At 46.4% G+C, this 72,089-nt stretch overlaps 1 protein-coding gene and 2 long non-coding RNA genes across 5 annotated transcripts; 2 read left to right on the top strand and 1 right to left on the bottom strand.

Moving 5' to 3' along the window:
- Positions 1-17,993: 17,993 nt before the first annotated feature.
- Positions 17,994-50,924, top strand: UBXN7 (UBX domain protein 7). Of its 3 annotated transcripts, XM_040427765.1 has the most exons (11): positions 17,994-18,113; positions 23,688-23,835; positions 25,811-25,875; positions 27,114-27,179; positions 28,306-28,418; positions 36,758-36,904; positions 39,105-39,195; positions 39,273-39,400; positions 40,219-40,651; positions 47,779-47,858; positions 50,185-50,924. In XM_040427765.1, the coding sequence occupies exons 1-11, from the start codon at positions 18,056-18,058 to the stop codon at positions 50,344-50,346; spliced, it is 1,491 nt and encodes a 496-aa protein (XP_040283699.1). In that variant the 5' UTR covers positions 17,994-18,055; the 3' UTR covers positions 50,347-50,924. The 3 variants fall into 3 exon arrangements, with proteins under 3 accessions (XP_040283699.1, XP_040283701.1, XP_040283702.1); XM_040427767.1 differs by lacking the exon at positions 28,306-28,418; XM_040427768.1 differs by lacking the exons at positions 23,688-23,835; positions 28,306-28,418 and having other exon boundaries at positions 18,051-18,113.
- A 2,992-nt stretch (positions 50,925-53,916) lies between these two features.
- On the bottom strand, positions 53,917-54,452 carry LOC120997616. Its single transcript, XR_005778201.1, has 2 exons — positions 54,350-54,452; positions 53,917-54,298 (listed from the first exon to the last, which is right to left on the bottom strand). It is a non-coding gene; the product is annotated as an uncharacterized LOC120997616 (long non-coding RNA).
- Positions 54,453-54,575: 123 nt separating this feature from the next.
- On the top strand, positions 54,576-56,112 carry LOC120997617. Its single transcript, XR_005778202.1, has 2 exons — positions 54,576-54,697; positions 55,959-56,112. It is a non-coding gene; the product is annotated as an uncharacterized LOC120997617 (long non-coding RNA).
- Positions 56,113-72,089: the final 15,977 nt, after the last annotated feature.

Here is a 72,089-nt window from a genome sequence, read left to right as displayed (position 1 = left end):
AGATTACAGGAAAATTAGATTTTTTTGTACTCACCGTAAAATCCTTCTCTCGTAGTAGGCATTGGTGGACACAGCACCATGGGTATACGTCCAACTACCACTAGGAGGCACTAGACACAAAGTGTTGGCTCCTCCCAGGTGGGCTATACCCTCTCCACAGGCATGAGGCTATTCAGTTTGTACCAAAAGCAGTAGGAGAGAGAAGAAAAGCAAGGAACCAACAACTCCCGAACCGGGAAAGATCAAGAGACCAGCCCGGAGAAGCGGAAGTAAAAACATAGGGTGGGATCTGTGTCCCCCAATGCCTACTACGAGAAAAGGATTTTACGGTGAGTACAAAAAATCAAATTTTCTCGTGCATGGCATTGGGGGACACAGCACCATGGGATGTCCCAAAGCAGACCCCGAGGGTGGGAAAAGAACAGCCATGCCACTGGTTGGGCATAGAGGTGCAGGAGAACCATGTGACCCAACAGGAAAAAAACACGGAATGGGCAAGAGGTTCCATAACAAGGAAGAAACCTCAAGGAAGAAGAAGTGAAGACTGCCAGGACAAATGCCTGGAAGAAAATCCCAAATGCAAGAAGAAGGCAAAAGGGAACACCGAGCTCAGCCAAGGGCTGGAGAAAAAATTAGGACAACACCGCGTGTTGGAACTACCTAACGCTCTAAATTGTCTCAGACCCAAAGAGCGAAAAAAAAAAAACTGTGGACAACCCCTGACAGGCCAGGGGAGCAAGGAAACAGGGAAGCACTGGAAGCCAAACGAGTGAGGGAAGCCATAGCAAGGCTCACATGTGAAGGGAGCAGGTCTCCCCTCACCGCAAGGCAGGTGATGAAGTTAAGCGCCCTATTTAAAAGGTGAAAACCCAAGTCTGCTAGAGGAAACCGCCAACCCTTGGAGAAGGAGGGGGTTGTAGGTAAAGGCCAGGAAAAGAGAATGATAAGACCTGCGTCCCAAAAACAGGAGACGAGGCTCGAGCCTCTGAAAACAAGATATCACTGTGAAGCGTAAGACCAGAGGAAACTCTGGGCATATGAAGTATCAGGGGAAAAAAGGAACCAGAAACAGGCCCAGGAAATCTCAGCAGGGACACACTGGACTGAGAGACATGGGAGTAGAAGGAGAGTACTCCAAACGGCCTAAGGAGGAAAGGTTCTACAACAGGAGGAGGTCCCTCCCGAAGGAGACCATACGGCAGAATTGCAAACCGTAGCACTAAACCACTCAATACCAGGTACTTGACGTGGGAGGATGGGAAAAGAGACACGAATTCCAAGAGGACCACAAGGCTATTGGAACCCATAGAGGGAACAATCAACCCAGGCCCCCCGCTTCCCAAAAAAAAAAACTATTGTCATGCAGAACCTGAGTGGTCAAATGAACGGGGACAGGGACTCCAGAAAGTAGTACCCGGTATGGGCTCACAAGGAACCAGGCGCTGAACCACCAGAAGACAACGCAAGCCAGAATATCCAGGAAAGGTGAAATGAAACTACCATAGGGGAAGGGACATTGACCATGGACAACTAGCCATTCCAAGAATAGTGACTAGCAAACTGTATACATTGTCCCAGAAAGGGCAAGTACAGCAGCTCGGGATGTACCACTAAATCGACAGACATCCATATGCATAAGGAATGCAGAAGTCGTCATGAAAAAGCCGGGTGAGACTACACAGAAATGTAGAAACCAGCTGCGACCAGCATACTGAAAACTCCCAGGGGGGAGAAAGTACCTGACAGGTGCAGACGACGGCAAGGTCCAAGGGGACTGCCCCTCTGTCATGTAGTACAACTAAGCAGAGAATATAAGGGAATACCGAGAACACCTGGACACAGAAGGAACTATGGGACCCTGTCCGATGCCAGAGCAATCAGCTGAAAATTCACCTACCAGGCAGGTGTGTGGCGCTTAGTGGTCCTGTCCCTGACCCATCAGGGAGGACGTCCAGCGACGATAAATGCCGTTGACCCCAGAAGGAATCCGTGTGGCGGAGGACATCCAGCGATGACCGAAAACTGCTGCAGCGGCCGGTGCTCACCAAGCTACGTGCCCCAACAAGGTAGAAGATCCAGTGGAGATCCCTGTACTCCACCAGGAATGGGCCGCTCTGTAATAGGAAACAACGCGAGTACTGCTCTATAACATGGGGTAACGCGGAGCGCAGCATACCGTAGTACCTTATAGAGATGGCAAGAGCAACCCTAGCACAAAGGCCAACAACTACCTGGCCATGGTGTAGGGAGCGTGGTTGTATGTGGACCACCCACCGGATCAGAACAGATCAGCCATATACTGGAGCTACCAGAAGTAGCACTAGACCGACAAGGTGGGGGTTGGGCTGGCTCACCCCTGCCAGATATGGTAACCATGCACATGCTGAACCAGGATGGCCTGTTGTAGACAGTGCCCTGAGAAGTATAAGGAGACCATTGAGCACGACAGTAACGGAGTGGCAGATGTATGGAAGAACCAAAAGGATGGAACCAACATCCGCAGCACAGATTAGAACCCGGGGGCAGAAAGCACCCAGTAATACAGAAACTGTATGGGCTACAGATTGCACCATAGGGCCCAGCACTTTGGGTACTACAAACACTCCTAAAATATAGGTAAAGTGGCTGCATGTTGCCTTCTAAGGAGAGTGGAAACATAGCCACAGCATCTGGGAACGCGACAGCATTTGGAGGGTACAGGTACTCAACCTGTAAAGTAGAAATACGGCTGTGTAGTGCAGAGATACGACCAGGTAGGTGTAATGGGTACAGCATCCGGAGATGGTAGAGGTACTACATTTAAGATCGGAACAATGTGGCCACATGGTGCACCCTAGAACCAGAGAGGTGCAACAACTACCGCGTTAGCAATGGTACCTATATTCCGCCCGGGAAGGGGAAAATAGGGCCACACAGTACCACAAAGAACAAGACAGGTGCACACTACAATCAGGTAGGTGCAATGGCAACTGAAGGAGGCCCTCTATTTCGCCTGGCATAGTACACCACAGAGCCAGGCAGGTGTAACGGCTGCAGCATCAGAGACGGTGCAGGAACTCTACCTATGAAGGGAGTAAGATTGCTGTTTGGTGCACACTATGATGAGGTAGGTGCAATGGCCACGGCAATTGGAGGAGGCCTCAATATCTCGTCCGGTAAGGGAGAGAAAATGCCACATGGTACACCATAAAGCCAGACAGGAGTAACGGCTACAGCATCTGGAGATGGTGCAGGTACTCTACCTATGAAGAGATCAAGGTGGCAGCTTGGAGCCCACTAGAACCAGACAGGGGCAATTCTACGGCAATTGAAAGTGGCCTCTATATCTCGCCCGTAGGGAGAACTGTTGCCGCATGGAACACAATAGAGCCCGCCAGGGGTATTGGCTACAGCATCTGGAGATGGTGTAGGTACTCTACCTATGAAGGGAGCAAAATGGCTGGGAACAGACAGGTGCAATTGCTACGGCAATTGAAGGCGGCCTGTATATCTCGCCCGGAAGGGAGAAATGTTGCCGCATGGAACACAATAGAGCCTGCCAGGAGTAATGGCTACAGCATCTGGAGATGGTGTAGGTACTCTACCTAGGATGGGAGCAAAGTGGCTGGGAACAGACAGGTGCAATTGCTACGGCAATTGAAGGCGGCCTGTATATCTCGCCCGGAAGGGAGAAATAGTGCCGCATGGAACACCATAGAGCCAGCCAGGAGTAATGGCTTCAGCATCTGGAGTAGGTGTAGGTACTCTACCTATGAAAGGAGCAAGGCGGCTGGAAACAGACAGATATAATTGCTTTTTACTCACCAACCTACAGAAGGCGTTTGCCTGAGCTAACAGCTTGCCTAGAACAGGGACCCCCTGTAATGAGGTAGAGTGGCGAACACCAGCACCAGGATGGGGACCCGGTGGAAACACTCTCAAATGTGTAGAGCATAGCCCCTGGTATAGGGGAACCAGGAAAGCTTGTCAGGTACAGCCTATGGCAGTGGTGCAGGTACCCCCTTGTTAAGCAGAAGGCGTACATACCAGAGACACTACGTAGGTGACTCAGTATGCTAAACACGGGGACGGCTGCCTTACCTGTGCGGTTGAATACCTGTGCAGTCAGGGGAGCGCCATCCTAAAATCCACTAGAGGGGATACCAACCCTCTGGGTAGGAGAGGTTCCTCCGTGCACGTTAGTCTTGACCTCCCAGAGGGCTTCTGTATGGAGGAAGACCGCCTGATGCTCTGTTCCGAAGGAATCGGTGCAGAGGTGTCCCCAGAGGCAATGGATGGGGTGACAGGAAAGGATTCGTCACCAGCCTCAGGCCTGTCCTGGGGAGGACCCGAGGATGCCGAGGAGGGGTGGAACCCTGTTGAGACCACCCGAGGTTGTACTGTGAGCTACCCCTTGCTGGACCCGGTATCTGAGCGTGCCCCATCTGCTGGGAGGGCAGAGGTTGCCGCAATTTGGGTAGGTAGCGGTCCAGCGACTCCGCCAGGGATTGGGAGAGTCGGACAAGGTTCCCATGGCTTTGACAGGGAGGGAGCCCATTCAGGGGGGACCTACACAAAAGGATTGGTCAGGGGACACGATGGGGTCTGGGAAGAGGTACTTCACACAAGCAGGGACAGGCTGACCGCATGGCAGCCTTCGTAGACAGCGGACGCATGTGAAAACACGTGGCGATCCGAGGAGAGGCTGGGAGAGGAGACCCTCATAGAGCAGCCAGCAGAGGCTGTCTTATCTGGACCTGTGGAGGAAGATGGAGGCTTCCCAGGACCCCCAGCTAAGGTGGATCCCACCACCCTGGCCACAGGAGGGAACCTAACCCTGGGGCAGGGACACAGGGACAGGGGAATATACTCACCGTCCGATATACTCACCATCCGATGTCTTCGGGCGCCGCAGGGTCACCCCTTCGGCAGACTCAACACGGGAACGCCGGCAAGCCACTGCGGATGCAGTCTGTGGGGACTGGGTGACCGGCGATGGTACCGAAGTACGCGCCCGCAGGGGGGGGGGGGGGGGGGGGGGCAACTAAAGTGGAACACGATGGAGCCCCAGCCTGCAGCAGAAGAGAGAAAAAAAAAAAAAAAATTTTTAAAAAGCAGGACAGGTCTGCCTTCTACGGACACTAGACTAAAACTGAATAGCCTCGTGCCTGTGGAGAGGGTATAGGCCACCTGGGAGGAGCCAACACTTTTTGTGTCTAGTGCCTCCTAGTGGTAGTTTGACGTATACCCATGGTGCTGTGTCCCCCAATGCCATGCACGAGAAATTGTGCTTCCCTCTTTTTGTACTAATCCTAAAACCCCAAAGGAAGAAGAATTTCATACATTGGATGTGAGACTGTTTGTTACATTATTTCTGATCCCTGGAGGGGTGGCAAAAGTCTTCAGCCTTGTTTGTCCTCTTCTCTGGGCCAAATAAGGGTAAGAAGGCTACCAAAGGTACCTTGTCTAGATGGATCAGACTTGGTATGTCTCAGGCTTACTTGGAGGCTGGTCTTTCTCCTCCAATCTTGGTGAAGGCTCATTCCACTCATTCTGTATCCACCTCTTAGGCAGAAAGATCTGGTGCAACTATTGAACAAATCTGTAGAACTGCCACGTGGTCATCTCCCTGTACCTTTTTCCGGCACTATCGTTTGGACCTCAACTCTTCCTCTGATCTGTCTTTTGGTAGAAAGGTCTTACAAGCGGTGGTCCCTCACTAAGGAAGGATGCTCTTCTCTGTAATTCTCTCTGTGTGGTGCTGTTGTGGGGGAAGGGAAAAATGATGATTACACTTACCGGTAATCGGATTTTCCAGACCCCACAACAGCACCCTTCCCTATTCCCTCCCTGGGTTTTCTACTTCTTTCCTCTCATAGGCACAAAAAAATAAATTATATATATATATATATATATTATATATACACACACACACACACACACACACACACACACACACACACACTGAACAAAAATATAAACGCAACACTTTCGGTTTTGCTCCCATTTTGCATGAGCTGAACTCAAAGATCTGAAACATTTTCTACATACACAAAAGACCTATTACTCTCAAATATTGTTCACAAATCTGTCTAAATCTGTGTTAGTGAGCACTTCTCCTTTGCCGAGATAATCCATCCCACCTCACAGGTGTGGCATATCAAGGTGCTGATTAGACAGCATGAATATTGCACAGGTGTGCCTTAGACTGCCCACAATGAAAAGCCACTCTGAAATGTGCACAGTTTTGCCTTTTTTGGGGGGGAAAGTATCTGGTGTGGCCCTCATTTGCCTCATGCAGTGCAAAACATCTCTGTCACATAGAGTTGATCAGGTTGTTGATTGTGGCCTGTGGAATGTTGGTCCACTCCTCTTCAATAGCTGTGCGAAGTTGCAGAATATTGGCAGGAACTGGAACACGCTGTCGTATACGCCGATCCAGAGCATCCCACACATGCTCAATGGGTGACATGTCTGGTGAGTATGCTGGCCATGCAAGAACTGGGATGTTTTCAGCTTCCAGGAATTGTGTACAGATCCTTGCAATATGGGGCCGTGCATTATCATGCTGCAACATGAGGTGATGGTGATGGATGAATGGCACAACAATGGGCCTCAGGATCTCGTCACGGTATCTCTGTGCATTCAAAATGCCATCAATAAAATGCACCTGTGTTCGTTGTCCAAAACATACGCCTGCCCATACCATAACCCCACCACCACCATGGGCCAATCAATCCACAATGTTGACATCAGCAAACTGCTCACCCACATGACGCCACACACGCTGTCTGCCATCTGCCCTGAACAGTAAAAACCAGGACTCATCGGTGAACAGAATGCCTCTCCAACGTGCCAGACGCCATCGAATGTGAGCATTGCCCACTCAAGTTGGTTACGACGACGAACTGCACTCAGGTCCAGACGCCGATGAGGACGACGAGCATGCAGATGAGCTTCCCTGAGTCGGTTTCTGACAGTTTATGCAGAAATTCTTTGGTTATGCAAACCGATCGTTGCTGCAGCTGTCTGGGTGGCTGGTCTCAGACGATCATGGAGGTGAACATGCTGGATGTGGAGGTCCTGGGCTGGTATGGTTACACGTGGTCTGCGGATGTGATGCCAGTTGGATGTACTGCCAAATTCTCTGAAACGCCTTTGGAGACTGCTTATGCTAGAGAAATGAACATTCATTGCACGGGCAACAGGTCTGGTAGACATTCCTGCAGTCAGCATGCCAACTGCACGCTCCCTCAAACGTTGCGACATCTGTGGCATTGTGCTGTGTGATCAAACTGCACATTTCAGAGTGGGCTTTTATTGTGGGCAGTCTAAGGCACACCTATGCAATATTCATGCTGTCTAATCAGCACCTTGATATGACACAGCTGTGAGGTGGGATAGATTATCTCGGCAAAGGAGAAGTGCTCACTAACACAGATGTAGACAGATTTGTGAACAATAGTTGAGAGTAATGGGTCTTTTGTGTATGTAGAAAATGTTTCAGGTCTTTGAGTTCAGCTCATGCAAAATGGGAGCAAAACGGAAAGTGTTGCGTTTATACTTTTGTTCAGTGTGTGTGTGTATACAGTACAGACCAAAAGTTTGGACACACCTTCTCATTCAAAGAGTTTTTTTTTATTTAATGACTATGAAAATTGTAGATTCACACTGAAGGCATCAAAACTATGAATTAACACATGTGGAATTATATACATAACAAACAAGTGTGAATATGTCATATTCTAGGTTCTTCAAAGTAGCCACCTTTTGCTTTGATTACTGCTTTGCACACTCTTGGCATTCTCTTGATGAGCTTCAAGAGGTAGTCCCCTGAAATGGTTTTCACTTCACAGGTGTGCCCTGTCAGGTTTAATAAGTGGGATTTCTTGCCTTATAAATGGGGTTGGGACCATCAGTTGCGTTGAGGAGAAGTCAGGTGGATACACAGCTGATAGTCCTACTGAATAGACTGTTAGAATTTGTATTATGGCAAGAAAAAAGCAGCTAAGTAAAGAAAAACGAGTGGCCATCATTACTTTAAGAAATGAAGGTCAGTCAGTCAGCCGAAAAATTGGGAAAACTTTGAAAGTAAGGGCTATTTGACCATGAAGGAGAGTGATGGGGTGCTGCGCCAGATGACCTGGCCTCCACAGTCACCGGACCTGAACCCAATCGAGATGGTTTGGGGTGAGCTGGACCGCAGAGTGAAGGCAAAAGGGCCAACAAGTGTTAAGCATCTCTGGGAACTCCTTCAAGACTGTTGGAAGACCATTTCAGGGGACTACCTCTTGAAGCTCATCAAGAGAATGCCAAGAGTGTGCAAAGCAGTAATCAAAGCAAAAGGTGGCTACTTTGAAGAACCTAGAATATGACATATTTTCAGTTGTTTCACACTTGTTTGTTATGTATATAATTCCACATGTGTTAATTCATAGTTTTGATGCCTTCATAGGCATGAAAATAAAGAAAACTCTTTGAATGAGAAGGTGTGTCCAAACTTTTGGTCTGTACTGTATATATATATATATATATATATATATATATATATATATATATATATATATAATCAATAAAGAAGACCGACACTCGCTGTTGATAATTCTTTCTTTGTATTTATTCAGTCACATGTACAGGCAATAAGTGACGGTCCTACCGCAGCTTCCTCAGACTTATCATCATACAAAGAACATTTCATGTTTAAATAGAGCGCCCAAACACAGGGAAATGACATCACACAGAAAACCACACCCACCAATCAGTGTTAAAATGAAAACATATGAGTTCCTTTAAATTCACTTTAGTTAGTTCCTTATTTCTTTCTTTCTTCATTATGTTCGCTGTAAATAATATATAGAAAAAAATCCATTTATTTTCTTACAAAGGATATTTTTGTCAAAAAATTATTATTTTCATTATTTTATTTTTTATTTTTATTTTTTGTTTTAAAGTTTTTTATTTGTTTTTAATTGCACTATTGCAATACTCAAAAATATAACATTATAGAAAAATTATTATCCTGGGAAAAATATTGTTATACCAAGGTGATCTATCAGAGGAAGCTTTGTACATTATACTCCCGGTTGAGTCCGTGGGGCTCAATCGTTCGTAATCGATGTATCCAATAAGCCTCCCTCTGCAGCAATAACTTGTTCCTATCTCCACCCCGACGTGGAAGGGGTACAATGTGTAAAGTGTGTACCCTTGATTACACAGTGTACACTGTTCTAGTGTGATTAAGGGTACACACTTTACACATCCACAATCTGGCGAACGCATACCTATAAAAAAAAATTTCACCTGTGACAGTCGTTTTGTTATATATATTTTAAAGTGCCCCTGTGGTCTATTGTACGTGGGAGAGACTTCCACTAGGATGAAAGACAGACTTAGTAACCACAAGTCCACCATCCGCAAGCAAAATTGATTATTTCCTGTACCATTCCACTTCCATGCACATAGACACACAGTGGCACAGTTGCGTTACCAGATTATAGACAGTGTACCCCTTCCACGTCGGGGTGGAGATAGGAACAAGTTATTGCTGCAGAGGGAGGCTTATTGGATACATCGATTACGAACGATTGAGCCCCACGGACTCAACCGGGAGTATAATGTACAAAGCTTCCTCTGATAGATCACCTTGGTATAATAATATTTTTCCCAGGATAATAATTTTTCTATAATGTTATATTTTTGAGTATTGCAATAGTGCAATTAAAAACAAATAAAAAACTTTAAAACAAAAAATAAAAATAAAAAATAAAATAATGAAAATAAAAAATTTTTGACAAAAATATCCTTTGTAAGAAAATAAATGGATTTTTTTCTATATATTATTTACAGCAAACATAATGAAGGAAGAAAGAAGTAAGGAACAAACTAAAGTGAATTTAAAGGAACTCATATGTTTTCGTTTTAACACTGATTGGTGGGTGTGGTTTTCTGTGTGATGTCATTTCCCTGTGTTTGGGCGCTCTATTTAAACATGAAATGTTCTTTGTATGATGATAAGTCTGAGGAAGCTGCGGTAGGACCGAAACGCGTCACTTATTGCCTGTACATGTGACTGAATAAATACAAAGAAAGAATTATCAACAGCGAGTGCCGGTCTTCTTTATTGATTCTACATTGGGACGCCATCCCATAGACTCGTGCACCGTGACCATATACAGCAGTGCCGACCTGTGATTACTATATTTATATATATATATATAAATATGGTGTATGATTGGTGATATGATAATTTTGATTAACTAAGGTAGGAGTCCCTCTCTTGCTCTGTAATCCACTGAAGGGGTAGAGAGGCTCCACTTTTTTTTTATATATATAAAAAGCATCAAAATTCAAATCACCCCTCGTTTCGTCAAAATAGATACAGTAAAAAAAAAAAAAAAATTCAACATCATGGGCATCACCGTGTGCAAAAACTCCCATACTATTAAAATATAAAAATATTTATTCCATATGGGGAAACAGAAAAAAAAAATGGCCGATTTGCTGTTTTTTTGGTTGTGTCACCTCCCTCAAAATTGAATAAAAAGTGATCAAAACGTTGCACTCCAAAAAGTAAAGGTTGTCCCACAAAATAATTTTCCCTCATACAGCTCTGTACATATAATTACCAAAAAGTTATTAGGGGGTCAGAATTTGAAAAGATGGAAAGAAACATTTTTTTCAAGGTTTCTATTAATTTTTATTTATTTACGGTATCACCGTAATGACCTGGAGAATGAAGATAACTGATCAGTTTTACTACATAGGGAATGCCGAAAAAATAAAACCCATAAAACTGTGGTGGAATGTTTTTTTTTTCCCCCCCCCAATTCCACCCCATTTGGATTTTTTTTTTCCAGATTCCCACTACATTGTATGCATATTAAATGGTGCCATTAGACAGTACAACTTGCCCTGTAGAAAACAAAAAAACTAATGTGAATGGAGAAATATAAAAGTTATGGCCCCGAAAAGGCAGGGAGTGAAAAACTAAAGTGCAAAAATGAAAAACCCTCTGGGGTGAAGGGGTTAAAGTCGGTGATTGTTATTATCGCCGATCATGGACTCTGCCTCCAGGTGTCTGGTGTGTAAAACAGCAGGCATTCAGCGCTTATGGGGGTCACACAGCTCCTAGGCATGTGCCCTTTTTACACTCCATTCATACGAGTGCAGTGGAAGTCGGGAAGGTGTTAAATGGAACCAGTTAATAGTCACAAGGGCATCTTCCCCTTAGGCCCCTTGCACACTGGCATCACGGTTTTTGTCAGAATGCGTTGCGGGTGCATTGCGGCAAACCAGCGCGAGTAGGCACTCAATTTCATTCAGTTTTGTCTGCGATTGTGTTAATTTTTTTCCGCGAGAGTGCAATGCATTTTGCACGCGCGTGATAAAAAACTGAATGTGGTACCCAGACCTGAACCCGGAATTCTTCACTAAAGTTCGGGTTTGGGTTAGGTGTTCTGTTGATTTTATCATTTTCCCTTGTAACATGGTTATAAGGGAAAATAATAGCATTCTGTATTAAGAATGCTAACTAAAATGTCCATTGAGGGGTTAAAAAAATAAATAAATAAACAAGTGCGGATGCGGTGTGATTTTCACGCATGGTTGCTAGGAGATGATGTTAGTAAATAAGGATGAGCAGCCCCGGACCCCATTAAAGTCAATTCACTGTATTATTTTCCCTTCTAACATGGTTATAAGGGAAAATAATAGCATTCTTAATACAGAATGCTAACTAAAATGTCCATTGAGGGGTTAAAAAATAAAAAAAATAAACTCACCTCATCCACTTGATCGCGCAGCCGGTATCGTCTTCTTTCTTCTTCCTGCAGGACCTGCAAAAGGACCTTCGATGACGTCATTGCGCTCACCACGTGATGAGTGTGGTGACGTCAGCGCAGGTCCTGCTGAATGAAGATAGAAGATTCTTCTGCGTCAGCGCAGGTCCTTTTGCAGGTCCTACAGGAAAAAGAAAGAAGACTATACCGGCTGCGCGATCAAGTGGATGAGGTGAGTTTATTTTTTTAACCCCTCAATGGACATTTTAGTTAGCATTCTGTATTAAGAATGCTATTATTTTCCCTTCTAACCATGTTAGAAGGGAAAATAATACAGTGAATTGACTTTAATGGGGTCCGGGGTTGCTCATCCCTATTTACTAACATCATCTCCTAGCAACCATGCGTGAAAATCACACAGCATCCGCACTTGCTTGCGGATGTTATGAGATTTTCACGCAGCCCCATTCATTTCTATGGGGCCTGCGTTGCGTGAAAAACGCAGAATATAGAACCCGCTGTGATTTTCACGCAACGCACAACTGCTGCGTGAAAAACAACGCTCATGTACACAGCCCCATTGAAATGAATGGGTCAGGATTCAGTGCGGGTGCAATGCGTTCATGAAACGCATTGAACCCGCTAGGAATACTTGCCCGTTTGAAAGGGGCCTTAGGCCTGTTTCACATGAGCATGTGCAGTGCAGCACTCGCGCTCTGTGTATGAGCGTTCTGGACTTGCAGGAGCGCACAGCATTAGGGCTCATGCACACAAACGTATTTTCTTTCTTCTTTCGTTCCGTTTTGGTTTTTTTGCGGACCGTATGCGGAACCATTCACTTCAATGGGGCTGTAGAAAATACAGAAGTTACTCCGTGTGCATTCCGTTTCCGTTTTGTCCGCATGGCCGTTCCGCAAAAAAGTAGTGTATGTCCTATTGTTGTCCGCAAATCACGGTCCGAGGCCCCATTCAAGTCATTGGGTCCGCAAAAAATACAGAACACATCCGTATGTCATTCGTATTTGGCGGATCCATACTGTAGAAATGCTATGTCCAGCCCATATTGCTCATGTGTTTGGTGATTAATAAGTTACTGTTTCTGTATACGATTGGCAAAAAACTGATCAAATACGGAAACCATAGGGATATGTTTTGTGCAATAACGGAACGGAAGAGGACTTACATCAAAGAAAGAAAAAAAACTCAGATACGGAACAACGGATCAGTGAAAAACGGACCGCAAAACAACAACGGTCGTGTGCATGAGCCCTTATACTGATTTATAATGCTCTGTGGCTCTGCTTGATCTTATTGTTACAGGTTCATACAGCCTTATGTCACTATGATCCTGCAGAAGTATGGTCAGGCAGAGACACACAGCATTATAAATCAGTATAGTGCCATGCGCTCCTGCAAGACCAGAACGGTGGATCACGCTCACACACGGAGCGCGAGTCCTGCACTGCACACGCTCATGTGAAACAGCCCTTACACAGCTCCATTCGGACAGCTGTACTGGTGCCTCAGAGGCTGTTCAAAAGCAAAATCTGCGCTGAAAAAGCCAAATAGTGGTCGTTCCCTTCTGGACTTTGCAGTGAACCCATTATGGCATTTCAGTGGTGTGTCTTAGGTGGCACCAGATGGGCACAGCATATTTGGCATTGAAATGCCATATCTGTGGAAAAATTGCAAATTTCATTTTGCACCACCAGCTGTGCATCCATTTCTGCAAAATACCTGTGGCTTCAGAATGCTCACTCCACCCCACAATACCTCGAGGGGTGGCGTTTCCAAAATGTAGTCACTTCTCAGAGGTTTCATTTATCATTTCACCCCAGAGCCTCGACAGTTGTCAGCACAAAATGCGTCACCACATTGGGCCTCAAATGCGCATGGTGCTCTTTTACTCCTGAGCCCTCTTATACATTACGGCCACATGTAGGGTTTTATAAAACCAGGAAGCACGGCATAAGGCTCCATTCACACGTCCGCAATTGTGGTCCACATCCGTTCCAAATTATGCGGAACACGTGTGGACCCATTCATTCTCTATGGGGACGGAATGGATGCGGACAGCACAGGACAGCGGATTTCCGAAACGCGCTGCCAATCCTCCGGTCCGCGGCTCGGGAAAAAAATAGAACATGTCCTATTCTTGTCTGCAATTGCGGACAAGAATAGGCATTTCTATGGGGGTGCCGGACGGGTGTATTGCGGATCTGCAATACACTACGAATGTGTGAATGGACCCTAATAGGAGGGCTAACATGTTTATAAGGGAAAATAATAGCATTCTTAATACAGAATGCATAGTACAATAGGGCTGGAGGGGTTAAAAAAAATTATAATAATAATTTAACTCACCTTAATCCACTTGTTCGCGCAGCCGGCATCTCTTCTGTCTTCTTCTGTGAGGAATAGGACCTTTGATGACATCACTGTGCTCATCACATGGCCCGTCACATGATCTTTTACAATGGTGATGGATTGTGTGATGGACCATGTGATGAGCGTAGTGACGTCATCAAATTATTATTTTTTTTTAACCCCTCCAGCCCTATTTTACTATGCATTCTGTATTCAGAATGCTATTATTTTCCCTTATAACCATGTTATAAGGGAAAATAATAATGATCGGGTCCCCATCCCGATCATCTCCTAGCAACCGTGCGTGAAAATCGCACCGCATCCGCACTTGGTTGCGGATGCTTGCGATTTTCACGCAGCCCCATTAACTTCTATGGGGCCTGCGTTGCGTGAAAAACGCACAAAATAGAGCATGCTGCGATTTTCACGCAACGCACAAGTGATGCGTGAAAATCACCGCTCATGTGCACAGCCCCATAGAAATGAATGGGTCCGGATTCAGTGCGGGTGCAATGCGTTCAACTCACGCATTGCACCCGCACGGAAAACTCGCCCGTGTGAAAGGGGCCTTAGTTTTCCGCGCAGGTGCAATGCGTGACGTGAACGCATAGCACCCGCACTGAATCCTGACCCATTCATTTCAATGGGTCTGTGCACATGAGCGGTGATTTTCACGCATCAGTTCTAGTGTTTTCAGAAGGTAAAATCTAAACTAAAAATCCATTTTAATTTCAAGTTGTAATCCAACAAAACAGGAAAAACAAGAAAAGCAGTGAATAGTTTTGCAGGACACGGTATATAGACTAATCTTTCTCAATTGCGACTTTAACCCCTTAAAGGGCTTCTGTCACCCCACTAAACAGTTTTTTTTTTGGTTACTTATAGTCCCTATAATGCGATTTATGCATACATACTGTAATTAATCATTTTGGTTCAGCAGATTCTGTTAAAAACTTACTTTTAAAATATGCAAATTACCTTGCTACCAGCAAGTAGGGCGGATACTTGCTGGTAGCAGCCGCATCCTCCTATCCTAAAGACGCCCCCTCCGCATGTTGATAGACAGGGCCAGCGGACGGGATCTTTCTCTGCTGGCCCTGTTTGCATTCAAAATCTGGCGCCTGCGCCGTACCTGTCTTCAGTCGGCGCAGGCGTACTGAGAGGCGGATGCTCGCTCGGTCGCTCCTTCCTCAATGCGCCTGCGCCGGGTGTAGATGTGACGTCATCGGCGCATTGAGGATGGAGCGACCGAGCGAGCGTCCGCCTTTCAGTGCGCCTGTGCCGACTGAAGACAGGTACGGCGCAGGCGCCAGATTTTGAATGCAAACAGGGCCAGCAGAGAAAGATCCCGCCCGCTGGCCCTGTCTATCAACATGCGGAGGGGGCGTCTTTAGGATAGGAGGATGCGGCTGCTACCAGCAAGTATCCGCCCTACTTGCTGGTAGCAAGGTAATTTGCATATTTTAAAAGTAAGTTTTTAACAGAATCTGCTGAACGAAAATGATTAATTACAGTATGTATGCATAAATCGCATTATAGGGATTATAAGGACACAAAAAAAAAAAAATGTATAGTGGGGTGACAGAAGCCCTTTAACACAAAATGACGTACATGTACTTCATTTGCGTTAAAGGTATATATGGCGCAGGCTAAAGAGCTGAGCTTGCTCCATATGCAGTGGGTGCCAGTCGCAGTTGTTTAATGTCCCCTGCACACGAACGTGTGCACCCCGTGGTCGTGGGGCAGCCACAAAGGATCGCAGACCCATTCACTTTAATGGGTCCGCGATCCGGCCGTTCCGCAAAAAGATAGGACATGTGCTATCTTTTTGCGGAACGGAAGTACGGGACGAAACCCCACAGAAGCACTCCGTAGTACTTCCGTTCTGCACCATTCCGCATCTCCGGATTTGCGGACCCATTCAAGTGAATGGGTCCGCATCCGTGAAGCGGAATGCCCACGGAACGGCACCCGTGTATTGCGGGTATGCAATACGGCAACGGGAAGCACACGTTCGTGTGCAGGGGGCCTAAGGGGGTTCCTTCCATCGGAGCCCCTACGGCAAAATCACAGGGCTCCAATCAGTTGCTATGACAGGCTGGGGCCTTGTGAAGACTCCCAGGCCTATCATAACCCTGTAGAAATCCCATAAAAATAAACAATAAAATAAAACATCATTATTGTTGCCACATCTGAAACTGGCTGAACTATTAAAATCGAAAAATATTTCTCTTGTGCTGTGAACCACATAAAATAAAAAAATGCGTAATTCATCAAAAAATACAAAGTGATCAAAAAGTCGTATGGGCTGTGAAATTATACCAATAAAAAATACTGCTCGCCCCACAAAAAAACAAAAACAAAAAAAAACACAAGCCTTCATACAGCTCTGTAGACAGAAAGATTAAAAACATATGGGAATAGAAAGAACATTTTTTTTTAATCTTTTTTAAGGTTTTTATTTTTTTTAAGTAGTAAAACATAATAAAAACGACATAAATTTGTATCACCGTAATCGTACTGACTCGCAGAATAATCTTGTCATGTCATTTTTAGAGCATAGAGAACACCGGACTATCAAAACCCAAAAACCATGAAGAAACTGGGGGAGATTTATCAAAACTGGTGTAAAGGAAAACTGGCTTAGTTGCCCATAGCAACCTATCAGATTCCACCTTTCATTTTTCACAGCTCCGTTGGTAAATGAAAGGCGGAATCAGGTTGCTATGGGCAACTAAGCTTGGTTTCTTTTACACCAGTTTGATAAATCTCCCCCATTGTCACCACACAAATAGGGTTTTCCAGCGCAGGATATGGTAAATGAAATCGTGCCATTAAAAAAATAAAACTTTTCCCGCAAAAAATAAGCCCTAATAAGAACATGTGAACAGTAAATTAAAATCTCAAGGTGGGGAGGATAAAGGCAAAAATAAAAACTGGCCTGATCCTTAAAGGGAACCTGTCACCTGGATTTTGGGTATAGAGCTGAGGACATGGGTTGCTAGATGGCCGCTAGCACATCCGCAATACCCAGTCCCCATAGCTCTGTGTGCTTTTATTGTGTAAAAAAAACTATTTGATACATATGCAAATTACCCTGAGAGGAGTCCTGTCCCTGACTCCTCTCACATACAGGACTCATCTCAGGGTAATTTGCATATGTATCAAATCGGTTTTTTTACACAATAAAAGCACACAGAGCTATGGGGACTGGGTATTGCGGATGTGCTAGCGGCCATCTAGCAACCCATGTCCTCAGCTCTATACCCAAAATCCCGGGGACAGGTTCCCTTTAAGGGGTTAAAGAGGCTGGCTCAGTGAGACAGACACACACAGAGTTCCAGCAGTCCTTTTTCATCCTTCTCAGATGATGACCATGTTCACACCTATACCCACCAGTGCAATAAATCACACTTTTCTCTGTAATACTGTAGAGCTAGGGTGGGCCTGTGAAACTACAACTCCCAGCATTCATACTTGCACTGCTCTTCGCAGAACTCTCATACAAATAAATGGAGCATGCTGGGAATTGTAGTCTCACAACAGCTGGAGTGCGGCAGGTTGCCCAGAGCAATAAGCTTATCAATAAAGCTTGTCTTACGCATGCGCAGTCCCACAAGAACGGCCGTGAAACGTCAGAGGGACACTGTGACAGGCCTTATGGTCTCCAGAAACATGGCCGCCGGCTAAGAACGCTCTGAACGCTCAACCCCAGCGTTCCAGGACTAAGGGCTACATGCCATATGGACCTACATCGTGATTCGCCGATATTCTCGATGTCTGCGGCGGCAGTGACACTATAATAGCGCGTTAGGAGAGGGTCATACAGTGAGGGGGGTATATTTACCTCTAGTGTTCACGGACATGGGCGGTCCAGGTGGTGACGGCTCAGGCAGTGACGTCGCCGGTTGTTGTTGTTTGGCGCGGAGAAGATGGAGGCGGATGGCGGGGTCGCTGCCCAGTTGTTGAGGGAGTTCGTATCTATCACGGGTGAGGGGAAGGACGGCGGGAGTGGGAGCCGGGTGTAGTTGTATCATGGTCTGGCTGTGTGTGAGGCCCAGGAGGGCGCTGTGCTGAGCGGGGAGGCATGGATGCCAGGTGCTCTTCTCTACAGGGGCTGGCCACAATATTCCCTCTATAATGGGGTCACATTGACTAGTGCTGCGCAGAAGTGGTAGCCTCACACTATGGTAGATGTTGCTGCTACACACAAAGTTTCTGCGCCCAAGTCCACGCCCACCACCTTTGGTCCCTGAATTTCACCTCCACAGCTTGATAAATGTTCAGCTCTCAGTCCCTGTATGGTTGTGTCTGTCAGTCCTGTCGGCTTTGAATGGAACAGTACTGCGCATGCTTGACTGCCGCTCCATTCAAAGTCCCCGCTGCCACTAAGAGTTGATAGGGATCCGCCATAAAGATGAGCAAATTGATCCTCAATAAGAGTTCTTCACCTGTGAGGGGCTGGAGGAGGCCGCCCTGTTGTTTGACAGGTTTGGACATCTTGCGCCTGCGCAGCACAAGTGCAGAGGCTCTGCTCCCGGGGCAGTAACTGTGCATGCACACTCGCTAATGTGGAAGCAGATCCTATGCAGGATGTCCAAAGCTGTCAATCAAGCGACAGGGCGAGCATCTTCAGCAGCGGGGACAGGTCCTCCCAGGTGAACTCTTGTGGGTGTTCATCTCTAATCTCCCTGCAAGGCCTGACACGGACGAGCGAGTTCAGTGCGAGAAACTTGTGTCTAGACCAGGGCTGGCCAACCTGCGGCTCGACTCCAGCTGTTGTAAAACTACAACTCTCACCATGCCCTGCTGTAGGCATACTGGGAGTTGTAGTTTTGCAACAGCTGGAGAGCCGCAGGTTGGCCAGCCCTGGTCTAGAGGTCCCAATCTGACCTCTGCTCCTCTGGCAGGATCGCACAGCGTTATAATGATTTACAATGCTGTGTGATCCTGAGAGTCCTGGAATCTACTGAATTACACCGACCGCATTATGTCAGTGTTAGGGTGCATTCACACGACCATAAGTGTTTTGAGGTCCACACATTGCAGATCCGCAAAACACGGACACCGGCCATGTGCGTTCCACATTTTGCCGACCACACGTGGCCGGCACTATAATAGAAATGCTTTTTCTTGTCTGTGGCTGCGGACAAGAATAGGACATGTTCTTTTTTTTTGCGTGGCTGCGGGACGTAAGTGCGGATGCGGGCAGCACACTGTGTGCTGTCTGCATCTTTTGCGGCCCCATTGAAATGAATGGGTCCGCAAAATTGCAGAATGGATGCGGATCCATTTATATGGTCGTGTGAATGCACCTTAATTCAATAGGCTGCAGATCTCACAGGGACACACAGCATTATAATGCTGTGTGATCCTGTCAGAGGAGTGGAGGTCAGAACGGGACCACACGCTGTGAGTAGGGATCGACCGATTATCGGTTTGGCCGATGTTATCGGCCGATATTGAGGATTTTGAACGTTATCGGCATCTATTTTGCCGATTTGCCGATATACCGATAACGTATGGGGAACACAGAACGCGCTGCTCTCAGCGCGTTCTGTGTTCCCTCCGCAGCACAGGGGAGAAGGAAGCAGTGTCTCCTCCCCCTGTGCTGCTGCTGCTGCTGCCGCCAATGACAGAAGAGAAGACAAGAGGAGGGGAGGGGCTGTGGCCGCTGCGCCACCAATGAAGATAAGCCTTTCATTACATAGCCGGCTCCCGGCCTCTATGAGCGATAGCTGCGATCCGCGGTAGTTAACTCCTCAGGTGCCGCGGATCGCAGCTACCGCTCATAGAGGTCGGGAGCCGGCTATGTGATTCTGCAGCCAGCTCCCGCCTCCTGTATATGAATGATTGAGAGACTTATCTTCATTGGTGGCGCAGTGCGCCCCCAAGCCCCCCAGTATTAATCATTGGTGGCGCAGTGCGCCCCCACCCCAATCCCGGCCAATAGTAAAAACATTGGTGGCGCAGTGCGCCCCCCACCCAGTATTACTCATTGGTGGCAGTGGCCACAGGGTCCCCTCTCCCCTGCTCCTCTGATCGGAGCCCCAGCTGTGTAAGCCTGGGGCTCCGATCGGTTACCATGGCAGCCAGGACGCTATTGAAGCCCTGGCTGCCATGTTCAGCTCCATGCTGCTGTGTGCACAAAGCACAGAGCAGCAGGGACAGTGTGAGCTCCTATTCACCCTATTCTATCAGGGGGAATAGGACAAGGGTTCTAGTCCCTAAGGGGGCTAAAAGTTAGTAAAAAAAAACCCACAAAAATATTAAGTATAAATGAAAAAGACTTATAAAAAAAAAAAAATACACATTAACAATAAACAAAAAAATACACATTAACAATAAACATATTAATTTTCAGCAGATTTGTGTAGGAATTTTTTTTTTTCTCAAAAATGAAAATTCCCAGAATATCGGTATAAATTATCGGCTATCGGCCTGAAAGTTCACAAATTATCGGTATCGGCCCTAAAAAATCAATATCGGTCGATCCCTAGCTGTGAGTTTCTCTTGCTCAACTCGCTCATCTGTGTCTGCCCTAATAGGGATGAGCGAACCCGATGTGTTCGGGTTCTGGCAGAATTTCGTAATGGTTTCCGTTTTCACAGAATATAACAATTAGCTAAATACCTGTACTTTCGGGGTACCGATGCTGCCGCCTGTTTTCTTTTTTAAAACCTCCCCGCTGTGCCCTCCTGAAGTTTTCGCGCTCAGTATGTAAATCCTGAGCATCGGTACAGGGAGGAGGAGACGCCAGGGTTTCTCAATGGGCGTCTGCTTCTCCCTGGCAGTGCCGCGATCCAATCACATCAGAGAGCGTCACAGCCAGGGAGCTCAGCTGACTGCTCCTTATCTCTGAGGGGTAGGCAACCTCCAGCACGGCAGCTGTTGCAAAACTACAACTCCCAGCGTACATACTTGCTCTGCTCTTCTTAGGGCTCTTTCACACTTGCGTTGTTCTTTTCCAGCATAGAGTTCCGTCGTCGGGTCTCTATGCCGGAAGAATCCTGATCAGGATTATCCCCATGCATTCTGAATGGAGAGAAATCCGTTCAGGATGCATCAGGATGTCTTCAGTTCCGGACTGAACGTTTTTTGGCTGGAGAAAATACCGCAGCATGCTGCGCTTTTTGCTCCGGTCAAAAATCCTGAACACTTGCCGCAAGGCCGGATCCGGAATTAATGCCCATTGAAAGGCATTAATCCGGATCCGGCCTTAAGCTAAACGTCGTTTCGGCGCATTACCGGATCCGACGTTTAGCTTTTTCTGAATGGTTACCATGGCTGCCAGGACACTAAAGTCCTGTTTGCCATGGTAAAGTGTAATGGGGAGCGGGGGAGCAGTATACTTACCGTCCGTGCGGCTCCCGGGGCGCTTCAGAGTGACGTCAGGGCGCCCCACGCGCATGGATGACTTGATCGCATGGATCACGTCATCCATGCGCATGGGGCGCCCTGACGTCATTCTGGAGCGCCCCGGGAGCCGCACGGACGGTAAGTATACTGCTCCTCCGCTCCCCACTACTACTATGGCAACCAGGACTTTAATAGCGTCCTGGCTGCCATAGTAACACTGAACGCATTTTGAAGACGGATCCGTCTTCAAATGCTTTCAGTTCACTTGCGGTGTTACGGATGCGGCGGGCACTTCAGGCAAATGGAGTACACGCCGGATCCGGACAACGCAAGTGTGAAAGAGGCCTTAGAACTCTCATACAGGTGAATGGAGCATGCTGAGAACTGTAGTTTCACAACAGCCGGAGTGCCGAAGGTTGCTGACCCCAAGTCTTATCTTACTGATAACAATGTGGCTTCCTTCCTGATAATCTGCTCCTCGCTGGTGGAGGAGAACGGTGCATTTGCCTGCAGCAATCTCCTCCATAGTATGTGGAGGAGCGATCGCTAATGCCATCGCTGTTCCCTATACTGCCCCGTTGTTTGCCGGCAGCAGATCACGATTACACGGCACCATCTGGCAGTGGGAAATGAGGATTAATGTGCTGCGGAAAACGGTTGGATTGTCAGATGAATGAGCTCAATATTTTTAGTAAAGACAAATTGTAAAAATTATTTTTAGCCCAAAATGTGTAAAATGCAATCCTAAAAAAAAATAATAATAATAATGCCCCTGAAGGTGTACATAGCCTTTAATGCTGGCTGTAGTCAGCTGATCCCACCCAAATTGCGGGAGGGCTTTCTAACCATCTAATGTCTATGACGGTGTCCCCACTTTCCCCAAGTCTATGATCAGGAGAAACAAGGATTAGGCTTCATTCACACGTCCGTGGAACGCGGTCCGTGAGATACCGGACTGGCATCCTTCTTAGTGCAGAAGCGCACGGCATCATTGCTTGCTATGACGCCGTGCTCTTTGTGCCGTCGCCGCAGTACAGTAATTCTCGTATGATCTATACCAGTGTATTACTGTACTGTGGCGGAGGAACAAAGAGCACGGCGTCATAGCAACCAATGAAGCCGTGCGCTTCTGCACTAAGAAGGATGCCAGTCCGGTATCTCACGGACCACGTTCCACGGACGAGTGAATGAAGCCTTAGGCTGTCGAATTTCAACATGCCTGGTCCTATTGTTCTCATGAGATAGAAGCCTCTGCTAAAGGTTTTTTTTTTTTTCCTGGGGAAATCAAAATGAAAAAAAAAAGGCCACAAAGTGTTAAAAAATAAACCACTCACCGCTGCCATTCTGAGGCCGGTCCGGCCCCTCTGCTCTTCTTGGTTCCAGCTCAAGGCACCGGAAAGGCCGGCTCAGCCACTACTGGCCATAGTCGTGACTCACCCCAGACTGTAATTGACTGAGCAGACTTTTCCTGGCATGTCGTGCTGATGCCAGAGCTGCATCGTGATTGGAGCAGGCGAGGACAGTCTGTATTATCCTTCAGAGCTGCATCATGATTGGTGCAGGCGAGGGCAGTCTGTATTATCCTTCAGAGCTGCATCGTGATTGGTGCAGGCGGGGGCAGTCTGTATTATCCTTCAGAGCTGCATCGTGATTGGAGCAGGCGAGGACAGTCTGTATTATCCTTCAGAGCTGCATCGTGATTGGAGCAGGCGAGGGCAGTCTGTATTATCCTTCAGAGCTGCATCGTGATTGGTGCAGGCGGGGGCAGTCTGTATTATCCTTCAGAGCTGCATCGTGATTGGTGCAGGCGAGGGCAGTCTGTATTATCCTTCAGAGCTGCATCGTGATTGGTGCAGGCGAGGGCAGTCTGTATTATCCTTCAGAGCTGCATCGTGATTGGTGCAGGCGAGGGCAGTCTGTATTATCCTTCAGAGCTGCATCGTGATTGGTGCAGGCGGGGGCAGTCTGTATTATCCTTCAGAGCTGCATCGTGATTGGTGCAGGCGAGGGCAGTCTGTATTATCCTTCAGAGCTGCATTTACAGCTGAGTCTCTGAGTCTCAAAGGGTTTTGCAGCCCCAAAATAATCCATGAACAGTCAGGGTGGAAAAGAACAACCCGGACTGTGGATTCCAGATACTCCCCGCAGCAGTGACGTGTCACTATGAAATGGCGGTCCGCACTGTAACCTCTGTTTCTGTTTTAGGGGCCAGTGAAAGCGTGGGCAAACACATGTTAGAAGCATGCAGCCAGAACTTAGAAATGGCTGTCACAATGTTCCTGGATGGCGGTGGTATCGCGGAGGAGCCTAGCACTAGCTCTGCAGGGGCGTCCACAGCTCGACCTGCTGCAGAGTAAGTAGACTTGTCGCCATCAGCATGCATGTTTCTGCTCGCCAGCCCCTCCAGTGATTAGGCAGATGCCTTCAGGTTTTCTTCATGCACTTTGCATACAGGGGACCTGTCTCCTCTCCTGACATGTCTGCTTTAGTTAAAGGGGTTATGCAGTAGCTTAATATTGATGACCCATACACAGCATTGGTCATCCATATAAGGTTGGGGGTCCCTGCGGCCCTGGCGATCAGCTGTTTGAAGGAGTTATGGCCCCTATGAAAGTGCTGCTTCCTCTTCAAAGTTTACCTGCGTGTCGTCCCCTTACAATACACTCACTTAAATGGGACGAGCTCGGTAATTACAAAGGAGGTAACGTGCAGGTGAACTTTGAGGAGGAAGCGGTATTCGCACGAGGGCTGCAACCCTTCAAAGAGCTGATCGGCAGGGGGATGATATTGATGACCTATATTGTGGATGTGTCATCTATGTTACACCATGGCACAACCTCTTTAATTCTCGTATTCTCCGATTTAAAAAAAGAACTGTGCAGGGAGCGGGAGTAGATAAGGCTACCTTCACACTGGCGTTTTGGCTTTCTGTTTGTGAGATCCGTTCAGGGCTCTCACTGGCGGTCCAAAACGGATCAGTTTTGCCCTAATGCATTCTGAATAGAAAAGGATCCGCTCAGAATGCATCAGTTTGCCTCCGTTCCGTCTCTGTTCTGCTTTGGTGTCCATCTGACGAAACGGAGCCAAACGCATCCGTCATGGCACACATAAGTCAATGGGGACGGATCCGTTTTCTGTGACACAATCTGCCACAATAGAAAACGGATCTGTCCTCCATTGACTTTCAATGGTGTTCAAGATGGATCCGTCTTGGCTATGTAAGGCTACTTTCACACTTGCGTTCAGAGCGGATCCGTCTGATGTCTGATCGGATCCGCTCCTATAATGCAGACGTTTGTATCCGTTCAGAACGGATCCGTCTGCATTATAACTTAGAAAAAATTCTAAGTGTGAAAGTAGCCTGAACGGATCCGTCCAGACTTTACATTGAAAGTCAATGGGGGACGGATCCGTTTGAAGATTGAGCCATCTTCAAACGGATCCGTCCCTATTGACTTACATTGTAAGTCTGGACGGATCCGTTTGCCTCCGCACGGCCAGGCGGACACCAAAACGCTGCAAGCTGCGTTCAGGTGTCCGCCTGCTGAGCGGAGCGGAGGCTAAACGCTGCCAGACTGATGCATTCTGAGCGGATCCGCGTCCACTCAGAATGCATTAGGGCAGTACGGATGCGTTCGGGGCCGCTTGTGAGCCCCTTCAAACGGAGCTCACGAGCGGACACCCGAACGCAGGTGTGAAAGTAGCCTTACAGATAATACAAACGGATCAGTTCTGAACAGAATGCAGATGGTTGTATTATCTGAACGGATCCGTCCATGAGTAAGCTGTGAATGGAGGCTCCAGTGTTCTCTAAAGATTTTATCTTTTATTCTTATCCTGTCTATGGTGATGACTTCTGAAAAGGGATCTGTACATGACCAGAAGTGGGTATATTAAGGACGGTTTACACGGTCCAAGCTAAATCTGATTGTTGGGATGTGTTCCTGACAGTCAGTTGCTCGCTAACTGGAGGTGCAGTGATCTCCTCCACAGTATGAGGATGAAGAATCTCTCGTCCTCATACAGAATCATTGTTTCTGGGCAGCAGGTCGCTGTTTAGACGACACGATCTGCTGCTCAGAAACAAACAAAGCAGTTTGCTCATTCATCGGGTGATCGGCGACACATTTATATGGGCAGATTGTTGGGAACGAGCGTTCGCAGGAATGTTCCTTCCTGATAATCTGCCTGAATATCAGGCCTTAGTGGCTAATGCAAAAACTGCTTCTGAGAATAGGTCCTCATTATATTTACTGGGTAAACCCCTTTAATTTCTCTAGTTACTGTAGTTCTGCTTGTAATTCCCATTCTGTGATGTCTTGTTTCAGAGATGATGTTCGAGCTCCTATACCACAGAAACAAGAAATCCTTGTGGAGCCAGAAATGTTTGGCGGTAAGAGGGTTGAGTGGACAAATGCTCTCTTCACTTCATGTTTGATCCTTGCACTGATGTATAAAGTGGCATATGCTGCCTAAAGGCTACAGTGTTTAAAAACAATTGAGTGATTGAAGTCCTATGGATAGATTTAACCTATACGCCCGGGGTGTTTCTGAGGAGTGCAGCAAACGGTGAGCTGTAACGTGATGTATGCAAGTGCTTGGGTGATAATAATAATAATAATAATAATAATAATATTATTACTTCCTTTAGCATTTGGCGATTGCAAACAATTCTGGACCTGTGGACCGTCTGTACCTGTTGTCCACCCATTAAATGGGTGCAATTCAGAATTTATAAAAGTGCCCATAGCAACCTACCCGAGTCCTCGCCTCTAATAGGCTTCTGAGTGTTTCCTTGGGTAATTGGTTTGTGACAGTGCCGTACAGCCTCCATTCCTTCTTAAAGGGGTTTACCTATTAAGACAGTTTATCCCCTGCCCACAGGTAAAGGGGATAAGTGTCTGATTGGCGGGGGTCTGACCAAATACATGTCCGCCGCTCCATTCCACTCTATGGGACCGCTGGAGATGGCAGAATACAAGCTGTCGGCTATCTCTTGCAGCCTCATAGAACTGAAAGGCGCAGCAGTGCACATGTGTGACGGTCGCTACACTCAAACAAGGAGCACAAGCCCCTGTTCTTATGATCCCCGGAGCACAGCAGACCCCAACCGATCAGAAACTTATCCTTCAAGTTACCTTAATGTGACAAACCCCTTTAAGTCTCTGTTCACATTGCATTTGTCTACTACATTCAGCACTTGTTTGCTTGCTTGTGGTTTATTTCCATTCAATTCTAGAGCAGGTCCACACCATACAAAACGAAAACCCACAGATGAAACCTTATGCTTTGTGCCTTGGGGATGAGTGGTTTATTTTATCACGGATGAAATACTTTGTGTGAACGTACCCGAATTTCGAATTTTTTTTTTTCTCCCCCCTTTCAGCCAGACCAGATCTGGCAATTGTATTTCTAAAGAGTTAATTTTCATAACTGATTTCAGAAGAAGAAAGTACTAGCCTTTCCTTTGCGAGAACTTTAGTTGTTTTACTACTCTTTAAGATCTGTTCATTTTTGGGAGGGGAGGGTGGACCGTAGCTACAGCCGTGTAAATGACGTAGCCTCATATATTTTTCTTTAGTCCAGTTACTTTTACAGTGCATTGAATATACTTGTTCATATCCATTTTAGCTCCCAAAAGGCGAAGACCAGCGCGATCAATATTTGATGGATTCCGAGATTTTCAAACTGAAACCAGTAAGTTTGTGATTGTGTTTGGACATGGCATAAGCCTGTTTTCGGAATTATTCCCTGAGTTGGAGTCACCGGGTGGTGGAGGAGGGAAGCTCAATTATCTCCAGCCTCTCATTAAAGGGGTTGTCCAGAATTTTTATATTGATGGGTATAAGTTTCAGATTGGTGGCGGTGGGAGCGTCTCACACTATTCACCCCGCCAACCAGCTGTTACCTTGTAGCTCGGATGTCACAAGTCACTGGAACTACGCATATCTGTCCATTGTGTATTAGAGCGGGTAACTACAGAACTACTGCTTTTCAGTGGTGGAGTTACCAGCTCCTTCCTGGAGCTACAAAGAACAGCTGACAGTAGGGGATACGGTGTATAGGACCCCCTGCTTATCTGATATTGATGGCCTATCCTGAGCATGACCTTTGTCTCGCTGAACAACCCCTTTAACCCCCTAACACTATTTCCCTAGCTCTGCTCGTGCATTGAGAAAAAGGACTTAACAGTTAAGCCTGAGCAGAGCTTGGCTAGCAGGGTGAGGCAGGAGGGCAGCTTTAAAGAGAACCTTTCACCGGTCCTGACTTTACCCTATAGCTGCAGGGTAGGACATACTGATGACATGTGATATCGATTATTATTTTTTCTATGCGCTGCTCCGTTCCCCTGCTTCTATATCCTCGCTCAGGGCAAGGGCTGCTTGTTTATATTTTTTACACTGCTAGGCGGCGGCTTCCGTCTAGCAGTGTTGCCGGTGACGACAGCAGCACTGATGGACGAGCCTGTAAAACGGCTAGGGCAGCGGCGCTAAAGCCCGCCCATTAGTGCCGATTACATCACCTGGCTCACTGCTAGGCAGAAGCCTCCGCCTAGCTTTACCCATGGAGAGCCTGGTACATCACCGGATCTCCAAAAAAAAGCCTTTGCCCTATGCGATTCAGCGCAGGGCAAAGGAGAGCATCGGATAATGAAATGGTCCGATGCTCATGTCAGATGGGACGCCAGGGTGAAAACAGGGATATGTGTGGGTTCAGCTCTGAACCCCGACAACCCCTTTAATCTGAGCTAAGTTTTGTTGTCAGTTCTCACTGTCCTAATTTTTTCTATATCTTGTTTACCGCTCCATCTACGTCTGAACAGTTCGCCAAGAACAGGAACTGCGGAACGGAGGAGCAGTTGATCAGAAATTAACTACCTTGGCTGATCTGTTTCGACCGCCTATTGATCTTATGCACAAAGGCAGCTTTGAGACGGTAAGTGTTCGTATTCGCATATTATGAATTTTCTGTGATTTTGCAGCTGACCTGCTAATAATTTTACACAATTACTAATTACCACATTAAGGCTGGGTTCACACTTGAGCGTATTTGATATGCGCGTTTAACGTGCGTTTTTGCCGCGCGTTTTATGCGCGTTTTTGTCCATAGTCAACGCGCGTATTACGTGTGTTTGTGTGATTGACAGCATCTTGGTCAGGCTAGACATTTGCCTCTCACTAGGGTGTGGCCTTTTATTGCCTGTTGCTATGTGTCAAACGCGCGTTTTTCTGGTCACAAACGCGCAAAAGAACATATTTGCGCGTTCCTATGGCCGCAAACGCGCGACAAAACGCCCCAAAGAAGCTCAAGAACTTTTTTGAGCGTAGGGTGTTTTTCAGCACATTCAAACGCGCTGTAAAATGCTCAAGTGAGAACCAGGGCCATAGGGAAGCATTGGTTTTCATGTGTTGAGCGTTTTACAGCACATTCAAACGCGCTGTAAAACGCTCAAGTGTGAACCCAGCCTTAGGGTTTTAGGTTTTCATTCTGTTTGTGCAGTCTCATGGCCGACTTTAAAGTAGCCTGACTGCATTTGGATGTAAGTTACTGTTTAGTTGTGTGTATTTGCACAGACGGGGCAGCATGATGAGGCTTTTAGTTTCTATATTTCTCTATGCGAGTACCTACATCCAGAGATGGACATTTTAGGCAGTTGGTTCCCCATGAGAGGAATATTAGGATTATGCCTTTGGTAACTGTCTACAATCCTGAAGCCTTTTCTTAACAATTGGCAAAATGGCTTGTGCTGAATGGTCTGAAACTGAATTTCTGACCTTAGTGCTCATTATTGTAGGTTGCTTATCACACCCTGCACTTGTATCTCCGTGACCAGTATCAGATCAGGTGGGAGAGTACAGGCCCCCGTACACATTAGTGTATTCATGGCCGAACCAGCCATTTTCATCAGGACTGGCCAACAGTCGAATAAATTGGTTACTCCTGAATTTTGTTTTCCTGGGAGATAAACTGCTGCTAGTGTTGTCTGGCAGCAGCCTTCTCCTCTCTCTCCATTGAAAACACATACATGCTTGGACAAACCGAGCGTGTATAAGGGAGGGAGAGAGTTGTCGGCGTACCGAGCATTAGGCGTATAAACGCCTTATGTGTGGACAACTCCTTTAAAGTGACCCTCTGAATCAAGAAAAATTCACATTTATTGGGGAATGAACAAAACACTTGAATAATGATCTCCTTTTCTCGTGAATGGCATTGGAGGACACAGCACCATGGGTATATGCCCAGCTGACACTAGAAGTAAAAAGTGTTGGCTTCTCCTATTTGGGCTATACCCACTGCAGATGCAGGAGCAAACCAGTTTTTTTTTTCTAGTGTCCATAGGAGGAAGACACAACCTTCTTTTCTTCTGCTATTATTATTATTATTATTCATCGTGGGCTGCCACTTTAGTTGCACCCCCTGCGGGCGCGCTAGTCCCCGCCTTTGTCCCGCCCCTCTTCCTTCCCAGGCTTCTGACCATCGGGAGGGGCATTCTGCTAAAGCTCCTATCCCGGCTAAGCGCAGGTTTTTTCTGTAGAGGGGCGGTATCTTCTGCTGCTTCTAAAGAAGAAGTCTCTCCATCTTGTTGTGGCCATCTGGAGCGTTCCTGTGTCCTTCCTTAGCTGCTGCAGTGCATCTTCGGACACAGCACCTGGGGCCTGGTAGGAAAGCCTTTCCTGGCTAACCTTTTCTTTTCTGAGGTTTTCTTTTGCCATCATGTCCTCGGCCAGTGTGGACCCCCAAACCCGGGTCCCTATTGGGGTAGCCATTCATTATGTGTGCTCCCGATGCAATAAGGCCTTGCCTTCCTTGCAACCTAACTCGCTCTGTGCGCAGTGCCTTGACGTCATGCCCCCTCCTGATGCCCTGGCCTCCTCTGCGGTTTTGTTCCTTTCTGATTGGGCTGCATCACTGTCCCAAGCCATAGGGAATCTTGCCAGCCTTTCCCAGTCCATGGTGCAGTCGCTGGATCACTTGCCTGTTCAAGTTGCAGCAGTTTCAGCAGGGACCATGTTGCTGAAGAGGCACGCCCCCGCTCTGACACCAGGTCCCGTAAAATACCTTGAGTAGTCTCAGCCGCGCCCCGCTCATCCTTGGGTCACTCCCTGGACAAGTCTGAGGCTTCTGCCGCTACTGGGGACCCCTCTGATTCCGATTCAGCATGAGAGCAGTGTTCAACATGGTCTGCGGCCATGCAGGACCTCGTTAAGGCAGTTAGAGACGCTCTCTAAGTGCAGGAGGGTCCTCCCTCCTCTACCCAGGATTCTGTGTCCTTCCGCCGTTCCAAGCACTCTGTGTTGGTTTTTCCTAACCACCTGGATCTCGACGCACTCCTGGCCAAGGAGTGGCGTCAGCCTGATAGGCGCCTGCAGACCTCTAAGAGTTCGGATACTCTTCCCTTTTTTCCCCCCCCCTTTCAGTTAGGAGTCCGTTAACCTCTGGTCAGTCTCACCCCAGGTTGACCCTCAGGTGGCTCGTTTAGCTAAGGCCACAACCCTTCCTTTGGCTGACGCGGCTTCCTTGTTGGATCCCGCTGATAAGCTAATTGATTCCTTTGCAAAGTCCGTTTTTGTGGCAGCAGTCTCTGCTTTTGCCGCCTCCTGGGTCGCTAAAGCCTGGGCCAAGCAGCTCATCCGGTCCCTGCCGGATCCTGCTCAAGGGGAGGTTTCCATTCTTACCTCTCAGCTTCTCCAGGCATCCCGGTACCTATGTGATACCTCCATGGAATCGGCTCGCCAATCTAGCAGGGCGGCTGCTAATTCTGTGGCCATCCACCATATAGTCTGGCTCTGTACATGGGTGGCAGATGCGTCCTCCAAGAAGGCACTAATTTCTCTCCCTTTTCAGGGCAAAAATTTTTTGGGAAACACTTGGGGGGAACTTATTTCCAAAGCCACGGGAGGAAAAAGCTCCCTCCTCCCCCAAAGCCGCCGTCGACTTCCCTTAGCAGCTTCGCGGTCCAAAAATTTTCGTTCCTTTCGGGGGGGACTCCTCTCGCTCGGACAAGAAGTCGGCAGGGCCTTCCTTCAAAGCCAGGCCCGCCTGACATTCTCGCCCCAAGCCTTCAAAACCCCAGTTTGCAAAAACCTCTTCTGCATGACTGTGCTTTGCCGCGGGTGGGGGGGCGCTTGCTCGCCTTTTAGGAGTTTTGGCGCTCAAGCGTGGACAACGCATGGGTTCTGGAGGTCGTTTCCTCCGGATACAATATAGAGTTTTCCACCCTTCCTTCGGGTCGGTTTTTCATGTCGTGTTTCCCCAAGTCTCCCGCAAAGGTGACAAATTTTTTTCTCAGGCAATTCATTCCCTTCAATCCCCCGGAGTAATCGTTCCAGTCCCCAACTCGGAACACTTCCAGGGATTTTACTCAAATCTCTTCACTGTTCCCAAGAAGGACGGTTCTCTCCGCCCTATCCTGGATCTTAAGGCGCTCAACTGCCTTGTCCGGACCCGACACTTCCGCATGGAGTCGCTCTGTTCAGTAATTGGCTCCCTGGAGGAGGGCGAGTTTCTGTCGTCCATCGACCTACAGGACGCATACCTTCACGTCCCCATTGCCTTGGTGCATCAGCAGTTTCTTCGCTTCGTCCCTAGAGGACAACCTGGCCAGCCGCTATACCGCCCTGTCTGTCCTGTCTCAGTTTGGGTGGTTGGTAAACTATCCCAAGTCTTCTCTGGTTCCCCACCAGAGGATGAATTTCCTGGGCATGGTCTTCGACACTCGCCTCGGTCGAGTGTTCCTTCCCTAGGACAAGGTAATGGGTCTCCTGGCTGGAGTGGCTCACCTTTGCAAGCCGCCCCCCCTGCCTCTGCGGACGTGCATGCGGGTTCTGGGCCGGATGGTTGCCTCTTTCGAGGCGATCCCCTTTGCACAATTCCACTTCCAGCCTCTTCAGCTGGCGATCCTGTCCAGCTGGGACAAGTCCCAGTTGGGCCTTGACCGCCTGGTTCGACTTTCCCCTCTTGTCTGCAAGGAGTTATGCTGGTGGCTGCGACCTCGCACGCTATCTCTCGACAAGTCCTTTCTTCCCCCACGTTGGCGGGTGATTTCCACAGACTCCAGCCTGACTGGTTAGGGAGCTGTCTTCAGGTCCCTCACTGCTCAGGGCCTGTGGTCAGCGGTGGTATCTTCCCTGCAAATCAACGTCTTGGAGCTCAGGGTGATTTTTATTTTTATTTTTTTCTTTGTCTGGCTCTCTCCCACTTGACGCACTCACCGGTCTCCCGGTCCGGATCCAGACTGACGACTCCACTCCGGTGGCTTACCTGAAGCACCACGGGGGCACCAGAAGCGTAAGGGTCAGGAAAGAGGCCTCACGCATACTACAGTGGGCAGAGGACTTTTTTTCAGGTTCTCTTGGCAGTTCTTTTCCCCGGGATTGACAATTGGACAGCAGACTCCCTCAGTCGCCAACGCCCCGACCCGGGCTAGTGGTCCCTTCACCCAGAGGTGTTCCTACAACTCTGTCAGCGTTGGGGCTCGCCTGTCGTCGACCCCTTCGCCTCCCGTCAGAACCACAAGCTCCCACGTTACGTCGCAAGGTCCCGGGACCCTCTGGCGTTGCCTCTGGTTCCTCCTTGGTCCCAGTTCAGCCTCTTATACCTCTTTTCTCCCATTCCGCTCCTTCCCAGGGTCCTCAAATGCCTGAAGGTGGCCTGGGTCCTGGCGATTCTGGTGGCTCTGGACTGTCCTCGCAGAGCGCGGTACGCGGATCTTCAGTTTCTGCTCGCCGACGCTCCGTGGCATCTTCCTCTACGTCCCGACCTCCTTTCCCAAGGTCCGCTACTCCACCCGAGTTTACCGGCATGGCTGTTGAAGCTGCGGTCTCTCGGAGTCTGTTATCCAGACTATGCTCCACGCATGCAAGCCCCAATCATCCAAAATGTATCACTGTACCTGGAGGGCTTATTTTTCCTGGTGTGAAGCTGGTCGGTTTCACCCTCTTTACCTCTCTATTCCCAGAATCTTCTTTTTTTTTTTTTTTCTTTTTTTTTCTTTTTTTCTCCAGGCGGGTTTCTCTTTCATTAGTTTCTTTTAAGGTCTTTTTTTCTTGTGGCGAACTTGCTGCTCTCTTGCAGGTCCCCTTTCCTGGTGTTCCTTCAGGACAAGGTGGTTCTGCGTCCGGTCCCTTCCGTTCTCCCTAAGGTGGTGTCCTCATTCCACATTAATGAGGAGATTGTCCTTCCATCCTTCTGCCCTAACCCCTCTCATCCTAGAGAGTGTTCTCTTCACCGTTTGGATGTTGTTGGGTAACTTTTTGTCTCTACCTTCGGTTGACTGAGTCCTTCCACCGGTTGGACTCCCTCTTCGTAGTCCCTGAGGGCCCTCGCAAGGACCTGCAAGCCTCCAAGGCCACCATATCCTGTTGGATTCGGTCGGCTGTCAAGGAGGCCTATGTTGCAAAGGGTATTGTTCCTCCCTTTCAGTTGACCGCTCACTCCACTAGGGCGGTTCGACATCAGGCCTCGGCTTCCCAGGTCTGCAAGGCCGCCACCTGAGCCTCTGTCCATACGTTTTCCAAGTTTTACCACATCCACTCCTTGGCTTCTGCTGAGGCCAGTTTGGGTCGCAGGGTTCTGCAAGCAGCCGTGAGTTAGTTGCGTTGCATGGCTGGTTTTCTGCTCTCCCTCGTGGACTGCTTTAGGACGTCTCATGGTGCTGTGTACCCCAATGGTATTCACAAGAAAAATGGATTTGTGTACTCACCGTAAAATCCTTTTCTCGTAGGATGCATTGAAGGCCACAGATCCCACCCTCTTTGGAACATTTTTCTATGTTTGGTCCGCTCTAGTTTAGGACTTGTTGGCTTCTCATTTTTTTCAGTTTTGCTCCTACTGCTTTTCTACCTACTGGTTTACTCCTGCATCTGCATTGGGTATAGCCCAGATAGAAGGAGCCAACACTTTTTGCTTCTAGTGACAGCTAGGCATATACCCATTGTGCTGTGTCCCCCAATGCATCCTACGTGAAAATGATTTTATGGTGAGTACAAAAATCCAGTTTTCAACTTTTTAATTGCAGATCCATCAATTCCGAGGCTTCTCTTCTGCCATTCAAGTTGGCCGCACCATTTCTCATAGATCTGATGCATTAGTAATCCAAGACGCTTCCTATTTGTCCTGCCCTGATCTTGGTTTGGCCAATACTGTTGACGTGAGCAGTGCTGGCCAATCCCAGGGCAGCAGGAAGTGTCTTCAGCTACCAAATGCACCATATCAGGCAGTCTGAAAAGCGGTGCAGCCATCTTGGATGGCAGAAGAGGGCGGATCTTCCTCTAAAAAGGGGGGCACAGTGTAAGTTTTCTGTTAGTTCTCCAGAGTCGCTTTCAACTATGTGAAAGGATAGACAATTAGAGATATATTAAAGGAGTTTTCAAGTTATCCCTCTTTCATAGGATAGGGATAACAGATTGTGGGGGTCAGACCGCCGAGACCTCAGAATGGGAGTTCTGTTCCTCCGTCCTGATGGAGCGGCAGGTTGAACATGTGCCCTGCTGCTCCATTCATTCTGTATGGGACTGCCGGAGATAGCAGAGTACAACACTTGGCCATTTCCAGTGTTCCTATAAAGAATGAATGCAGCAGCAGCACGGCGCATTCTAGGACTGCTGCTCCATCAGGACGGGAGAATGGGACCGCTATTCTAGGGAACTGTGAGGGTCCCAGCTGTTGGACCCTCGCTGATCAGTTAGTAATACCGTATCCTGTGGATAGGGGATAACTTAAAAACGTGTCATAGCCCCTTTACTCACTTACATACATACATACATACATACATACATACATACATACCCCCTTTAACATACAGTTACCATAAGCTCGGTATTGGTTTGTCATCCCATTAACTTGTATCTTTGAGCTAGATCAGCGGGTGCCTCTACTTTATATTTGTAGAAAGCAACTAGGAAAGTAAAGCTGCCAGTCTGAGGGCAAACTTTTTAAGGAGTGCTGAAATAGAATAAAAACATGATAATAGCATAGGCAGTTCTGCTATTACACATGTTATTTTTCTAATTTCAGAACACCTTAAAAGGAGAAGTAATGTAGTAAAAGAAGAAATCCATAGAGGACCCATTAACTACAGTGACAGCTTCCTGTAATCGTAACGTGTGAGTCGGGCTCCTCATCTGATTTCATGCACATTTCTGTTTCGCTGGTGTAGCGTCTGTAAGCAATGCTCCCCCCGAATCGTTACTTCTAGAATGTTCTGATTCTAAATGTTAGAAAATAAATCTTGGTCCAAACCAACTAGTATGTAATCCCACTAAAAGTAAACATTAGTTCACACTTATAAGAATTGCATGTATTGGTTTTATTTTACCAAACCACAATTTTAAAGTGGTTTTCTGTGATTTTATATTGGTGGCCTATTCTGATATGATCTGGGTCCAGATGTGACAGAATTTCTGTAGACTTGCAGTGTGTATTTCTCAATTGCCCAAATTTAAAGTACAATACATGTGGATGGGGTTTGGAAAACCTGCTTTCATTACAGGCGGATTTTCTGGTCATGTAACCTCGTATACACTGCTGAGCAACAGCGAGTGTGATTGATCCAAACATCTGGCTGAGAAAAGAGATGGAATTTTATTAAATACTCCTAGAAGAATATATGAGAATTATGGCAGCTCACGAAATCCTGCCCACCCAAAAAAACGTCCCTGTTTCCAGAACATCAAACTGCAAAGATGAATTTGCATATTATAGGGGTTTGGTCAGTTTTCTATTATTGATGACTTGTCCTTCGGATAGGTCATCAATATCAGATCAGTCGGGGTCCGACCAGCACCCCCAACGATCAGCTGTTTGAAGAGAACGCAGCGAACGTGTGAGCCCTAAAGTCTCTTCACTGTTTACCAGCTTGTCGTCGACATTGCAGCAGCAAGTGGGTGTAACTACAGCTCCTACATCCCCATTCACTTCAATGGGAAGAAGTAGACGGAGTGTAACTGCTCCTTCCCATTGAAGGGAAAAGGACAGCAGAGTTGTAATTATATCTGCTCTCCTCTGCAGTGTCAATGAACAGGTAAACATTGAAGAGAATGCAGGGCTCACACAAGCACTGCATTCTCTTTAAATAGCTGATCGATGGGGGGTGCTGGGTGTTGGACCCCTGCAGATTTCATATGGATGACCTAGCCTGAGGATAGGTCATCAATCTAGGAAAACCATACAAGATTAGTGTGAGAGTACCTCTCACTCTTCTGTTCAGTGCATTCACCTTGGGTCAGATTCTCCATTTTGAAAATTTTCTTCATTTTTTTAAATTTTTTTTGCAGGCAAAGGAGTGTGGGCAGCTGAAGAACAAGTGGCTGATGATCAATATTCAGAATGTGCAGGATTTTGCTTGTCAGTGCTTAAATCGAGATATCTGGAGCAATGATTCTGTGAAGTCTCTAATACGAGAACATTTTATATTTTGGCAGGTTAGTTCCTGCAACTACGCGGTAATAGAGATTTAGGAACTAAAATCTCACCATAAATATAGCAATTTCTTAGAATTGGTGTTTGTGATTTATACTGCATCTTTCAAGGTTTAAAGTTTATTGATTCAGGTAATTTTTCAAAATAAGTTGCTATGTGGGTGTATATGAGGAATTGCACTATTTCTGCACATAATGACTTGTATCTGGCATTTTTAGCAGTTTTACCCTCTATAATTGCCGGGCAACCGCCAGATTCCCATTGACTACAGTGCGATCCGGCCGCTTTTTGGCATAAATGTCAGCTTTCAGCCTGACAAGAAGTTGTGCATGCAGTGCTTTCTCTCCATATGTTTCAATGTAATCTGATCTTTCAGTGAGCAGGCATCCCGTCTTCACTAATGCCAGAGTAGTGAATTGAGAGTTGGGGCTCATTCAGACAGCCATATGCTGTCCGCAAAAATGCGGATCTGTTTTTTTGCAGATTAGATGCTGTACCATTCATTTCTATGAGGCCCTTTCCTTCCATTGCACGGCTCAGCAAAAAAATTAAACCTGTCCTATACTTGTCCGTGAAAATCAGGACATGACCCTATTAAAGTCTATGGATCAGCAAAAAACGGAATGCAATCAGTTTTTTTGCGGACATGCTGAACTGTCCGCCAAAAAAGGTTCTGCATTTTTGCGGACAGCATACGGCCGTCAGAATGAGCCCTTAGTAAAGAGGAGGGGCAGGAGAGAAAATTTAAAGGGGTTTTCTGAGACTTTACTACTAATGACCTATCCTCTTAACACCTGGGATCCCCGCCTATCGGCTGTTTGAGAAGGCAGCGGCACTCACAGTAGTGCCACAACCTTCTCTTGGCTTAGTTTGGGCCATATGACTTCACCTTCATCGGTCGCATGGCCCAGGCACAGCTCCATAGAAGTGAATAGGGCTGAGATACCAAGCACAGAAGAGAAGGCTGCGGTACTACTGCGAGCACCGGTGCCTTCTCAAACAGCTAAACGAGGATGGGTCATCAGTGGTAAAGTCTCGGAAAACCTTGTTAATCTGACATGGGAAGCAGAAGTAAATTTTATCTTCCTCTATAAAAGATTAGTGTAAGAGTCTGTTTGTGGAAGGCTTTATACCATGGACGAGACAGCACTGAAATCTGGTTATGCACATTTCCAAAACAAAATGTTTTAAAGTATATACTATAAACTGCTACATTAGGGAGGTTTCACACAAGATGCTTTAGTATAAAAGCTAAGTTTTATGGCATTTTCCTGCTTTTGTGTGTGGATTTTTATATTTTTGTGTTCTTCCCCGTGGCTGTGTCCATCTGGTTTCCTTTTCAGTCGACCCACATTTAGTTGGAATCTCTACTGAAGTTGTTTCTCTGGATGGTAGCCTGCTTGTTTGATATCCTCCATTCAACAGGTGACCGTGGGGGTAATCTGTTCAGCTCTCATTTATTCTAGGGGCAATCTGAGTTCTGATTTATTTTTTTACTTATTTTTTTCCCCCACCCTGTCCTCTTTGTTTTTCAGCCTTCTTCAGCTGATCTGAATTTACTTAGCTCGTTACTCAAGGGTCCAGCCCTCTGGTTGTGTCAGATCACTGTCTGTCCTTTTTCTTCATTGGGTGTCACCCTTGGCACCTGTAGAAACATACCAGTTGCCAGCTTCTGGAAATGGCTTTCCCGGTTATGCTATAGTTTCTTTTTGTTCCATCCCTCAAGGCCTGCTTTGGAATGTCCCAAGGTCTTCTGTATCACCCAATGATGCTAGCGAGAAAATTAGATTTTTGTGCTCATCTGTAAAATTATTTTCCTGCTACGTTCATGTGAGGAAACAGCTCCCACCCACTTGTTTTGTCTTTTTAAAAAAAATTTTTTTTTATGGGTTCCACAGTTTGGATACTGACCTATTGAGGCTTTTCTTTGGTTGTATGGCTCAGTTGGCCTTCTGTGTCCCCCCAATGAATGTTTGCAGGTGAGCACAAAAATCCAATGTTTTGTGCAGCAGATCATCCTGTGTAACCACGGATCTGCTGCCCAGAAACAATGAGCCTAAATGCAGATCTTATTTTTGCTTACAATTAGGTAGTTATTGGGAACAATTTCTAATAAGTTGCCTGTGCAAAGGGACCTTCCAAGGAATCCATTGCATCTACTCAAATGCCAAAAAGCTGTTATTTCTGTGTTTGTTTTCGCAGGTTTATCATGACAGTGAAGAGGGACAGAGATACATTCAGTTCTACAAGTTATCAGATTTCCCATATGTCTCCATTTTGGATCCTCGTACAGGTGACTGAGAAAGATGATAGGCTTGTCATTTTTTGACTTTCTTTTAAGCTTTCTGACTCTGATTTTGCTTCCCAAAGGCCAGAAGATGATTGAATGGCAGAAATTAGATGTTAACGCCTTCCTTGAACAAGTTACAGGATTTTTAGCTGAGCATGGTCAGCTCGACGGACTCTCCAGCAGCCCACCAAAGAAACGGCTGCGTTCTGTAAGTATGAAGCTGCACATGTTCTTCCCTTTTTTTTTTTTTTTTTCTAGAAATATTTCTAGGCATACTTTATATTTGTATGTATGAACTTTACGGTATCTTATATACAACAAATCTCACAAAATATAACTTGTATTCAGCTAAAACCCAACAAATACGACACTAGACATTTACATAACTTGGCACCCTGAAAATGGCGTCTCCACTCGTCGGTGGCTTTCTCTGAGTAAAGGCGAATTTACATGGCCCGAGAATTGGGCAGATTATTGGGAACTGCGGATGGTTGGTTGTTCCCAACAATCTGGCCATGTAAATGTGCTGCCGATCACCCAATGAATGAGCAAAATGTGGGTGATCCCGTCCTTCATGCAGACACCACCGGTCATGACTTCTGGGCAGCAGATCGTGCTGTCTAAACAGCTCCCTCGTCTTCATACAGTGAAGGAGATCGCTGCATGTAAATGGAGCAGCCTGTGTAAATCCAGCTTAACTGACTAATTAGCTTTTCATATCACAACAGCTCTTCCTGTTGAGTGTCTCCCTTTTATAGGTCTTTGGTTCACCAGGGGACTGCGAAAAGGGGTCTTGTTGGGGTTTAGTGGATGATGTGTGCCAAAATATTGAGCCACTCTGGTCCATGCTATATGTGAATCACTTGGTCAGCCATAAATCTGATGTAATGCTACCAATATTTGTCATATGCCATCAGCCTGGTACTGTCTGAAAAGAGGTTGTCTTTATGAGACCTTTTATTTATATCGTATTTTGCTTCTTTTAATCTTACTCTAATTTGCATTAGTGGTCTTAATGTCCTCCAGGAGAGCCTCATCGATGCAAGTGAGGACAGTCAGTTAGAAGCGGCAATACGTGCCTCCTTGCAAGAAACCCATTTTGACTCTTCAGCCAGTAAACCAAACGCCCGATATGAGGAGGAGTCGGACACAGAGCTGTATTCTGGCAGTGAAGAGTTTATCTCTGTCTGTGGATCAGATCACGAGGAAGAGGAGGAGAGGCCTCCAGAGTCATTGCCAGAACAGGAGACTTCCAGCAGTAAATCTAGGAAGGCCACCTGTAAAACCATCAATCACAGGAAAGATGATTTAAGTCGGGCAGAGCCAGTTGTAGAAGAAGCAGATGAAGACTCCTCAAACTACCAGTTGCTACCTGAAACAACTCATGCAGGATCTCAAGCTACAAAGGACAATGTTGGGAATGATGAATCCTCTGAAGACTGTCCTGATACTAGTAACGGTTCGTACTGCACTTTATCATGTATACGTGCATTGATTATCTTCATGGTATTAACTTGTTGGACTAGTTCCTGTGTATGAACATATCTAGTTTAGGTTTTCCTTCAGAAATGATAGCAGCTAGTCTGTACCCATAGAGTCTTAGAGATGGAGTCTGAAAAGTGCTATATACCAATCTTTACAATGGTCAGTGTAGTGTTATTCCTAATGTACTAGCATGACCGCTTAGTCTCATCAGAAATGACAACTACACTGAAGTACTCTAGCGGGTGCAGCTCAATTATGCTGGCACCATTTCTTTGTCTAAGTAAGCCCAAATTGCGACATTTGTTTAGCTATGAAGCTGCAGTTAAGGTGGAGAAAAAAAAGAAAAAGTAAAAAAAAAATACATAAAACTCCTCATCCCTACCAATCACTGTCTTACTACTTGCCTCCAACACGATCACAGTAAATTGGACTTGCAGTACATCCAAATTTATGTTCGACTATGACCAACACAAAGTCCACTGTCCGTGTCCGGCAATACGGCCACGGGCACACGACGGCCGTGTGCAAGAGGCCAGAAACTGAAGCTATAACTAAAAGGTATAGTAAATCTGGTAGGCTGTGCGAAGCCCCACCTTCTGCTAACCCTGCCCATTTTTTACTGTCACTTCAGGAAAGTGCTGAGAAGGCTAAAAATTATGGTGCACAATGTGAGACTTTTTTACGCCATAATAATGGCATGAACTCCATGTACTATGTATGCAACCAGTAGGATCGGTTTGTTAGGGTCTGTTAACACTGTTTGCAATGTACAGTCGTGGCCAAAAGTTTTGAGAATTACATAAATATTGGAAATTGGAAAAGTTTTTATAATAGCAATTTGCATATACTCCAGAATGTTATGAAGAGTGATCAGATGAATTGCATAGTCCTTCTTTGCCATGAAAATTTACTTAATCCCCAAAAAAACTTTCCACTGCATTTCATTGATTGCTGTCAGTAAAGGACCTGCTGAGATCATTTCAGTAATCGTCTTGTTAACTCAGGTGAGAATGTTGACGAGCACAAGGCTGGAGATCATTATGTCAGGCTGATTGGGTTAAAATGGCAGACTTGCCATAAGGCAAAAGTGATAACTAAGTGGCTCGGGGACCAAAACGTTGACATTCTGGGTCCATGGCCTGGAAACTCCCCAGATCTTAATCCCATTGAGAACTTGTGGTCAATCCTCAAGAGGCGGGTGGACAAACAAAAACCCACTAATTCTGACAAACTCCAAGAAGTGATTATTAACTAATGGGTTGCCATCAGTCAGGAATTGGCCCAGAAGTTGATTGAGAGCATGCCCAGTCGAATTGCAGAGGTCCTGAAAAAGAAGGGCCAACACTGCAAATACTGACTCTTTGCATAAATGTCATGTAATTGTCGATAAAGTCTTTGAAATGTATGAAGTGCGTGTAATTATATTTCACTACATCACAGAAACAACTGAAACAAAGATCTAAAAGCAGTTTAGCAGCAAACTTTGTGAAAACTAATATTTTTGTCATTCTCAAAACCTTTGGCCGCGACTGTACATTCTGTGCATATGGTGGAAATGGCCCCTCATAGGCTGCACATGTCCGTAAAGCACTATGAGACCCTTACATAAATGTCCTTTTGGCTTTCGCTGGGCTGTTGTGTGTTTTCCTATCCAGTCAGGGGCTACAAAAAAAGTATGACTTCTACAATCATGGTCTGCGTGTATCATGATGTATGTCAACAGATTCTCCGAAATGTGAACAGGTTATTAACTGTGACAGGAGAGACTATTAACCATGAGCCGGCCTTGGGCAAGGACTAGAATTATGTCCCACCTATACGAGTTCATCTTAGTTTCTCGCCCATTTTCCTTGGGGGACACAGGAGACCTTGGGTATAGCTCCCTAGGAGGCGTGACACTAAGTGAAAACTGTTAAGCCCCTCCTCCAGCAGCTATACCCTCAGCCTGGAGAGCGAGACTGCCAGTTTTTGCTTAGTGTCCAAGGAGGCAAGACACTCCCTGCTCTGCAGGGCTGTTTTTTTTTCTCTCCTTATAATTTTTTATTTTAGTTTTTCTTCTTCTCTTCAGGGACAACAGAGACGCACTAGACCTCTGTTTCTCCCGGGGTCGAGCTGCGCCAGTGCCACAGAAGGCAAGGTGGACCAGGGCAGCTTAGCTCCCCTGCATCCCGTCAGCGTAAGGGTCGCCTGCACGCCAAGTCCCTCTTCCAACGTCCTGCCACTACGGTGCCAGTAGCTGAAGGGGCGACCCTGCTGGAACGGACCGAGGGTAAAGACAGCTGATGGTGAGAGAGTGGCTTCTCCAGCCCAATGGCCTCCCCCCCCCCGGTCTCCAACGTGACTGACCCCCATACTTGGGCAGGCTGGCTCCTGGGGTGTCTCCTGTCCTACAATCATCCTCTCCCCTGAAATGGCTGATAACAGGGGGCATACTCGGGCAGGCTGGCTCCTGGGGTGTCCAAAAGCTGCAATCCATGCTCCCAGCTCCCCTCACGTTCCTGCCCCCTACCTTCATAGGACATTTGCGGTCACCTCTCCGCTCCTCCGCGGCAGCCATGGTATAGCCGCTCTGCCCCTTTTTCCTGCGGCAGGGCCAGGAGGCCCGTGCCAAACTGCCCCCAAACCCTCCTCTGCCCGGTCGGTCGGCCGCGATTCCTGCCTTAATTGCAGGGGGAGGGAACTTCTCCCAGGCGCGAATTCTTCCCGCCTGGAGGTTCCTCCTCCCCCAGGGGATCGCTGCGCCGCCCCCAGGCTGGATCCTAGTTCACCCCTTAGGTACCAGCCATCTCCATGGGCCGGCTCCCGTGTAGAGGAGGCCCTCTGAGATCCGGGCCTTCCTCATGGGCCTGTATGGTGGCCCCTTCCTACCTCTCAGAGGCTGTCATTTAAAAAATAAATAAAAAAAATCTGTGTCAAGTTTGTACGCTATGGAATTCTTGTTGGCTAAGCTGGACGCTGCAGCCTGATCTCTGTAGAGCTGGCCATGTGCATGCCCCCCTTCCATAGGCGGCATGTTGCGCTCCCCGGACACGGCGATTGCCAAAATCCATGCCCCCTTCCCTGGAATCTTGCGGTACTGGCCTTGTGCATAACCCCCTTCCATAGGCGGAATACTGCACTTTCACCGGCTACGGTACTGGCCATGTACACGACCTCCTTCCATAGGCGGAATTCGGCACTCTCATTGGATCAGCTGCCGGCCATGTGCATGCCCCCCTTCCATAGGCGGAATACTGCACTCACTGGAGGTGCTGGCCACGTGCACAACCTCCTTCCATAGGCGGAATTATGCACTCTCACTGGATTCGCTGCCGGCCATGTGCATGCCTCCTTTCCTTAGGCGACATAGTGCGCTCTCACTGCCTGTGGTTGTTCTCTCGCCGGTACGTTGCTGGCCATGTGCATGACCCACTTCCATTGGCGGGGTGCTTGCACTCTCACTGGACTTGCACTCCCACTGGATGCGGTGCTGGCCATGTGCATGACCGCCCCTCATTCCTCATTCACGGGACTCAAGGCTGACCTTGTACATGCTGTGCTGGCCTCGTGCATGTCCTCCTTCATTGGCGGGGTAGTTGCACTCTCACGGGATATGGTGTTAGGTGGATTTTTACACTATCACTTAATGCGATGGTATCCATGTGCATGTCCCCCTTACCTAGGCGGACTTCCTGCATTCCTACTGGATTCAGTGCGGCCATGTGCATGACCCCCTTCTGGGCGGAATATGGTATGCCCTACTTCTCTGAAGTTGGTACTGGTCTTGGGCATCACCCCCTTAGGGTGCCAAATGCAGTGTCTGCCAGGTGCATATCCCCCTTTTCTAGGCGGACTGCTTGCGTTACATCGCATACTGTACTAGTCTTGTGCAGGACTCCCTTCCAGGTGGCATATTGCACTTCTGTAGATACTGTGGGGCTCTGTCGATGGCCCCCTTCCCAGAGTGAATATTTACAGTGGGTGAACATTCATGCGCGCTCTGTGCATTGTATGGGCCGTGTATGCCTTTTCCTTCTGTAGGTGGGTTGGCATTCTCACTGCTTACGGGGCTGACCGTACGTATGTCCCCCTTCCTCCCGCGACATACGTGTTTTCCTTGGGATACCATGCTAGCCGCACGCCTTACACTCTTCTCCGGAGAGATCATTCTGCTTCCACCTGGTCCGGATGCGGTCTACTTGCTCTCTGCCTGCACCGAGCTAGACGGTGCTCATTCACGGGTTTGGACAGTATTTTGCAGTTCTGCTTGTGGCAGTATCGACCATGCTCGTTGGCCCTTCCACCCGTGGAGTGTTCATGGCTGCTGGATGCGTACCCATTGCGTCCTCCTGCTGCTTTGCTTCCCTGCGCAAGCGGTCTCATGGACGAGAGGGCTGTCTGCAGCGCCCTTCGAATTGTAAGTTGGCTCAGGTGGGACTACGGTTCCCTCACCTACTACCATTCCCTCCTCTTCGGATGTGGTGTGTTATGAGTCCTTCCTATGGGCGCCCTCTGCACTTTAGTGCCGCTCTGCTGCCAGGTTTGGGTCGCTCTCCTTTGGAAGGTCACCCAACTCTTCTTGGGTGCTTCGGTTATGCCAGGTACGGGGAACCTCCACCTTGGGTTCTTCAGAGTGTTCGCCTTCTGCGAGGCGGTGAGCCGGGCAACACACAGAGTATCGGGTGTTCTGCCTTTTGAGCTATCCTACTCTGACTTCCCTGTTACCCACTCATCCTTTCGGTTGGCGGGGTTATGCCGGCGTCTGCCTCGACTGCTTCTTCTTGCCGGCTCTGTTTTGGCTCCTGCTCGGAGCATATCCCTCCGATGTGGCTTCTGCCCTGGTCAGGCTTCAGAGGCTGTTCCTTCACAGCCCTCTCCTCGGGAGAGTATGGTTGTTGACTTGGATGGTTCCGGAGTTCCTGTTGTGACCTCGGATCGTCTCCCTCGCTCACACTAGCTGTACTGGCCGTGTGCCCACTTGCCGTGCCTACCGCGTTCTGTACTCACGTTTTTTCGTTCTAGGCGGCTGTCCTGCTGTAAACTTACCTTCTCGGTAAGTTGACCCCCAGGCTTGAATCTGGGTCTCTACAGTGGTAACGGCAGCGCTTCCGGCACTTACCTTCTATTCTTGCCATATTGGCCCTTAAATGGTAGGCCGTAGTCTCTCACTCCTTGTACTGGTAGTCCGTTCGCTCGGGTCTGAAGTAGTGATGATGCCCTCAATTATACCTCATCCGTCTCGAGGTTAGTTGTCTCTGCCTTACATGCTGTTTTTTGTTCCGCGACTACTATCTTCCTGTTGTACTGGGGGTCGCCACATTGCGTTTATACAGCAAGGGCATCTTCATCCCTTCCTGCTGTTGTCCCTGCTTGAGGACTACTCTTTGGTCAATGATTGTCCTTAAATCTCCCTCACAGGAATGGAAGAACCCCTTCCTCCGGTGGCCCCATCGACATGGACTTTAGCCTGACTTGTCCTGGCATCTGTCGGCTACTGAACGGACCCCTTTGGTTCCTTCCGTCCGCTCTTCTGCTCTCCCACTCCGGGTGGCTACGGGACTAAGTTGCTCGTGGGCCGATGGACCAGCTTTGCCGGAACTCTTCCGCCTGTGCTACTGGTCTGCGCCTGATCAGGTTGTTTTTTGGGGGGTTTTTTCTCGCTTGCCTAGGCGATTTCCAGCGGGTACGCTGGTTTTCGCTCTCGGACGTGCTTCGTCCAGGATCTATTATCGGACTTGGAGATCTTACCTGCGGTTCTGTGGGAAGCGGGGCGTTCCCCCACTCCGCCTTTCTCTCCCCACAGTTGGGTCCTTTCTCCAGTCGGACTGGGACTCTGTATCTTGAAGGGTCATTGGTTCCTCTGTACCGTCCTCCGGTACTGCCCTGGGAACAAAATACTGTGCTCTTGGCGCTCCAAGCTTCCCCCTTCGAGCCGTTACAGAAGATCTCTCTACGCCTTCTGTCCTGTAGGTCCTGTTCCTTGTGGCCATCATGTCTCTCAGACGGGTGTCTGAATTAGCGGCCTTTTTTCTTGTTCCGAGACTTTGTCCTTCCCCACGACAAGGCTGTTCTCCATCCCGTTCCTTCCCTCCTTCTGACGGTGGTATCTGCCTTTCTTCTCGACGAGGCCATCGTCTTTTCCACCCCTGGGAACGGACACTGCACTGCTTGGACGTTGTTCGGGCCTTGAAGAATTACTTGGAGATCACCGGCTCCTTTCGGCGCTCGGACTCTTTTTGTGGTAACGGAAGGTCCGCGCATAGGGTTGCTGGCCTCCAAGGTGGCTTTCGGCCGCTTCATCAATTGGCTATTGCTGATGTTACCGCACCAGGGGCAAGGTTCCGCCTTTCGGTGTCGCCACTCATTCCCCCAGAGCGGTCGGTGCCTCTTGGGCCCAGAGACATCGGGCTTCAGCCGAACATTTGTGCACGGCGGCCACTGGTCTTTCTTGCATGCCTTTTACCAAGTTCTACAGGGTGCATACTCATGCATTGGTGGATGCTGCCTTGGGCCGCCTGGATTTTGCAGGCGGCGGTTCCTTGTTGCCTCCGGGTGCTTCGCCTTGGAGCTGTGGTCCCTCCCCTCTTGGACTGCTCTCGGACGTCCCAAGGTCTCCTGTGTCCCCCAAGGAAAATGGGTGAGAAAACGAGATTTTTGTATAACTTGCCAGTAAAATCTCTCTCGCTCTTCCTTGGGGGACACAGCACCCACCCATTAATTTTAGTTTTTTCTACACGGTTACAGACTTTGTTTACCTAGTTGGCTGGTTGGTTCCACATTGTTGGTTATTGCCTTTTCTCACTACTTGGACACGCAACTGGCAGTCTCCCTCTCCAGGCTGAGGGTATAGCTGCTGGAGGAGGGTCTTAACAGTTTTCACTTAGTGTCACGCCTCCTAGGGAGCTGAGCAATACCCAAGGTCTCCTGTGTCCCCCAAGGAAGAGCGAGAGAGAAATTTTACTGGTAAGTTATACAAAAATCTCGTTTTTTATACAGATAAACTTTTTTCCCGCTAATAGTGGGAGTGCCTGCCCTACTAGTGGGCTTTAGAGAGCTGATAACCATGTATTGTTCTCCTTTCCAACTGAATCATAAGATCATGTCATTGACTTTTTTTTTCAGGTCCCAAAGCGAAGCTAATGTTGCGATACCCAGATGGCCAAAGGGAACAAATTTCATTACCAGAAAAGGCCAAGTTAATGGTATGTAAATGGTAAACTGAGCAACCAACACACCAGTGTGAGCCAAGTTGTTTTCATATTACCAACGTTTTCTTGCCAAAAAGGGGGGAAAAAAAGCTGCACTATTCAATCGAGAGAAAAATCTGCACCTCTTTATTGCTATGGACATAGACACAAAGTAGTAGAAAATCAAAAAATACAAAGACTGTTGTGTTTTTTTTTTGTTTTTTTTTTTTAAGTTCTTTTTATTTTTTAGGGTACTTTCACACTTGTTGTGAAGATCTGGCAGGCAGTTACGTCGCCGGAACAGCTTGCCGGATACGGAAATTGTATTTGTAGATGGATCCGTCTAACAAATGCATTGAAACACTAGATCCGTCTCTCCAGTGTCATCCGGAAAAACGGATCTGGTATTTTATTTATTTGCATTTTTAAATGTCTGCGCATGCGCAGACTGGAAAACTGGATCCGTTTTGCCGGAACACTTGGTGCCGGATCTGGCATCAATGCTTTTCAATGGAAAATAATGCCGTATCCAGAATTTTAGCCCATTCTGCGGTATTTTCTCCGGCGAAATACTGTAAGAGTGACTGAACTGAAGACTTCCTGATGCATCCTGAACGGATTGCTTTCCATTAAGAATGCATGGGGATATACCTGATCAGTTCTTTTCCAGTATTGAGCCCCTAGGACGGAACTCCAATACCGGAAAAGAAAAACGCTAGTGTGAAAGTACCCTTAGTATAGATTTTTAACACCTTTACGATTATGTATTATTGCAGTATTACTGTACTGTTATTGCAAATTGTCGCAGCCTCCTAAAATCCTGGACATCCCCTTCCATACATGTTTGGATTGTGTTTACAGCAAAAAAACTTGGTGAGTTACTAAGCAAAATGTGACAAATTGGTGGCATTTCAGACACTTTCCTCCTCAACAGTTTTGTAAAGTGTCTAGAAATGTGGTCTTGACTTAGTAGAGTTGTGAAATGTTCAGACATAGTGCTGTGCACCAAATATTGGTATAAATTAAACCAGCCAAAATGTATTGACAGGCTGTTCCGACATAGAATGCTGGGAATTGGCTGGACAAAACCGCTGCGTGCAGCTGTATTTGTCGGGCTGATGCTCAGCCTATTTGCCGGATCACCGCCGGACCCCATTATAGTTAATGGGGACGGACGGCATTCCGGTTGCATCTGGCAGACTGCTCCCAGCCGGAGCAGGCTGCTGGATCTGCAAACGCAAATGTGAAACAAGCCTAAGTAGGAGAATCTATCACACAACAATTGTCCAAAAATTTGGTGCAGTTTCTGCCTGTCTAATACTCAGTTGAGTCACATTATTATGACCACCAGCTAATATACAGAGTATCTGCCGTATGCAGCACGGACACCAGCTAGATGGGCTGGGAGTCACTCAGCAAGGTCCTGCTAGGTTGTTGGTATCTGGAGCCATTCTGACTGCAGTGCACCCACAGCTGCTGAAGGGTGCATGGAAGAGGATCCACAACGATCGATGTGGTCTAACAGATGCTCAGTTGGGTTTAAGTCTGGAGAATTAGGGGGCCAGGGTAATACTTGGAGGTCTTGGTAATGCCCTGCTAACCAATGTCGGGCATTTCTAGCCATGTGACAAGTTGCATTGCCTTTCTGGAAGATCCCATCTGCCCCAGGAAAGACTATCGGCATGTATAGGTGTACATGATCTGCAAGGATGAATTCATACCCAAATTGGTTGAGAGTGCCTTCCACATGGGGGAGTGGTTCAGAGAATGCCACAAAAACATTCCCCAGCTGATAACGCTGCTACCACCAGCTTGTTTTCTTCCAGCAATGGTTGCAGGGTGTTTGTGTCCATCCCGTCAATAAATTGCCCCTTTTACCCATGACAGCAACTAGGGATACAGTATGTGTGCAGACAGCCTATTGCGCTGCTGATATGCCCACCAGGCCAGCTCATGACACTTGACTTCTTTCTCGAGCAAAATGCTGCCGATGTCGACAGTAGGAAGTGATCATAATAATGAGTCTGTACTGTGTATATATCTGGCCCATTGTGCTAAGCAGTAGTAGGCCTCCATTGGGATGTTTAATGGTGTCTCCAACTTTTTGTACCAAGGCTCATATATGATTGGTATTAGTAGTCACCACTTCCCTGCTACTTGTTTTTTCATTTTGCATTTCAAAGAGCTTTCCACAGACTGGAGCCCATACTCCACACGGATCTGGTAAATCAGCTGATAGAAATTTAGCCTTGTACTCTATTTCTTGTGGGATCTGGCTATGTAGGTTGTGTGAATAATCCATTGCATTTCTGACTTTCTAGTCTCCCATCTTCTCTTCCAGGCCCTGGTTAAGCACGTGCAGCAGAAAGGATTTCCAAATGAGAGGTTTGAGCTCCTTACAAACTTTCCACGACGGAAGTTATCACACTTGGACTATGATATTACGTTACAAGAAGCCGGCTTGTGTCCTCAAGAGACTGTGTTTGTACAAGAAAGAAATTGACCGCCTCATGTTACCGTCCCTCCTGTTACTTTGCCATTCCTAATGAGATTTTTTTTTTTTTGGTTCTCAAACTTCCTTTTGTCTCCTCCTTAATGCATATTGCTTGGGAATGGCAGGTATCAGTGACCTACAATGGTCAGGGGAGGCCTATTTGGGAGATTTAGTGGTGGAAGACACCATAAAGGCAGTTTTCATATTTTGAAACTTTTCTGTCTTCCACTAATACTGGAAGAAGCAGGCCTCATACATCGGTATCTCCCAATTATTTTAGGAAGGTCGCATTTTTTTTTTTTTTTTTTATACTTTCCATAGTTTATATGTTAATTTGGAACTTCAAGGGGAGTTCCATCAGTGACTCTTATTTATTACTTTTTTCACTTCTTCTTTTTTATGTTTGCAAAACCTGCAAAGCATAAGTTTCATTTCAGACCTGTCATTGCATATTCAACATGCTGATCCTGGAACTATGACCATCTCACATCTGTGTCTAAATGTGTTACCAAATGCCAGTAATATTGGGGGCAGCCATGTCTAATTGTCCAACCGCCTCTGTTAAGAATCGATTAGTGGATTACAGGGCGAGGCCGAGCATCTGTTCTTATGCAAAAGATATACACTGAGGTGGAGTTTATCAAGCCCTACACTCCAGAATTCTGGCTTCAAAAAGTCGCTAAATGGGGCTTAATGACTTTTTGGGCTTACTTAGGGAAAAATCTTGCAACCTCCTGGAAGACCAAAAATAAAATCGGGTTACGGCAGAACGGTGCCCCATTTCTAAATTGGATGAATTATTTAGAGTTAATAAAGCCACATTTACACGACTGATGTTTGGGCTGATTATCTGGAATGAGCGTTTCTATGAACACTTGTTTCCAATAATCGGCTTGTGTAAAGGTGCCGCATATCACCTGATGAATGAAATGATCTGAGGTGAGGACACTTCAGCGTCTAAACATCGTTCTGCTGCCCAGTAACAAGGATTTTGTAGGTGGACTAGCAACAGCCATCACTCGTCTTCATACTGAGGAGGTGATCGCTGCATGTAAATGCATTTCTTCACCTCCACTTAATGAGCAGCCGATTGTGGCGTAACAACTCTTCCTTCCTGACAATCGGCTGCCCCTCGCAGAGTCTAAATGCTGCTTAAATCCACTCTTTAGAAAAGGTTCTCATCATTTCCATTTAAAATGAATGGAAACACAGCTTTTGAGTAGCATAAGGCCTCTTGCATACGAAGGATCTGTTCAGAAAAAAACAGAAGGTTTTGCCCAAAGGTTCAGTCAGTTATGTCTGTGATTGCATTCAGTGTTTTGAGATTATATTTTTTTTACCCCACACGGGTGCAATCAGTTTTTGATGCATTTTTCACGCGCAGAAAAAAAACCTGAAGAATAACAAACTATATCTCGTAGCATTGCATCTAGATGCAATCTGTTTTTCACACAAGCCCCATTCACTTTTATAGAGCCAGGGCCGCGTGAAAAAATGCAGAATATAGAACATGCTGCGATTTTTATTAATTTTTTTCCCCCTGATGCGCAATAAGGCATGAAAAATCTTTTAAGAAGAATGGGTCAGGATTCAGTCCGGATTCAATGCGTTTGCTTCACGCATCTCACCCGGACAGAAAACTTGCTCATGTGAAAGAAGCTTTAAAGAGTTGGATTTTATTTTTTATTTTTTTCTTCTCCTAGACACAGTACCACTCTTGTCCATCGATTTGTGACTGGTATTGCAGTCCTGTCCCATTTTACCTGAATGGAGATGATCTGCACTACAAGGCCATAGATAATAGTGGGGCCATACCTGCTAGAAGGCAGCCATGCTTTCATTATACATCCACCTTACATCAAATCAATTGTGCAATTTGGTCCATTTCTAAAACGGTCATGTAGCCTTAGTACTTAGACATTTTTTTTTTATAAAAACTTTTAAAATTTTGTTTTTTCCTCCCCTGAGAATCGAAAACCTATTGATGTGACACATTTTCAGTGTGTTTTCAATAGTTTATGTATTGGGACCCTTAGGCACGTTCAAGGTTTGGACTTGACAAAATCTTTATCAGATCTGCTTGCATTCCTTCTCAAATGCATGTTAATGAGTTTTTGTGACTCCCAATTATGTTCTGAAAAATCATGCGCACTGTGGCGCTATTTATTCCTACTCCAAAAAGGCTGACTAGCCCCATTGAATGGTGTGCTAATCCTCCTGTGCATCATATGCATATCCGCGGCACTAATGAGTGTCCACTTCGGATTTCTCGTTCAGATTCTCCAAGAAATATGTCTGGCTTGCCATAAGACAATTTGACATGTGTGACCATACTGAGCTGTTAAAATGTCTGCTCTAAATACATTAAAGGGTGTAGGTTCACATCATGTTTTTGTTTTGTGTTTAACGTATACAAAAACATATACATTAAATGGTTGCCATAAAGTGGCATCCGTCACCATAGAGTTCTATTGTCAAAAGGAAAATATATGTTAACATATATACATTTTTTGCTAGACTCTGCGGGAAGGAAAAGCGTAGTCTACTGCACTTTTGCTTCCCCCCCCAACGTATGTTAAACGTAAGACAAACATGACGTGAACCCAACCTTGGTGTACATATTTCTCGGATACTCTACCTATACAGTGTACAGTTGGCCATAGACTTTAGGTAGAACGAATGATCGTTACCCTAATGCAGCCATACACATTGGTCAGTCTGTCACAAATGCTCATTGATACTGGCCAAAGGATTATCAATCTGAAAAAAAAAAAAAGTTCTTAGACTAAATGTGGCCGACTTCTTCTTTTCAGACAACGTTCTCTGTTGTCTAATCGCTCATTCGTTGTTCAGACGACAAATGATCGTATCGGTTGAAATCACCATAATCTTGATTCGAACATAGCAGGTTCAAAATGTATATCATGTCTGATCCCAGGGTAGTACAGTTACTGCGTAGTGAGGTGAAATACAGAGGCCTCGAGACCCTTTTTCCCATTTTGCAGAAAGCTTAAACTACAGGTCGCGCAGCGATAAATAACCCATGGCGGTGCCATTATTGCTGATATTGTGTGGCTTCATTTTATATCTTTTTTTTTTTTTTTTTTTCTTCTGATTTTGGTTTTTCACGTCTGGATAATTCCGTACAACACGCCAACCCCTCAACTAGAGCACGTGTCCTCTGATAATCTGACCGTTGCCTAGAAGTCACATTCCGGCTGTTCGAGGCATCTGAGAGAGAGTTTTAGATCTATGACCGAAGATTTGTAAAGACCATTGGTCATACTGTGTATTCAATGACGGTGTAATAAGAAGCCTCTAGGCCAGTGATGGTGAACCTTTTAGAAACCGAGTGCCCAAACTTCAACCCTACAACCCACTTATTTATCGCAGAGTGCCAACACGGCAATGTAACCTGAATACTACAGTCCAATATAGTATATCTTCCATGTACTTTATCATTTTGCTATAATAGCCTGCCTGCATTTAGTATGCTGCCTGTGCTGTTCATAGTGAGCCCTGCGCTGATAATTGGCAGAAAGTCTAAGGCATATTGGTACACCTTAGACTTTTTTGCGGGTGCCCACAGAGAGGGCTCTGAGTGCTGCCTCTGGCACCCATGCCATAGGTTCTCCACCACTGGTCTAGGTTATGTGGCTTTGGTATTTCATATTGCTCTTTGAAGAGGTTTAGTGATATACATCAGGCCTCATGCATATGCCAGTATGACATCTCCATACAAGTTCCAAATTGTACTCCTCTGTAACAGAGCGTCCATAGACATTGCTTCGGCCCAGGTGTGTACCACATTATGTCTGTACTTAATACAGAGACAGTTTTTTTTCTATCGGTAACAGCACAAAGCTAAACAACTGTGGTATTTTCTATTGGATGCCATATTATGGCGCTATCGTCCCTTAGAAGCATGTCTTCTATAGCACAGTATGTCCAACATATGGCACTGTGTATGGAAGCATGTCTTCTATAGCACAGTATGTCCAACATATGGCACTGTGTATGAAGTACCATATGGCAACACAAGGAGTGCCACACAAGCTCCTGCACAAAGTTCAAGACCAAACGACTAAAGATCTTCGAAACAAAACATCACTTCTTTTAAATAGATCTACAAAAGGGTTCTACCAGTTTATTGAAGTTGGATATTGCAAAGAATTAGATCACATTATTTAATAAATTTTACCAGTAATTATTTTTGTCATTCATGCAGGAATCTTGTCAGTAAGGAAATAGTTTGACAAATATGCTATCTTTGGTCTGCGCACATTCCTGCAGATAGCTGAACCAGATGTGGACTAGATGTGTTCAAAACAAGGCTAGTCCAATTTATTACATTTATCAGGTATATATATATATTTTATGGGCTCTATTTTTTAAAACCTTTCCTAGGCATTTAATTAGGCCGGGTTCAAATGTGGCCAATTAAAAGAAAAATCTGCTTATAATGGTGTAAATTAAAGGGGTAGTCCCATCTTGGACATTGGGGGCATATCCCTAGAATATGCCTCCAATGTCTGATTGCACCTAGGTATCTTTAGAACGGAGCCCGCAAATTGAATGAGGGTGCACCGTGCATTCGCGGCCATCCTCCATTCATTCGTATGGGAGCGCTGAAAATAGCCAAGCGCTCCCTCATCTATTTATGTCAGCCTCCTAGATGTGAATGGAGTGGTAACCGTGCATGTGCATTGCGCTTCCCGTTCATTTAGGAATAAATAGAGGGTGGTCGAGCATACACAATTCGCCCTCATTCACTTTACGGGCTCCATTCTAAAAATCGGTGTGGGACCCACACCTATTAGACATTGTTGGCATATCCTAGTGATATGACCCACTGACCAAGATGGGAATATCCCTTTAGAGGGGTTTGACCGCTTTTTACTATTGATGACCTATCCTCAGGATATTTCATCAATATCAGATCAGCAGGGGTCTGACTCCCCCTCGGCAGGGTACCCCCTGCTGATCAGCTATTTGAAGGGAAGGCAGTGCTCATAGGAGCACTGCCTTTATTGCTCTGTTTACTTGCTCACCACTGCAGTTGCTGTAGCGAGCAGGTAAACATAGCAGAGAAGGCAGCGCTTCAAACAGCTGATCGGCGGGGGTGCTGGGAGTTTGACCCCCGCCGATTGTAATATTGATGACTTGATAGCAGCAAGATTATATGGGCCTGGTCTTGTTTGAAAGCTAACAGTCTAAGCTTTAGTAAAAGACTAGAATCACAGCACTACTTTGGGAGATATAGCTATTAGAAATCGGGTCATGAGTGATAGCATCTTAAAGTGAAGGCAGGTTTCAGCTGCTTTCACTCCTGACCTGATTTCTATCGGCTATATCTCCCAGTATTATGGAGATAATGCTGTGATTCTGGTATTGTTTTAAAGCTTGTTTACCAGCTCAAGTTATAAGGGGTTAAATCAGCCCTACCCATCGCACAGATAATGTGGAGACTCCAGCTCTGGGTGGTAAATCATCTTATCACTTATGGCACAGCACACTTCTGTTAGTATACGGATGATAATCTATTCCAGAAGGATTCACCCACTCTCTTATTTATCCTTGATCCATTTGTTAGAAAATTTTATGTATATTTTTGTTTACAGAAATCAAAAATGCAAATCAGACATGTCCAGGCATTTTGTGTTCTGATACAAATGAGAAGTTTTGTTCTCCCATCAGTGTTAAACTGCTCCACCCATGTCTATTAAACCATGTAAATTCATTTTGTTTCATTTACAAATAAAATCCAATTTTGTATCTTATTGTGGCCGTATATTTGTTTACTTTCAGATTGCAATGTGTAAGAGTTAGGCTACTTTCACACTGGCGTTTCTGGGTCCGCTTGTGAGATCTGTTTCGGGGCTCTCACAAGTGGCCCAAAACGGATCAGTTCAGCCCTAATGCATTCTGAATGGATAAGGATCCGCTCAGAATGCATCAATTTGGCTGCGTTTGGCCTCTGTTGCGTTACTTAGACAGTCACTAAAACGCAGCTTGCAGTGTTTTTGTGACCGTCTGACTATGCGGAGCCTTACGGATCCATGAAGACTTACATAGTAAGTCAATGGGGACGGATTCGTTTTTCACTGACACAATATGGTGCAATTGAAAACGGATTGACTTAGACTTTTTTTTTTTTAACCGCCTCACGTCCGCCCATAGGATATAAACGTCCTATGGGTGGACGTCTATTTCTGACAGCACGTTTTTAAAACGTCCTGTCAGAAATAGCAGCTGCACTCTAATCGTGCAGCTGCTGATCGGGTTGCCCGCTGTCAGTGACAGCAGGGCAACCCTAAGACAAGGCAGGGACAGTGCCCAGGTGTCCCTGCCTTCACGATCGCTGCAGACACAGCGCTCACCGAGCACTGTGTCTGCAGAGCAGGAAGCGCTGTGCGCTTCCTGTTCCGGCCCGGCGGTCATGTGACCGGAGTGTGCAGGAGCTGTGTGAGGTCTCTCAGAGACCTCGATCAGCCCTGCTGTGAGGCTGTACAGCGCAGGATTGCTGCTGTACAGCCTCTATAGGGGTGCATTTGTCCTGTAACAGTTACAGGAGAAATCAACAGTGTAAAAAAAAATAAAAAGTGAAGTAAATGTCCCCCAGAGGTCTTGTATGACCTTATGGGGGACGAAAAGTGTAAAATAAAATAAAAATAAAATAAAGGGTTGAAAAAATAAAATAAAAAAAAGTTTCACATGTAAAAAAAAAAAAAATCCCAAGTAAGGAATAAAAAAAAAAATTAAAAATAGAAAAAATAAAATAAAATAGACATATTTAGTATTGCCGCGTCCGTAAAAATCAGCTCTCTAAAAATATCACATGACCTAACCCCTCGGGTGAACACCGTAAAAAATAAATAAAAAAAACTGTGTCAAAACAAGCAATTTTTGTCACCTTGCATCACAAAAGGTGCAACACCAAGTGATCAAAAACGCGTATGTCCCACAAAATGGTACCAATAAAACAGTCACCTCATCCCGCAAAAAAATGAGCCCCTACATAAGAAAATCTCTCAAAAAATAAAAAAACTATAGCTCTCAGAACATGGACACATTAAAACATAATTTTTTGGTTTCAAAAATGCTATTATTGTGTAAAACTTTAATAAATGAGAAAAAGTATACATATTAGGTATCGCCACGTCCGTAACAATCTGCTCTATAAAAATGTCACTTGACTGAACCCCTCAGGTGGACGCTGTAAAAATAAATAAATAGAAACTGTGCTAAAACAACCAATTTTTTGGTCACCTTGCCCCATAAAGTGTTATAATGAATGATCAAAAAATCATATGTACCCAAAAATAGTACTAATAAAACTGGCACCTTATCCCCTAGTTTCCAAAATGGGGTCACTTCTTGGGAGTTTCTACTGTAAGGGTGCATCAGGGGGCTTCAAATGGGAAATGGCATCTAAAAACCATGTGGAGTTCCTTTTCTTCTGCGCCCTGCCGTGTGCCCATACAGCAGTTTACGACCACATGTGGGGTGTTTCTGTAAACCGCAGAATCTGGGTAATAAATATTGAGTTTTGTTTGGCTATTAACCATCGATGTGTTAGAGAAAAAAATTGATTAAAATGGAAAATCTGCCAAAAAAGTGAAATTAAAAAATTTAATCTCCATTTTCCTTTAATTCTTGTGGAACGCCTAAAGGGTTAACAAAGTTTGTAAAATCGGTTTTGAATACCTTGAGGGGTGTAGTTTCTACAATGGGGTCATTTATGGGGGTATCCACTATGTAGGCCCCACAAAGTGACTTCAGACCTGAACTGGTCCTTATAAAGTGGGTTTTGGCAATTTTCTTAAAAATTTGAAGAATTGCTTCTAAACTTCTAAGCCTTCTAACGTCCTAAAAAAATAAAATGACATTTCCAAAATGATGCCAACATAAAGTAGACATATGGGGAATGTTAAATAATAAATATTTTATGAGGTATCACTTTCTGTTTTAAAAGCAGAGAAATTGAAATTTAGAAAATTGCAAATTTTTCAAATTTTTGGGTAAATTTGGGATTTTTTCATAAATGTGAAATATTTTGACTCAAATTTATGACTATCATGAAGTACAATGTGTCACGAGAAAACAATCTCTGAATGACTTGGATAAATAAAGGTGTTCCAAAGTTATTACCACATAAAGTGAGATATGTCAGTTTTGCAAAATTTGGCCTGGTCAGGAAGGGGGCAAAGGGCCCAGATGGGAAGTGGTTAAGAATAATGCAAATGGATCCGTTTGCATTATTTGCAATCCGTTTGCATTATTGGTGCGGATCTGTCTGTGCAGATACAAGACTGATCCGCACAAAACGCGAGTTTGAAAGTAGCCTTAAATTGCTTCATTATCGTAACTCATAAACTGTTCATAGAGGTTAGCTACATGTAGACAATTGGCAGATCCAGTGAAGGCCTCATGCACACAGCCGCATTTGTATTTCCGTCTGCAAAATATGGATACCTTCCTTGTGCATTCATTTTATTCTCTTCCATCAATTGAAAGGGCTGTTCTATTCTGCTATACAGACGAGAATAGAATATGCTGTAGAATTTGTGGAATGGCAACACAAATCTGCTAAAAATTGGGTGCAGGGAAATGAATGGATCCATGTGCTGTCTGGGAAAAAATGAAGGTAACACATGGATGAAAATTATGGTCGTGTGCATGAAACCTGAGTTTAAGGAGAATTTGTGAAAATGTGATATCCCTACACATAACATCACCAGAGGATGCTACTGAAACCTGCCCTTCTCGTCTCACCTCAAGAAATGGAGACAGATGTATACATGCTTGACTTCTGCTGCCAATCGCCGGCCTCAGTGTTACATGGTACTCTTCCCCCTGCAGCCAGGTAAACAAAGATGAGGGAACTGGCGGTTTTGGAAATGACTAGGTTCCAACAGGTAATTATTGGCCATTCTGTTATTTCCCATAACTGAACCAAGGACATTTTTTTTTCAAATGAAATGTTGCATCTGATATGCATTTTGTATGTGGCAATGAATTAAATAAATACAGGTGCATCTCAATAAATTAGAATATCATCAAAAAGTGAATTTATTTCAGTAATTCAATTCAAACCCAAAAGTCAAAATCTCAGAAAATTTGAATATTGTGAAAAAGTGGAATATTGTAGACTCATGGTGTCGTGGTCTAATCAGCTAATCAACACAAAACACCGTCAAAGGTTTCCTAAGCCTTTAAATGATCCCTCAGTCTGGTTCAGTAGGCTACAACAATCATGGGGAGTGGTGAGTGGGCTTATGCCTTTTGATCAAAACGTACACTAATGCCTCTTGTACAGCATGTAGTATGGGGGGCTGTACACTTTAATATGGCACTGAGAAGCAAGTTTAATTAGATTTAAGCATAGCATTGTGGATGTGCGATCCAGTTCTGTTTTTCTCCCCTTGATATATGCAATTTGAATCTTTCTTCTTTATTACTGGTATCGGCACTCCTCCCATTCGGCACAGGTGGTTTTAATTTTGCAGAAGTCTGCATATAAGTGGTAATTGACCTGTAGCTCCTGATAGTAATGGACATGTTGTGTTAGACAACTGTTCACATGGTGCAGTACTGCATGGTGGCCTTTATTTTAGTGGCGCTGGGTTGGTAGGACCCAGTGCCATGGGTGGCATTGTCAGATAGCAGGGTTGCTGTTTGACTTCTGCGTCCTGCCGCCTACTAGGGTAGTGCCGCTTTGTCACCGCATTGCGCTGCACCTTTTTGTCAGAGTAGGTCCCACTCAAAGAGGCGACCTTGGCGTGGTGAGTGGGCTTATGCCTTTTGATCAAAATGTACACTAATGGCTCTTGTACAGCATGTAGTATGGGGGGCTGTACACTTTAATATGGCGCTGAGAAGCAAGTTCAATTAGATCAAAGCATAGCATTGCGGATGTGCGATCCAGTTCTGTTTTTCTCCCCTTGATATATACAATCATGGGTAAGACTGCTGACTTGACAGTTGTCCAGAAGATAGTCTTTGAAACCCTCCACAAGGAGGGTAGGCCAGAAAAAGCCATTGGTAAAGAAGATGGCTGGTCACAGAGTGCTGTATCCAAGCATATTAATGGAAAGTTGAGTGGTAGACAAAGGTGCGTAAGCAACAGGGATAACCGCAGCCTTGGAAGGATTGTCAAGGAAAGGCCATTCAGAAATTTGGGGGAGATTCACATGGAGTGGACTGTGGAGTCAGTGCTTCTAGAGCCACCAAACACAAATGTATCCAGGACATAGGCTACAACTGTTACATTCCTTGTGTCAAGCCACTCATGACCCGGAGACAACGTCAGAAGCATCTTACCTAGGAGGAGACAAAGCACTGGAGGGTGGCTCAGTGGTCCAAATTCCTGTTTTCAGATGAGAGTAAATTTTGCATTTAATTGGAAAATCAAGGTCCCAGAGACTGGAGAAGAGTGGGAGAGGCACACAATCCAAGTTGCTTGAGGTTGGGTGTGAAGTTTCCAGTCAGTGATGGTTTGGGGAGCCATGTCATCTGCTGGTGTTATATCAAGTCCAAAGTCAGTGCAGCCGTCTATCAGGAAATTTTAGAGCACTGCATGCTTCCCTCTGATGACAAGCTTTATGGAGATGCTGATTTCATTTTTCAGCAGGACTTGGCACCTGTCCACAACTGCCAAAAGTACCAGTACCTGGTCTAATAACCACGGTATCACTATGGTTGATTGGCCAGCAAACTCACCTGACCTAAATCCCATAGAGAATCTATGGAAAATGAGACACCAGACCCAACAATGCAGACGAGCTGAAGGTCTCGATCATAGAAATCTTATCTTCTATATATAACACCTCAGCAGTGCCACCGGCTGATCTCCTCCACGCCGCATTGATTCAGTAATTCATGCAAAAGGAGCAAGTATTGAGTACATATACTGTACATACTTTTCAGTAGGCCAACATTTCTGTATTAAAATAATTTTTTAATTGGTCTTATATATTATTCTAATTCTCTGAAATACTGACTTTTGGGTTTCGATTAGCTCTAAACCATAATCATCAAAATTGAAATAAATAAATGCTTGCAATAGATCACCCTGTGTGTGAGCAGTCTATAGAATATAAGAGTTTCACTTTTTGAATTAAACTACTGAAATAAATAAAAAAATTGAGGATGCACTTATAGTGAATACCTTAAAGGGGTTGTCCAGTCCTTTACAAGTGACGGCTTGTCCGGAGAATAGGCCGTCACTATGATCTAGGGTTGGACCTGGTATCGAACTATCGATACCCAATGGATACTTTTAGACCCGGATCGATTCGATACCTGGATGTGCAATTTTTCAATACTAGGCTGTGTTACTGCACAGCCTAGTATCAGTTAGAGAGCATGGCACGCGCCATGCTGGCTGCCATGGTAACCGATTGGATTGCCGCGATTTCACTGCTGGGGCTCCGATTGGAAGTTGCCACTGCCACCAATGAAGATACCCCAACCCAGTATTATATTCATTGGTGGTGCAGTGGCCACAGCCCCTCCCCCTCAGTATTACCCTCTCATTGGTGGCTCAGTGGCCACAGCCCCTCCCTTCTTACTCAGTATTATCCTACTATTGGTGGCACAGTAGCCACAGCCCCTCCCCTCCTCCCCACTGTGATGCGGCTGCCGCTGGCCACCAATGAGGCTAGCACTGAGGAAGGGGTCATTCTTATAAATCCCCGAAACGCGTCTGGTATCAATCCCCCCATCAAGTAGAGAGACCCTGAAAGACCGAGGAAACCTGGATAACCACTACCTTAACCAGCGAATTGCCGAAGTGAGTCACTGCTAGTATACGGAAGGTAACCATACCACGTGCAGCAAACAAATCCCACTGGCGCGAAAATTCGAATCTGGACATCAGCTCTTGAGACCGGAGTCGAGATAGACACGCCGAGTCGAGAGCCCACTATCCAGCATTAAGAGATCCTCGGGTAAGCCTCTACATATTTTCAAATAAGCGATCGCTCTTCATATTAAATACAGCGGGACGCCGCTGTGCGTATGAACAGCCTGACTACTGCATAACTGAACTTTTCAGGCTGCATACGCTTGGGACCTTTGATGAATGCCAAACACTGACGATAAAGGATTGTTTGCAGGAGAAGATTATCTATATTACTATATAAACCCTGCATGGAACTATACACCAAACATAACCAGTGATTTATCTACATTAATTTATTGAACATTTGAATTTAACAATTTTACCTTAATATTGGGATCCATATACACTGTGTACAGAATTATTAGGCAAATTAGTATTTTGACCACATCATCCTCTTTATGCATGTTGTCTTACTCCAAGCTGTATAGGCTCGAAAGCCTACTACCAATTAAGCAGATTAGGTGATGTGCATCTCTGTAATGAGAAGGGGTGTGGTCTAATGACATCAACACCCTATATCAGGTGTGCATAATTATTAGGCAACTTCCTTTCCTTTGGCAAAATGGGTCAAAAGAAGGACTTGACAGGCTCAGAAAAGTCAAAAATAGTGAGATATCTTGCAGAGGGATGCAGCACTCTTAAAACTGCAAAGCTTCTGAAGCGTGATCATCGAACAATCAAGCGTTTCATTCAAAATAGTCAACAGGGTCGCAAGAAGCGTGTGGAAAAACCAAGGCGCAAAATAACTGCCCATGAACTGAGAAAAGTCAAGCGTGCAGCTGCCAAGATGCCACTTGCCACCAGTTTGGCCATATTTCAGAGCTGCAACATCACTGGAGTGCCCAAAAGCACAAGGTGTGCAATACTCAGAGACATGGCCAAGGTAAGAAAGGCTGAAAGACGACTACCACTGAAAGACCACCACCAAGAAATATCTCAAGACAGATTTTTCTAATGTTTTATGGACTGATGAAATGAGAGTGAGTCTTGATGGGCCAGATGGATGGGCCCGTGGCTGGATTGGTAAAGGGCAGAGAGCTCCAGTCCGACTCAGACGCCAGCAAGGTGGAGGTGGAGTACTGGTTTGGGCTGGTATCATCAAAGATGAGCTTGTGGGGCCTTTTCGGGTTGAGGATGGAGTCAAGCTCAACTCCCAGTCCTACTGCCAGTTTCTGGAAGACACCTTCTTCAAGCAGTGGTACAGGAAGAAGTCTGCATCCTTCAAGAAAAACATGATTTTCATGCAGGACAATGCTCCATCACACGCGTCCAAGTACTCCACAGCGTGGCTGGCAAGAAAGGGTATAAAAGAAGAAAATCTAATGACATGGCCTCCTTGTTCACCTGATCTGAACCCCATTGAGAACCTGTGGTCCATCATCAAATGTGAGATTTACAAGGAGGGAGAACAGTACACCTCTCTGAACAGTGTCTGGGAGGCTGTGGTTGCTGCTGCACGCAATGTTGATGGTGAACAGATCAAAACACTGACAGAATCCATGGATGGCAGGCTTTTGAGTGTCCTTGCAAAGAAGGGTGGCTATATTGGTCACTGATTTGTTTTTGTTTTGTTTTTGAATGTCAGAAATGTATATTTGTGAATGTTGAGATGTTATATTGGTTTCACTGGTAAAAATAAATAATTGAAATGGGTATATATTTGTTTTTTGTTAAGTTGCCTAATAATTATGCACAGTAATAGTCACCTGCACACACAGATATCCCCCTAAAATAGCTAAAACTAAAAACAAACTAAAAACTACTTCCAAAAATATTCAGCTTTGATATTAATGAGTTTTTTGGGTTCATTGAGAACATGGTTGTTGTTCAATAATAAAATTAATCCTCAAAAATACAACTTGCCTAATAATTCTGCACTCCCTGTAGACACTGAACATATTGTCTGATTTAATATATTTATATACTTCGTTTTATTGTAACCTCAAATTCACCATCCATCTTATTGTCGGTATTATTTTATCTACTACTGTCTATTCAATTTTATATTTGCTGATATCTTATTGTACTGTTATTAATTGTGTTATTAAAGATCCCTATACTTTTTAGAGTGTGCCCCACTTCCATTATTTATTTATATTATTCACTACTTTCAGACTGGGTGTTGTCTGTTAAGTGGGTGCACCTCTGTGTGGTTCCCCACCTCATTTTAGTGCGACATTACGTTATTTGTTTAGTATAAAAGTTATCCACATACAGGTGGTAACCCTTATCTAGCAGTGGGTGCATAAGGTCCCACACAAGTTTTCCGCTAACACCCAGAGTGGGGGGACATTCTGGGGGTTGAATACGGGAATCTCGCCCCTCGTACACACGAAACTTGTAAGTGTACCCTGGGGTACTTACAAAGTTTGTACAGCTTCACGCCATACCTCGCCCGCTTTGAGGGAACATACTGGCGGAAAATGAGTCTCCCCTTGAACGCAATGAGATACTCATCAACCGCGACCTCCCTTCCAGGTACATAGGCCCGCACAAATTTGTCCCCAAAGTGATCGATGACCGGCCTGTACAGGCGGTCATAGGCAGGATCACCTCGGAGGGGACATGCTGCATTATCTGAATAATGCAGGCATTTCCGGATGGCCTCAAACCGGGAGCGTGTCATGGCCGTACTGTAAAGTGGGGTCTGGTAGAGGACGTCCCCACTACAGTAATGCCTGACACTAGGTTTCTTGACTAGGCCCATATGCAGCACGAGGCACCAAAATGTCCTCATCTCGGCTGCACTGACCGGCATCCAGCCACCGCCCTAGCCAAAAAAGAGCCCGGGTGTTGAGCAACGAACTGTTGGGCGTACAGGTTCGTCTGCTCCACCATTAGATTTACCAGTTGGTCACTGAAAAAAATGACTAAAAAAAGTCATATTCAGTGAAGCTCACTGTGGAAATCTGGATTCCTGGTTGGCCTACAAAATCAGGAATCACGGGCTCAAATCCCTCTGGGGTATACCAGACAAGTTCACCGGCAGGGGGCTCTGGTGGATTTAACTGGTGGGCTGGAAAACTAGTACGAACCCCAGAGCTGCTCGTACTAGGGTGGGCCACAGGGTCCCTAACATGCCGGTCCCCTTGCTCCACCTGGCGGCGTCTCCGCCGCCTTGGGGGCTCATCATCATCGCTAGATGATGAGGAGGACGCGGATGACAACAGGAAAGTGGGGTCATCCTCGTCCTCACTGGGACTCTCGGACTCGGAGGCAAGCTGGGCGGACGAGAACATCCGGCGGGCCATAGGGGAGTGTGTGTCTGCGTGTGTATGTGCGTGCGTGTAAATCTTTATTTGGTGTGCGTGTGTGTGGGGGCACGGGTGTTCGCAGACTTATCCCTAAAACTAACAGAAAAAAAAAGACTAACTAAAAAAAGGGCAAAAAATTTGAAAAAAATGTAAAAAAAAAAATCAAAACCGCTGATCAACCGTCCGAAGTTGATCAGCGGTGGGGTGTGCGATGCACTAACAGTGGCCGGACACTAAGAGTGCCGGCCACAGTCAGCGTACGCACAAAAAAAAAAAAAAAATGCCTGCGCCCCAAAAAAATTTGGGGGGGGGGGCAGGGGGGCAAGCGGCAGCACCCCTGGGGGGTCTAGGGTCACACAGCTATGCTGTGGACCCCAGACACCCTACTTAGGGCAATGCAATAAAGCTTTTTTTCACACTAACTTTCCCTTTATTATCCCTGCCTAGCCCAACCTTTCCCTAGACTTTCCCTAATTACCTGCTGATCAGATGGGGGTTGCTGGGGCACAGATCGGGTCCTGGGGGGCAAGGATGGGTGCTGGGGCGATGCTGGCTCAGATCCCACGACATGCACTGCAGCGCTCCTCTCTCCTCCGCTCCGGGACACAAAAGGAAGAGGAGAGGAGCTCTGGCAACATTTGAATCTCCGCCCACCTACCAACATTTGAATCCATCCGCCCACCTACCAATCAGAGGCGATCCTGAGAGGTGATGTCACGTCACCTCTCAGGATCGCAGGATGGTAATTGGTGGGGTAAAATCACACCACCGATCACCATCCTGTTCCGGGTTATCGGGTCCTCAGAGACCCGAATAACCCGGAAACGCAGCAAACCACAGGTCTGAATTGACCTGCGGTTTGCTGCGATCGCCGACATGGGGGGGGGTCACAGGACCCCCCGGCGCATCTAGCCAAGGTGCCTGCTCAATTATTTGAGCAGGCACCGGGTTCCGATCACCGCCCGCCGGGCGGCGGTGATCGGTACTATACATGACGTACCGGTACATCATGTGTCCTTAAGTACCAGGACAACATGCCGTACCGGTACGTCATGTGTCCTGAAGAGGTTAAGTCACCATTGCTGTATGTTTTATTCAAGCGCAACTTGGCAATACAAAGTAAGCATTTTACCTATTATCATTTTTATGGCTTAAAGGCAGAAAAAAAGTTTTAAGATAGTTTTTACCCCATTATTTTTTAGCAACTTTGCCGAAAAACTTTTGACCTATTTTTTATATATAATGTACTAGAACAGACCTGGGCAAACTACGGCCCGCGGGCCGTATACGGCCCGGCGGACCTTTTAATCCGGCCCCCGGGCGGAGCCAGAGGCGTGCCAAGCAACGATACCCCTCCTCCGCGAATGAAGAGGACTTCCGACTCGGCGTGCTGCGTGTGGCATGGCGCGGTGGCAGGGAGGCAGCGTCAGCGGCAGTACTGTCTAGGTAAGACACAGCAGGGGGGGGGGGGTGCCTCGTGCGAGCCGTACCCGGGACCCGGCCGGCCGCAATTATTCCCTTCTCTGTAACAGCGCAGCGCCCGCGGCTCTCATAGTATCGGCTGTGACTGTCTGACACTGACAGTCACAGAGCCGACAAGCATGAAGCTGCGGCCGCCTCCCCCTGTGCTGTGTGTAGTCAGTGTGACTAACACATGGCTGATCATCTCTGAGCATTACGTTTCTAAAGGCAAGGGGGGGGGGGGGGGGTGTGTACTATTGTAAGGGGGGGGGGGGGTGTTCTGTATATGATGGGGGGGCCGGGGGGGTGTTCTGTACACAAGGGGACAATGGCTGGATTCACAGGGGACAATGGCTGGATTCACAGGGGACAATGGCTGGATTCACAGGGGGACAATGGCTGGATTCACAGGGGACAATGGCTGGATTCACATGGGGACAATGGCTGGATTCACAGTGGGACAATGGCTGGATTCACAGGGGGACAATGGCTGGATTCACAGGGGGACAATGGCTGGATTCACAGGGGACAATGGCTGGATTCACAGGGGACAATGGCTGGATTCACAGGGGGACAATGGCTGGATTCACAGGGGGACAATGGCTGGATTCACAGGGGGACAATGGCTGGATTCACAGGGGACAATGGCTGGATTCACAGGGGGACAATGGCTGGATTCACAGGGGGACAATGGCTGGATTCACAGGGGACAATGGCTGGATTCACAGGGGACAATGGCTGGATTCACAGGGGGACAATGGCTGGATTCACAGGGGGACAATGGCTGGATTCACAGGGGGACAATGGCTGGATTCACAGGGGACAATGGCTGGATTCACAGGGGACAATGGCTGGATTCACAGGGGACAATGGCTGGATTCACAGGGGACAATGGCTGGATTCACAGGGGACAATGGCTGGATTCACATTGGACAATGGCTGGATTCACATTGGACAATGGCTGGATTCACATTGGACAATGGCTGGATTCACAGGGGACAATGGCTGGATTCACATGGGGACAATGGCTGGATTCACAGGGGACAATGGCTGGATTCACAGGGGACAATGGCTGGATTCACAGGGGACAATGGCTGGATTCACAGGGGGACAATGGCTTTCACTAATATGAGTCACAAATAGTGAAAAATGTTCATTGTTTTGGGAAATTTTGTTTAATAAATTTAAATTTTTTTCTTGTAAGGCAACCTCACTTTTTCATTGTTTAACTATAACAAGTACTCGTACCAGTTGTCCAACAATGATATTTACTGCTTTTTATAAAGAAATACAATTGATTTTATGCAGTATTGAGTTTAGCCTTTTGGCCCGGCCCTCCAAAATATTTTCAGTTTCTCATGTGGCCCCATCGAAAAAATAATTGCCCACCCCTGTACTAGAATATAGCAATATATGTTACTGTGCAAATGTTTTAGACAAGTGTGAAAAAATGCTGCAAAGTAAGAATGCTTTAAAAAAATACAAGTAAAAAATCGAAATCAAATCAATATCTGGTGTGACCACCCCACCCTTTAAAACAGCATGAATTCTTCTAGGTACACTCGCACACAGTTTTTGAAGGAAAGTAGGAAGGTTGTTCCAGACAGCTTGGAGAACTAACCACAGATCTTTTGTGGATGTAGGCTTGCCCAAATCCTTCTGCCTCTTTATGTAATCCCAGACAGACTTGCTGAGAAATACAGGCGATGCTGTTGAGATTGCATTAATTATTGATTATTTTTATTTTTCATCTGATCTGTGCATTTAGTGTCCATATAATTTTTGCACGTATTATGTTGCCATAATATTTTTTGCCATCACAATCATGCTTTTTTATTATATTGATTGTATCTTTAATGGTCTTGTTTATTAATCATGTGTTGTACATTTGTCGATACCCATCCAGCAGTCCGAACGAAGGATACGCCATCCGTATTCTTGACGCCCGGTTGTGCAGCTGGTCACATGACTAGTTATCATGTGTTTGTGGACATGGGAGCCGCAGGTGGGTGATGGGTGCAGAGGCGCTTAGCGTGACTCTGGAGAGTATGGAGGTAATTAGGCAATTATTTTTACCCTCATACTATCTGTGGCCACTGTTTTTAAATATCATGACTCATAGGAATGATGCTACCCCAGAAGAAGGTGTAGCTGAAACGCGCATTGGCGTAGCGGCATCCCTGAAGTGTGCATGTATTATAGGTATGTGACTGTTCCTTGCACGTGTCAGTCATCCGTCTTGTTTATGTTATGCAGTACAGGACTCCAGCATAACGTAAACCGGACAGATCCGTTATGCAGGCCATAGACTTCTATTATGACGGAATGAATAACGTAATGCCTCTAAAGGCATTCCGTTATGCATTCCGTCATGGAATTGCGTTATAGTCCGTGGTAACAGAATCCATAGCGCAATTCAGTAAATACCACAACACGAACCTGCACACGAAAATATGAAATTCACTCATTCCTAATTATGTCATATAACAGATTGCTGCTACATTTTCTTATTTGTACCTATGTTGTGTACTACTGTACATACAGTTGCAAGAAAAAGTATGTGAACCCTTTGGAATGATATTGATTTCTGCACAAATTGGTCATAAAATGTGATCTAATCTTCATCTAAGTCACAACAATAGACAATCACAGTCTGCTTAAGCTAATAACACACAAATAATTAAATGATGCCATGTTTTCATTGAACACACCATGTAAACATTTACAGTGCAGACAAGAGCTAATTGGAGTGAGGTGTCAGACAACTGGAGTCCAATCAATGAGATGAGATTGGAGGTGTTGGTTACAGCTGCCATGCTGTCATGGCGGAGAGTGGGGGAAACCCCCCAACGTACCATATCAGTCGCTGCTACGCCGGATAGCAGGGAACAGGGAGCAGGTCACCTCCTAACGTGACCCTGAATATCTCCCTAAACTCCTAATGCATGAGCCGCCTCAGAAGATAAGGGGGCTCATGCTCACCAACCTAGAACCCTAGGTATCCCTGCTATGCCCTAAGCCTGAAGACAGGGCACAGACCACCCATTCATCCTACACAACGGATGCATGGTGTCTTCAGAAGCCCAGCAGCTGGCCACCAACTAGACAGTGTTCACAGCCGAACATCAGGTAAGTAACAAAAGGCCACAGACAACCTAGGTTACCAGAACTTACATGCCGCCGACGAGATGGACCGGAAATGCACTGTCTAGATGTTTTTTTTAAACCCCTCCGGGAAAGCAACCCCCTTTCGGAGGAAACACACCACAACACAATAACCTCCAAACGAGGCCCACACCATAACAACATACACCAGGTGGGAGAGGGAAAACAGAAACACGCCGGAGGGGACACACAGACAGAGCAAGGGAAACAATATAACAAATAAGGGTGGCTCACACAGACTAAAACATACAGCCAGGGAGCAGAGCTCCTACACAGACTGACAAGCAAAATCAAACTGACCTCAGGTTCCACCACCCCAACATATAAGGAGGCCTGAGGTCACACCCACCACACCTAGCAAACACACCTTAACCCTGTGCACACCAGGATGGGAAGGGACACACAACTTAAAGGGGAAGTGTCAAAACAAGCAAAAACAACATGTTGCCACCAGCAACAAGCATGCACAGCAAAAGTGTCAAGGTCCACAATACCAGACCATGACACAGCCGTGACACCTGCCCTATAAAAAACACCAATTCTGGGGTTGTTTTTCACAAGAAGCATTGCCTGATGTGAATGATGCCTCGCACAAAAGAGCTCTCAGAAGACCTACGATTAAGCTGGAAAGGGTTATAAAAGTATCTCCAAAAGCCTTGCTGTTTATCAGTCCACAGTAAGACAAATTGGCACCTAATACTGACAAATGGGGGGGAGAGAGAGGCACCTGATACTGTGGATGGCACTGTTTAGGGGAGGGGGATCTGTGGATGGCACTGTTTAGGGGAGAGGGGATCTGTTGCTGGCACTGATTAGGGAGGGGGATCTGTGGATGGCACTATTTAGGGGAGGGGGATCTGTGGATGGCACTATTTAGGGGAGGGGGATCTGTGGATGGCACTATTTAGGGGAGGGGGATCTGGATGGCACTGTTTAGGGGAGGGGATCTGTGGATGGCACTGTTTAGGGGAGAGGGGATCTGTTGATGGCACTGATTAGGGGAGGGGGATCTGTGGATGGCACTATTTAGGAGAGGGGGATCTGTGGATGGCACTATTTAGGGGAGGGGGATCTGTGGACGGCACTGTTTAGGGGAGGGGGATCTGTTGATGGCACTGATTAGGGGAGGGGGATCTGTGGATGGCACTATTTAGGGGAGGGGGATCTGTGGATGGCACTATTTAGGGGAGGGGGATCTGTGGACGGCACTGTTTAGGGGAGGGGGATCTGTGGATGGCACTGTTTAGGGGAGGGGATCTGTGGATGGCACTGTTTAGGGGAGGGGGATCTGTGGATGGCACTGTTTAGGGGAGAGGGGATCTGTTGATGGCACTGATTAGGGGAGGGGGATCTGTGGATGGCACTATTTAGGGGAGGGGGATCTGTTGATGGCACTATTTAGAGGAGGGGGATCTGTGGATGGCACTATTTAGGGGAGGGGGATGTGTGGACGGCACTGTTTAGGGGAGAGGGATCTGTGGATGGCACTATTTAGGGGAGGGGGATCTGTGGATGGCACTGTTTAGGGGAGAGGGGATCTGTTGCTGGCACTGATTAGGGAGGGGGATCTGTGGATGGCACTATTTAGGGGAGGGGGATCTGTGGATGGCACTATTTAGGGGAGGGGGATCTGTGGATGGCACTATTTAGGGGAGGGGGATCTGTGGATGGCACTATTTAGGGGAGGGGGATCTGTGGATGGCACTGTTTAGGGGAGGGGATCTGTGGATGGCACTGTTTAGGGGAGAGGGGATCTGTTGATGGCACTGATTAGGGGAGGGGGATCTGTGGATGGCACTATTTAGGAGAGGGGGATCTGTGGATGGCACTATTTAGGGGAGGGGGATCTGTGGACGGCACTGTTTAGGGGAGGGGGATCTGTTGATGGCACTGTTTAGGGGAGGGGGATCTGTTGATGGCACTGATTAGGGGAGGGGGATCTGTGGATGGCACTATTTAGGGGAGGG

This window comes from Bufo bufo, chromosome 4 (genome assembly GCF_905171765.1).
Source record: "Bufo bufo chromosome 4, aBufBuf1.1, whole genome shotgun sequence".
In the NCBI taxonomy this organism is placed as follows: domain Eukaryota; kingdom Metazoa; phylum Chordata; class Amphibia; order Anura; family Bufonidae; genus Bufo; species Bufo bufo.
Note: the sequence above shows the minus strand (reverse complement) of the source record. Positions and strands in the feature narration are given on the sequence as shown.

Coding starts and splice junctions, on each gene's coding strand:
- UBXN7 (XM_040427765.1), top strand. CDS start 18,056: ATGGAGGCGGATGGCGGGGTCGCTGCCCAGTTGTTGAGGGAGTTCGTA. Junction 39,196..39,272: donor CATTTTGGATCCTCGTACAG/GTGACTGAGAAA, acceptor TGCTTCCCAAAG/GCCAGAAGATGATTGAATGG. Junction 39,401..40,218: donor CAAAGAAACGGCTGCGTTCT/GTAAGTATGAAG, acceptor AATGTCCTCCAG/GAGAGCCTCATCGATGCAAG.